This window comes from Leptodactylus fuscus, chromosome 5, assembly GCF_031893055.1.
Source record: "Leptodactylus fuscus isolate aLepFus1 chromosome 5, aLepFus1.hap2, whole genome shotgun sequence".
Lineage (NCBI taxonomy): Eukaryota > Metazoa > Chordata > Amphibia > Anura > Leptodactylidae > Leptodactylus > Leptodactylus fuscus.
The window spans coordinates 4554874-4625768 of record NC_134269.1 but is presented as its reverse complement, the minus strand read 5'-3'; the positions used below and the strand labels follow the sequence as shown (position 1 = coordinate 4625768).

At 45.7% G+C, this 70895-nt stretch overlaps 5 protein-coding genes across 5 annotated transcripts; all 5 read left to right on the top strand.

The window, feature by feature from the left end:
- The first annotated feature begins 15527 nt into the window (after nucleotides 1–15527).
- Nucleotides 15528–19099, top strand: LOC142204319 (olfactory receptor 10A7-like). Its single transcript, XM_075275630.1, has 4 exons — nucleotides 15528–15557; nucleotides 15820–15847; nucleotides 15968–16119; nucleotides 18155–19099. Exons 1-4 carry the CDS (start codon nucleotides 15528–15530, stop codon nucleotides 19097–19099), a joined length of 1155 nt encoding a protein of 384 aa, XP_075131731.1.
- A 1181-nt stretch (nucleotides 19100–20280) lies between these two features.
- LOC142204318 (olfactory receptor 8I2-like) lies at nucleotides 20281–24609 on the top strand. The gene is made up of 3 exons (XM_075275629.1): nucleotides 20281–20384; nucleotides 21176–21269; nucleotides 23665–24609. Exons 1-3 carry the CDS (start codon nucleotides 20281–20283, stop codon nucleotides 24607–24609), a joined length of 1143 nt encoding a protein of 380 aa, XP_075131730.1.
- A 6851-nt stretch (nucleotides 24610–31460) lies between these two features.
- LOC142204317 (olfactory receptor 5G9-like) lies at nucleotides 31461–40737 on the top strand. The gene is made up of 5 exons (XM_075275628.1): nucleotides 31461–31472; nucleotides 32081–33038; nucleotides 33727–33787; nucleotides 36793–36913; nucleotides 40639–40737. The coding sequence occupies exons 1-5, from the start codon at nucleotides 31461–31463 to the stop codon at nucleotides 40735–40737; spliced, it is 1251 nt and encodes a 416-aa protein (XP_075131729.1).
- Nucleotides 40738–40884: 147 nt separating this feature from the next.
- LOC142204316 (olfactory receptor 5AP2-like) lies at nucleotides 40885–44682 on the top strand. Its single transcript, XM_075275627.1, has 3 exons — nucleotides 40885–40983; nucleotides 42322–43259; nucleotides 44544–44682. The coding sequence occupies exons 1-3, from the start codon at nucleotides 40885–40887 to the stop codon at nucleotides 44680–44682; spliced, it is 1176 nt and encodes a 391-aa protein (XP_075131728.1).
- A 6364-nt stretch (nucleotides 44683–51046) lies between these two features.
- LOC142204315 (olfactory receptor 5G9-like) lies at nucleotides 51047–52483 on the top strand. Its single transcript, XM_075275625.1, has 2 exons — nucleotides 51047–51256; nucleotides 51557–52483. Exons 1-2 carry the CDS (start codon nucleotides 51047–51049, stop codon nucleotides 52481–52483), a joined length of 1137 nt encoding a protein of 378 aa, XP_075131726.1.
- The last annotated feature ends 18412 nt before the right edge of the window (nucleotides 52484–70895 follow it).

The window sequence follows — 70895 nt, the reverse complement described above, 5'->3', positions numbered from 1 at the left end:
AATTCATGGTGGAGGGAGCCTCTAAACAGCCCAGTTTGGGCAAATTCATGGTGGAGGGAGCCTCTAAAAACCCCAGTTTGGACCAATTCATGATGGAGGGAGCCTCTAAAAACCCCAGTTTGGGCAAATTCATGGTGGAGGGAGCCTCTAAAAACCCCCAGTTTGGACCAATTCATGGTGGAGGGAGCCTCTAAAAACCCCAGTTTGGACCAATTCATGGTGGAGGGAGCCTCTAAAAACCCCAGTTTGGACCAATTCATGACGGAGGGAGCCTCTAAACAGCCCAGTTTGGGCAAATTCATAGTGGAGGGAGCCTCTAAAAACCCCCAGTTTGGACCAATTCATGGTGGAGGGAGCCTCTAAAAACCCCAGTTTGGACCAATTCATGGTGGAGGGAGCCTCTAAACAGCTCAGTTTGGGCAAATTCATGGTGGAGGGAGCCTCTAAAAACCCCAGTTTGGACCAATTCATGGTGGAGGGAGCCTCTAAACAGCCCAGTTTGGGCAAATTCATGGTGGAGCCTCTAAAAACCCCCAGTTTGGACCAATTAATGGTGGAGGGAGCCTCTAAAAACCCCAGTTTGGACCAATTCATGGTGGAGGGAGCCTCTAAAAACCCCCAGTTTGGGCCAATTCATAGTGGAGGGAGCCTCTAAAAACCCCAGTTTGGACCAATTCATGGTCGAGGGAGCCTCTAAAAACCCCAGTTTGGACCAATTCATGGTGGAGGGAGCCTCTAAACAGCCCAGTTTGGGCAAATTCATGGTGGAGGGAGCCTCTAAACAGCCCAGTTTGGGCAAATTCATGGAGGAGGGAGCCTCTAAAAACCCCAGTTTGGACCAATTCATGGTGGAGGGAGCCTCTAAAAACCCCAGTTTGGACCAATTCATGGTGGAGGGAGCCTCTAAACAGCCCAGTTTAGGCAAATTCATGGTGGAGGGAGCCTCTAAAAAGCCCAGTTTGGGCAAATTCATGGTGGAGGGAGCCTCTAAACAGCCCAGTTTGGGCAAATTCACGGTGGAGGGAGCCTCAAAAAAACCCAGTTTGGACCAATTCATGATGGAGGGAGCCTCTAAAAACCCCAGTTTGGGCAAATTCATGGTGGAGGGAGCCTCTAAAAACCCCCAGTTCGGACCAATTCATGGTGGAGGGAGCCTCTAAACAGCCCAGTTTTGGCAAATTCATGGTGGAGGGAGCCTCTAAACAGCCCAGTTTGGGCAAATTCATGGAGGAGGGAGCCTCTAAAAACCCCAGTTTGGACCAATTCATGGTGGAGGGAGCCTCTAAAAACCCCAGTTTGGACCAATTCATGGTGGAGGGAGCCTCTAAACAGCTCAGTTTGGGCAAATTCATGGTGGAGGGAGCCTCTAAATAGCCCAGTTTGGGCAAATTCATGGTGGAGGGAGCCTCTAAAAACCCCAGTTTGGACCAATTCATGGTGGAGGGAGCCTTTAAAAACCCCAGTTTGGACCAATTCATGGTGGAGGGAGCCTCTAAAAACCCCCAGTTTGGACCAATTCATGGTGGAGGGAGCCTCTAAACAGCCCAGTTTGGACCAATTCATGGTGGAAGGAGCCTCTAAAAACCCCAGTTTGGACCAATTCATGATGGAGGGAGCCTCTAAAAACCCCAGTTTGGGCAAATTCATGGTGGAGGGAGCCTCTAAAAACCCCCAGTTTGGACCAATTCATGGTGGAGGGAGCCTCTAAACAGCCCAGTTTGGGCAAATTCATGGTGGAGGGAGCCTCTAAACAGCCCAGTTTGGGCAAATTCATGGAGGAGGGAGCCTCTAAAAACCCCAGTTTGGACCAATTCATGGTGGAGGGAGCCTCTAAAAACCCCAGTTTGGACCAATTCATGGTGGAGGGAGCCTCTAAAAACCCCCAGTTTGGACCAATTCATGGTGGAGGGAGCCTCTAAAAACCCCAGTGTGGACCAATTCATGATGGAGGGAGCCTCTAAACAGCTCAGTTTGGGCAAATTCATGGTGGAGGGAGCCTCTAAAAACCCCCAGTTTGGGCAAATTCATGGTGGAGGGAGCCTCTAAAAACCCCAGTTTGGACCAATTCATGATGGAGGGAGCCTCTAAAAACCCCAGTTTGGGCAAATTCATGGTGGAGGGAGCCTCTAAAAACCCCCAGTTTGGACCAATTCATGGTGGAGGGAGCCTCTAAACAGCCCAGTTTGGGCAAATTCATGGTGGAGGGAGCCTCTAAACAGCCCAGTTTGGGCAAATTCATGGAGGAGGGAGCCTCTAAAAACCCCAGTTTGGACCAATTCATGGTGGAGGGAGCCTCTAAAAACCCCAGTTTGGACCAATTCATGGTGGAGGGAGCCTCTAAAAACCCCCAGTTTGGACCAATTCATGGTGGAGGGAGCCTCTAAAAACCCCAGTGTGGACCAATTCATGATGGAGGGAGCCTCTAAACAGCTCAGTTTGGGCAAATTCATGGTGGAGGGAGCCTCTAAAACCCCCCAGTTTGGACCAATTCATGGTGGAGGGAGCCTCTAAAAACCCCAGTTTGGACCAATTCATGGTGGAGGGAGCCTCTAAACAGCTCAGTTTGGGCAAATTCATGGTGGAGGGAGCCTCTAAATAGCCCAGTTTGGGCAAATTCATGGTGGAGGGAGCCTCTAAAAACCCCAGTTTGGACCAATTCATGGTGGAGGGAGCCTTTAAAAACCCCAGTTTGGACCAATTCATGGTGGAGGGAGCCTCTAAAAACCCCCAGTTTGGACCAATTCATGGTGGAGGGAGCCTCTAAACAGCTCAGTTTGGGCAAATTCATGGTGGAGGGAGCCTCTAAACAGCCCAGTTTGGACCAATTCATGGTGGAGAGAGCCTCTAAAAACCCCAGTTTGGACCAATTCATGGTGGAGGGAGCCTCTAAACAGGCCAGTTTGGGCAAATTCATGGTGGAGGGAGCCTCTAAACAGCCAAGTTTGGGCAAATTCATGGTGGAGGGAGCCTCTAACTAGCCCAGTTTGGACCAATTCATGGTGGAGGGAGCCTCTAAAAACCCCAGTTTGGACCAATTCATGGTGGAGGGAGCCTCTAAACAGCCCAGTTTGGACCAATTCATGGTGGAGGGAGCCTCTAAAAACCCCAGTTTGGACCAATTCATGGTGGAGGGAGCCGCTAAACAGCCCAGTTTGGACCAATTCATGGTGGAGGGAGCCTCTAACCAGCAGAGTTGGTGGAAATCAGGGTGGAGGGAGCCTCTAACCAGCAGAGTTGTGGGAAAGCAGGGTGGAGGGAGCCTCTAACCAGTAGAGTTGGTGGAAATCAGGGTGGAGGGAGCCTCTAACCAGCAGAGTTGGGGAAAATCAGGGTGGAGGGAGCCTAGTATTAGCAGAATTGTGCAACGCTTATGGTGGATGAGTATGAGGATGCGGAGGAATTGGAGAGGTTGAGTACAGACATGGAGTTTCATGTTGGGGTGCTTTACACAGGTGGGCACAAAAATGAAGGCTCTATCCAGTGGTGGTTCATTTTTATCAAAGTGAGCCGGTCGGCACTCTCAGCTGACAGACGGGTGCGCTTGTCAGTGATGATGCCACCGGCTGCACTGAACACCCTCTCAGATAGGACGCTGGCGGCAGGACAGGACAGCACCTCCAAGGCATATAGGGCAAGTTCAAGCCACAGGTCCAACTTCGACACCCAATACGTGTAGGGCGCAGAGGGGTCGGAGAGGACAGGGCTGTGGTCGGAAAGGTATTCCCGCAACACGCGCCTATACTTCTCACGCCTGGTGACACTAGGACCCTCCGTGGCGGCACTTTGGGAGGGGGTGCCATCAAGGTGTCCCAGACCTTAGACAGTGTGCCCCTCGTTTGTGTGGACCGGTGAGAACTTGGTTGCCTACTGGAGGAACTGCCCTCCCTGCCGCCAACGTCACATGCTGCAAACATCTCCATCATATTCTGCACCAATTGCTTGTGGCAAGCATTGATGCGATTGGCCCTCCCCTCTACCGGAATAAAAGACGAGATGTTGTTTTTATACCGGGGGTCAAGGATAGCAAAGATCCAGTACTGGTTGTCCTCCATGATTTTGACAATACGCTTGTCGGTTGTAAAGCACCCCAACATGAACTCAGCCATGTCTGCCACAGTGTTAGTTGGCATGACTCCTCTGGCCCCACCGGAAAGTTCAATCTCCATTTCCTCCTCATCGTCCATGTCTACCCATCCGCGCTGCAACAATGGGACGATTCGAAGTTGCCCGGAAGCCTCCTGTATCACCATCACATCATCGGACAACTCTTCTTCCTCCTCCTCCTCCTCCATTAAACGCAGTGAAGCGGACAGATGTGTGGACCTACTCTCCAGCTGTGACGGATCGGATGCTATCCCTAACTCCTCTGTGTGATCTGAGTTATCCCTGATGTCAATCAGGGATTCTCTCAGAACACACAAGAGCGGGATTGTAAGGCTCACCATCGCATCCTCAGAGCTCACCCTCCTTGTGGACTCCTCAAAGACCCGTAGGATGTCACAAAGGTCTCTCATCCATGGCCACTCATGGATGTGAAACTGAGGCAGCTGACTTTGTGGCACCCTAGGGTTTTGTAGCTGGTATTCCATCAAAGGTCTCTGCTGCTCAACCACTCTATTCAACATCTGAAACGTTGAGTTCCAGCGTGTGGGGACGTCGCACAAAAGCCGGTGTTGTGGCACATGCAGGCGTTGCTGGAGAGATTTTAAGCTAGCAGCGGCTACTGTCGACTTGCGAAAGTGGGCGCACATGCGCCGCACTTTCACCAGTAGCTCTGGAACATTGGGGTAGCTCTTTAGGAAACGTTGCACCACTAGGTTGAAGACGTGGACCAGGCATGGAACATGTTGGAGTCCGGCAAGCTCCAGAGCTGCTACCAGGTTCCGGCCGTTATCACAAACGACCACGCCTGGGCCCAGGTGCAGCGGCTCAAACCATATTGCCGTCTCATCGAGGAGGGCATCCCTCACCTCGGAGGCAGTGTGCTGTCTGTCCCCCAAGCTGATCAGCTTCAGCACAGCCTGCTGACGTCTACCAACGCCAGTGCTGCAACGTTTCCAACTCGTAGCTGGGGTCAATCTAACAGCGGAGGAGGAGGCGGTGGCGGAGGAGGAGGCGGTGGCGGAGGAGGAGGCGGTAGAGGAGGAGGAGGAGGGGGGTGTTCTTCTCGTGTCCCTGCCAGGAATGTTAGGCGGGGAGACGGGGTACACCGGGCCAGTTTGGGAAGCAGTCCCAGCCTCAACTACATTCACCCAGTGTGCCGTCAGTGAAATGTAGCGTCCCTGTCCGCATGCACTTGTCCACGCGTCGGTGGTCAAGTGGACCTTTGTGCAAAGCGCGGAACTAAGGGCCCGCCTGATGTTGAGTGACACGTGCTGGTGCAAGGCGGGGACGGCACACCGGGAGAAGTAGTGACGGCTAGGGACGGCATAGCGAGGTGCCGCAGTTGCCATCAGGTCCAGGAAGGCGGGAGTTTCAACAAGCCGGAACGCCAACATCTCCTGGGCCAGCAGTTTAGCGATGTTGGCGTTCAAGGCTTGCGCGTGTGGGTAGTTAGCAGTGTATTTCTGCCGCCACTCCAATGTCTGAGAGATGGTGGGTTGTTGTAAAGAAGCGCCTGATGGTGCCTTTGATGGTGCAGGAGAAGGAGATAAGACAGGAACAGGGGAGGATGAGGGAGAAGTCAACAAAGTGGCGGAGGCAGATGAAGTGGTGTCCTGGCTCGTCCTCTGGAGTGCATCGCCAGCACAGTCAGCAGTGGCAGAGGCAGAGGCAGTGGCAGAGGCAGTGGCAGTGGCGTGAACGGCAGGCGGCCTTTGTCCTGCCGTTGCTGCCTGCCACTGATTCCAGTGCTTGGATTCCAAATGACGGCGCATTGAAGTGGTGGACAGGTTGCTCTTCTCAGAGCCCCTAATCAATTTCGAGAGGCAAATTGTGCAGACAACACTATATCTGTCCTCGGCGCATTCCTTGAAAAAACTCCACACCTTCGAGAAACGTGCCCTCGAGGTGGGAGTTTTTCGGGGCTGGGTAGGTTCGTGGAATCGTGACGTGGAGAGGCAGGTTGAGGGACAATGAAAGGAGCGGAGAACAGCTCTGGGGAGCAGGAACAGTTGGGGTTATTGTTCTGTGAAGCTTGGGAATTTTGGGAGGAAGGAGGACAAGACTGTTGGGTAATAGGAGGAGAGGAGGCAGAGTCTGACTGGCTGCTGGACAATGTGCTGTAAGCGTTCTCTGACAGCCATTGCAAGACCTGTTCCTGGTTCACGGGCCTACTAAGGTTTGTACTCTGCAGTTTAGTTAATGTGGCAAGCAACCCTGGCACTGTGGAGTGGCGCAATGCTTGCTGCCCCACAGGAGTAGGCACGGGACGCCCTGTGGCTTCACTGCTACCTTGCTCCCCAGAACCATTCCCCCGACCTCGCCCACGGCCTCGTCCACGTCCCTTTCCGGGAGCCTTGCGCATTTTGAATTCCCAGTTAGAAATTGGCACTATATACCAGTAGCAAAAATTGTGGGTGCACGTAACCCCAATATATTCTTTGAATTCCCAGTCAGACAATGGCACTATATACCAGTAGCAAGAAATGAGGGTATTTATAACCCCAATATATTCTTTGAATTACCAGTCAGACAATGGCACTATATACCAGTAGCAAGAAATGAGGCTATTTATAACCCCAATATATTCTTTGAATTCCCAGTCAGACAATGGCACTATATACCAGTAGCAAGAAATGAGGGTATTTATAACCCCAATATATTCTTTGAATTCCCAGTCAGACAATGGCACTATATACCAGTAGCAAAAATTGTGGGTGCACGTAACCCCAATATATTCTTTGAATTCCCAGTGAGACAATGGCACTATATACCAGTAGCAAGAAATGAGGGTATTTGTATTCCCAATATATTCTTTGAATTCCCAGTCAGACAATGGCACTATATGGCAGTAGCAAAAATAGTGGGTGTATATAGCCCCAATTCTATTGCTAGGGGACTTGCAGTGTATTTCTGGGGTGAAGGTGGGGGGGCACACCGTTGGAACGGGTATCGGGGGTATATATCGGGTATACGGGAATACACTGTCAGTGTATTCCATTCAGGATCCTGGGAAAGCTGGGTTGCGGCGATTGAGCCCGTCAGTGCCACGTTACACTGACAAGCTTCTCCCTGGAATTTAGCTCTTATAAGAGCTGTTGGTTGTCTTCTCCTTCCTATCCTAGCCTGTCCCTGCCTACCCAGAATCTAAGCCCTAGCTAACTGGACGGAAACCTCCGTCCCCGGTGAATTGCAAGCTCAGAATGACGCGAAGCTGGGCGGCGCTGTTCTTTTAAATTAGAGGTCACATGTTTTCGGCAGCCAATGGGTTTTGCCTACTTTTTTCAACGTCACCGGTGTCGTAGTTCCTGTCCCACCTACCCTGCGCTGTTATTGGAGCAAAAAAGGCGCCAGGGCAGGTGGGAGGGGAATCGAGTAATGGCGCACTTTACCACGCGGTGTTCGATTCGATTCGAACATGCCGAACAGCCTAATATCCGATCGAACATGAGTTTGATAGAACACTGTTCGCTCATCTCTAGTTATCACCTCTATGTGGATAACTTTTACACCAGCATCCCACTCTTTAGATCCCTGAGTTCCAGAGGAACTGCAGCTTGTGGGACTGTGCGCAGAAATCAGAGAGGCCTCCCTAGGGCACATATTGCGCAGCCCCTCAGAAAGGGTGAGAGTAGTGCCGTTTGCAATGAGAATATGCTGTTGGTCAAGTATAGGGACAAGAGGGATGTCCTTGTACTGACCACAGCTAATGGCAGCGGCAGCACCTCTGTCCCTGTGCGTGGCACCAGTACCACTGTCTCCAAGCCAGACTGCATCCTGGCATACAATAAGTACATGGGAGGGGTTGATCTATCTGATCAAGTCCTAAAGCCCTACAGTGCCATGCGAAAAACAAGAGTGTGGTACAAAAAGCTGGCCGTGCACATGGTTCAGATGGCATTGTATAACGCGTACGTGCTATCACGATGTGCAGGCCACACAGGAACTTTCCTTGAGTTTCAGGAGACAATTATCAAGTCCCTGATATTTGGGGACCTAGAAGTGCCAGGCCCCAGTACTTCTGAAGCTCATGGTTCCCGTATTGTACCAGGGCAACATTTTCCCAGTGAAGTCCCCCAAACTGCTAAAAAAGGGAAAAACCAAAAAAGATGCAGAGTGTGTTACAAAAGAGGAATAAGGAGAGACACCACTTATCAGTGTGACACCTGCCCTGATAAACCTGGCTTGTGCATGAAGGAGTGCTTTAGATTGTACCACACTTCCATGGAATATTCATTTTAGAATTTATTTTCCATGGAATATCGCCTCCTTATACCATCACGTATTCTGCACACAATTACTTTCATCCGGTTATGCAGTAATTTCTGGATAATAAATTATTGCCATACAAGCTGCATCCAAATGTTTGCTATACTTCTTGGTAAATTTTTTAAGAGGTGTAATTTAACACTAACGTCACTGAAGTCAAGGGGTCTAGTTTCCAAAATGGGGTCACATTTTGGGGGTTTCCACTGTTTTGGCACTTCAAGGCCTCTGCAAATGTGACATGGTAACTAAAACCAATTGCAGCCAAATCTACCCTCCAACTATTGTTCTATCCCACTGTGTGACCATACATCACTTTACGTCCACATGTGGGGCATTCCTGTTTTTGGGAGAAAATGCTTGACAATTTGTGGGGTGCATTTTCTCTTTTAACCCCTTGTGGAAATGCATAATTTGGGGTTAAAGCAACATTTTATAGCAAAAAAATGTCACTTTTCCTTTTGTTGGGCCAATTCTGTTACACTCCTGTAGGGTCAAAGTGCTCACTATACCCCTTGATAAATTCCTTGAGGGGTCTAGTTTCCAAAATGGGGTCACATTTTGGGGGTTTCCCCTGTTTTGGCACCTTGGGGGCTCTGCAAACGGAACATGGTGCCTGAAAAGTATTCTAGCAAAACCTGGCCTACAAAATCCAATTAGCGCTCCATCCGTTCTGAGAGCGACCGTGTGCCCGTACATTAGGGTACCAGCACATATGGGGTATTGCCGTGTTCGGGAGAAATTGCGTAACAAAATTTGGGGTGCAATTTCTCCTTTAACCCCTCGGGAAGATGAAAAATTTGGGGCTACAGTGACATTTTATTATAAAAAAAGTAATTTTTCATTTTCACTTCTCAATGGTAAAAAAATCTGTGAAGCACCTGTAGGGTTCAAGTGCTCACTATACCCCTTGATAAATTCCTTGAGGAGTCTAGTTTCCAAAATGGGGTCATTTTGGGGGGGTTTCTACTGTTCTGGCACTTCAGGGGCTCTCCAAATGCAACATGGTGCCTTGTACAAACTCAAGCTAAATTTGCCCTCCAAAATCCCAATAGCGCTCCTTCCGCTCTGGACCTTACCGCGTGCCCATAGATCACTTTACATCCACATGTGGGGCATTCCTGTTTTTGGGAGAAAATGCTTGACAACTTGTGTGATGCATTTTCTCTTTTAACCCCTTGTGGAAATGCATAATTTGGGGTTAAAGCTACATTTTATAGCAAAAAATGTCACTTTTCCTTTTGTTGGGCCAATTCTGTTACACTCCTGTAGGGTCAAAGTGCTCACTATACCCCTTGATAAATTCCTTGAGGGGTCTAGTTTCCAAAATGGGGTCACATTTTGGGGGTTTCCACTGTTTTGGCACCTTGGGGGCTCTGCAAAAGGAACATGGTGCCTGCAATCTATTTTAGCAAAATCTGGCCTACAAAATCCAATTAGCGCTCCATCCGCTCTGAGAGCGACCGTGTGCCCGTACATTAGGGTACCAGCACATATGGGGTATTGTCGTGTTCGGGAGAAATTGTGTAACAAAATGTGGGGTGCAGTTTCTCCTTTAACCCTTAGTAAATGTGTAAATTCTAGGGCTAAATGAATATATTAGTGATAGAGATTGAAAAATGTAAATTTGACCTCCATTTTGTTTTAATTGCTGTGAAATGCTGAAAGGGTTAAGAAACTTTCTAACTGCTGTTTTGGATTCTTTCAGGAGTGCAGTTTTTAGAATGGGGTGACTTATGGGGGTTTTTACAAGAGAGGCCTCTCAAGTTCCCTTCAAAACTGAACTGGTCCCTTGAAAAATGTGTTTTGGAAATTTTCTTGAAAATTTGGAAAATCACTGCTTGACTTGTAAGCCTTATAATATCTGAAAAAAATGAAAGGTTGATTAAAATTTGACTTCTACATAAATCAGAGACATGGTTAATTATATTTATCAAACAATTTGGGTAGTATGGCTTTCCATTTGAAAGGCTTGCAATTTCAAAGTTTGAAAAATGCACTTTTTTCCAAATTTTCATCAAATTTCCTATTTTTTTCATAATCAAAGGCAAAAAATATCGACAAAAATTTTCTACTGACATGAAGTACAATATGTCACAAAAAAACAATCTCAGAATCACTTGTGTAAGTTAAAGCGTCTCAAAGCTATTGCCATTTAAAGTGACACATGTCAGTTTTGAAAAAAGAGGCCTGGTCCTTAAGTCACTTTTGGGCTGTCTCTAAGGGGTTAAAAGCTACAGGAAGCGACTAGAGGCTGTTATCTTTGCAAAAGGAGGATCTACTAAATATTAATGTCACTTTTCTGTTGAGGTGCCCATACTTTTGCACCGGTCAAATTTTGGTTTAATGCATATTGCACATTTTCTGTTAGTACAATAAACCTCATTTCAATCCTGAAATATTACTGTGTCCATCAGTTATTAGATATATCAAACTGAAATGGCTGCTGCAAACACCAAAATATTTAGAACTAAAAATGATTAAGATTAATAGGGGGGCACTAACTTTTTCATAGGACTGTAGATAGAATACTAACAATGACTGACTGGCACAGTGGGGTAGAGGGCCCTGCCCGCGAGGGCTTACAATCTATGAGGGAAGGGGGGTAGAGACAGAAGGAGAGGGGGAGACTGTACAGATGGGGGTGCGGTGATAGTGTTATTGGGGGGTGTAGGCCTTCCTGAATAGGGGAGTCTTCAGGGCCTTCTTGAATCCTGTGATTGTGGGGGTCAGTCTTATGTGGCGTGGTAAGGAGTTCCAGAGTATGGGGGATGCACGGGAGAAGTCTTGGAGACGGTTGTGTGAGGAGCGGATGAGAGCAGAGCGGAGTAGGAGATCATTGGAGGATCTGAGGTTACGTGTGGGCAGGTAGCGGGAGATTAGGTCAGAGATATATGGAGGGGACAGGTTGTGGATGGCTTTGTATGTTAGTGTTAGTAGTTTGAACTCAATTCGCTGGGCTATAGGAAGCCAGTGGAGGGACTGGCAGAGGGGAGCAGCCGATGAAGATCGGGGTTGAGGTGAATTAAACGAGCAGCGCAGTTTAGGGTGGACTGGAGGGGGGTGAGGGTGTTAGCTGGGAGGCCATGGAGAAGGGTGTTGCAGTAGTCTAAGCGGGAGATTATGAGGGCCTGGACGAGCATCTTAGTGGTTTCATGGGTGAGGAAGGAGCAGATTCGATGGATGTTCTTGAGTTGGAGGCGGCAGGAAGTGTTGAGGGTTTGAACGTGTGACTTGAAGGATAGGTCAGAGTCCAGGGTAACTACAAGTCATCAGGCCCGAGGGACAGGGGTAATTGTGGTTCCATTAACTTTGATAGATGGGTCAGGTGGAGGGGACATACAGGGTGGGGTGAAGATGATAAACTCTGTTTTCTCCATGTTGAGTTTTAGAAAGCGGGAGGAGAGGAAGGAGGCTATGGCCGCTAAACAATCTGGAACTCTGGCCAGCAGGGAAGTAATATCTGGTCCAGAGATGTAGATTTGGGCGTCATTGGCATAGCAGTGGTACTGAAAGCCATGAGATTCTATGGGTTGGCCCAGGCCGAGGGTGTAGATGGAGAACAGGAGGGGTCCTAGGACAGAGCCCTGGGGGACACCTACAGAGAGAGGGCGTGGTGAGGAGGTGGTGTGCGAGTGGGAGACGCTGAATGTGCGGTCGGTGAGGTATGAGGAGATCCAAGAAAGGGCCAAGTCTGAGATACCAAGGGATGAGAGAATTTCTAACAGGAGTGAGTGGGAGGAGGACAGAGTAATGGCGCTTGGCTTTGGTGGTTAGAAGGGCATTAGTGACTTTTGTTAGGGCAGTTTCAGTGGAGTGCCGAGGTCTGAAGCCTGACTGTAGTCTGTCAGAGAAGAATGGATGAGAGATAGGAGGAGAGTTCTGAGTGGACGTGTTGCTCAAGCAGTTTTGAGGCGTACGAGAGCAGTGAGATGGGGCGATAGTTGGCTGGAGAGGACGGGTAGAGGGACAGTTTCTTAAGTATAGGAGTGACAGTGGCGTGTTTGAAGGCAGAGGGGAAGGATCCATTGACTAGAGATAGGTTGAAGAGATGAGTTAGGGCCGGAGTAATGACTTCAGTGAGTTTGAGCACGCAGGAGGTGAGGTGGGATTTAGAGATTAGGGAGGAGAGTTTTTCATCAGTGATTAGAGAAGCAGGTTAAGGATGAGGAGCAGCAAGTAGTTGGGTAGAGGGGTTGTCAGGGGTGTAGGGTGAGGCTGTCTCTGATGGTGTCAATTTTAGTTTTGAAGTAAGAGGTAAAGTCATCAGCTGAGATAAGTGATGTCGGAGGGGGGCGGGAGGACGGAGGAGGGAGTTGAAGGTGGTGAATAGCTGTTTTGGATTGCGAGAGAGTGCAGATATGAGTGTGGTGAAGTAGACCTGCTTCGCAGAGGTGAGTGCGTTCTTAAATGTGAGAACTGCCTCTTTGTACCTGAGGAAGTCCTCCTTGTAGTGGCTTTTCTTCCAGAGGCGTTCTGCAACCCGCGAGGCACGTCTCAGTTTTTTAGTCAGGTCGCTGTGACAGGGTTGCCTATTGATAGGTCGGGCTCTGGTGTTTGTGTAGGGGGCCACACAATCAAGGGCTGAGGTAATGGTGGTATTATAGAAGGCAGCAGCAGCATCTGTGTCCTGGAGTGAGGATATGTCAGCAATAGAGATGAGCGAGTAGTATTTGATCGATTAGGTATTCGAAATACTTGTACTCGATCGAGTACCACTCGCTATTCGAATGGAAAAGTTCGATGCAGAACCAGCTATATAACCATGCTATACAGTCGGCCAATCAACGCTGGTTCTTCTCCTACCTTTAGAAGTCTTCTCCGTGCAGCGTCCCCGCGGCATCTTCCAGCTCTGAATTCACTCTGCCAGGCATCGGACCTGGGCAGAGACGACTGCGCATGCCCGTTTGTAGTGTGGACATGCGCAGTCGACTATGCCCAGGCCTGATGCCTGGCAGAGTGAATGGAAAGCCAGAAGACGCCACGGAGACGCTGCACGGAGAAGACTGACCCTCACTCTTGGACTTGGTAAGTATAATTTGATCGAACATTGTCTACCCCTGAAATGAGCATTTTCCCCCCCATAGAGTATAATAGGGTTCGATATTCAATTCGAATAGTCGAATATTGAGGGGCTATTCAAAACGAATATCAAATCTCGAACATTTTACTGTTCGCTCATCTCTAGTCAGCAAGTGGTAGGAGAGAGTCTGAGAGGGTGCAGGTGTCAAGGCGGTTGAGGTTCCTGCGGGGGCGTGTTGGTTTAGCGGTTGGGGTGTCTATTGGAGAGGAAAGGGCAGAGAATGTCAGCAGGTTGTGGTCAGAGAGTGTGGATGGAGAGTTAGAGAAGCGGCATATGGAGCAGAGGTGGGTGAATATGAGGTCTAGCGTGTGCCCCTTTATGTGGGTGGCAGAGGAGGACCATTGGGAAAGACCAAAGGAGGCGGTGAGGAACAGGAGACTGGAAGCGGGGGGGGGGGGTGTTCTGCATTAATGGGGATGTTGAAATCACCCATGATGATGGTGGGGGTGTCTGCGGCTAGGAAGTGTGTGAGCCAGGTGGTGAAGTGTTTGATGAAGGCAGCAGTAGGTCCCGGCGGTCGATATATGACGGCCAGTTGGAGGTTGGAGGGTGAGTAGATACGAACAGAGTGCACTTCAAAGGAGGGGAGGGTGAGGGCAGGTATTGCTTGGATAGGGGTGAATGAGCACTTGTCTGACAGGAGAACGCCTACACCTCCACCAGGTTTATTGTTGGGGCGGGGAGTATGTGAGAAGTGCAGACCTCCATAGGAGAGGGCGGCGGGGGAGGCTGTGTCTGAGGGGGTCAGTCATGTTTCTGTGAGACTGAGAAATGAAAATTCATTGAGAATAAAAAGGTCGTGGATGTAGAAAAGTTTATTACATACGGAGCGGGCATTCCATAGTGCAGCAGGGAGGACAGGGGGAGGGGGAGGAGTGAGTGAGATTGGTTTGAGATTTCGGGGGTTCCGTGCGCTAATGCCAGGTATGGGGAAAAGTCCGACTGTAGAAAATTGCTGGGGAGATCCAGGGTTAGGAGATATGTCACCAGAAGTAAGGAGGAGCAGGGAGAGGGACAGCAGGTGTAGGTAGGAGAGGCTGTGGGGGGGTTGTATGTGTCTGGGGCGGAAAGCCTGCAGGTTTGTGAATAGCTGTGCAGAGAAAGTTATATGGTGGGGTAGGAGAAAGGGAGAGCTGAGGATTTCTTTACTGACAAGGCTGGTTGGGGTGGAAAAGTGGATTTTACAAGGATTGGGAGAACAACAGTGATTAAAGTGAGAAGCATTGCAGTTAGACAAGTGGTTTGTAGTAGTTGGTGATTGTTACCTTCTTTTCCGTTCTGGTCCAATTCTGGCCAAATTCTGTTGACCACACTTAGATTTCACACTTTCATCACACACTGGATTGCACAAATTACATAAACACTTACATTTATACAACCCAAGGTTTGTAAGATGCCCCTCAGGTGTGAATGGGGGTGTGGATATATGGAGACAGAATCAAGCAAGAATCAAAGACAAGGAAGTGACAAGGAAGAGGGCACAGCAGGGTGTACAGACAGAGGTAACACAATATAATATAATAATATAATAGCTACAAAGTGGTTACAACATACCAACAGAATGAAAGATAATAGCAAGCAGGAATACAGTTATGTTGGAAGCAGGAGTGAGGATGAGGCAGCAGAGTTGATTGTAGCAGGAATAAAATAAAATTTAAATAATACATTTACATTGCAATAATAATAATAATAATAATAATAATAATAATAATAATAATAATAATAATAATGTAACAGCTCTTCAATAAATATAAAAAGTATCACTGCCACTATCACAAATAATACTGATAATAGTAATACTTCTACTTTTTGTTAGTAACTAAACACAATAATATTACAATTGGTTCACATCTGCGTTTGGTGTTCCGTTTGGGGAGTCCACATAGAAAGACAATGTCATCCATGTCATCGACAATCTCAATGTAGGAAAAGCTCTTCTAAATGGAAACTGCAAGAAAACTCTGCATTGTCATTGCAATTGCTCCAATTGGTTCTTTGTACTTTGCTTTGTAGTGCATTTTTTTTTTCCAATCAAAAGTTTTTATTCATGTTTTACAAAACAATATACAATGGAAGCATGACAAATCAAAGGAGCTTCAGTGATATGGTAGGAATAAAAGGAAAATGGAGGATGGGGATACATTACATGGGGAGTAGGAAGGTAAAACACGCCCTGGGAAGCTGTCTGGCAGGAGGCTGCATTGGGTATCCGGCCCTCTGGGAACCACAGTAGCAGTCTCTCAGGGTCTCCCCTGCACTAGCCACCAGCTGTGGGAGCTCTAGGAGGTCCCTCACCTCCCCCTTTGCTTCCGTACATGGGGGCACCTCTGGTTCTGGCACAGGTTTAACTGCCGCCTGTCCTCCCTCAGGCCTATGCCCACTACATCATGTATTTGGGTGAGTGATGGTGATACCTCGGGCAAATGACAGAAATCATATTTCCCTGAACAACTTCCCAACGATATAGTGACAGGTAATGCATTGGACCTACCACCTTCTTGGATCTCACCCCCGCAGCATCCCAGGCCATATGCACCTTGGACATGGGCACTCCTGGACAGGAACTAGATAACAGGCTTACAGGATATGGACAACATGGCTGCCAAATGTCATTGAAAACGTATTTCTTGCATTCCCATCTTGACTTTTTCCAACCCAATTTTGGACAGGTAAGTGGTGAACATGGAGAGTGGTTCCATAAAGATATTTCTACAATGGAGAACAGATATCAAGGCTGCTGGAATCACAACATGATGGGGGACGACTGCTGTTTTTTGTTTTTTTTTCAATGGGAAAATATGACCATTCACAAACACAAAAGCAGATACCTGAAGCACCTGTAACAGTCCTGGGCCTTGCTCAAGTAAGACTTTTACTCTGCAAAACGAGACTTTTTGGAATTTTGTTATTCCATTACATTTCCTTACACTGTTTACTAGGAAAAATTTGATGTAGATCCGGGAATTGTTGGAGCAAAACTCACTCTGTTCAAAAGTGTCCAATGCTTTCCAAGTCACTTAGCCATACCTATGCCTAGCAAAATTCCCTGACATGTTACAACAACTCTCAGTTCAGATCTGCACACTCAATTTAGTATCGGACAAATGTTTTTTGCCCAGTAACAGGTGTGGTGTTATCATTACAGCCGCGCTGATGAAGCTTCTCCAGGTCAGCCGCCGCCGCTTCTTATGTTGTTGCTTTTTTAATGAGTATCAATTAGCTGTAATTAACAATCTATGTTATTATTTTTATATTGCTCAGGAGACTAAAAACACGAGACCCCTGAGATATAGTAAGATAATGAGGAGAAGAAATCCCCTAGTGATAGCCCCGCTCCCCGCTCTCCATGTTCTGTATATATACAGGGAGCGATCTGATGAGATATTCATGTGTCAGACTGTCACACGTCCTCCGTACAGCCTGGATACATATCACGTCTAGTATGGAGAGTCTAGGCCCCCGGAGGATACTATAGACTGAGCGTGTTACAAGTATAAGTCACCTCTGTATTGTAGCAGGTCCCTGTGGCAGTATGAGGACACCAGAGGTAAGTAACGTATTATCCTTCTGTCCGTAAGTCTTACTAGACGTCAGTACATTTAGGCTGGGCTGACAAGACAGGAATACTTCCTTCACATCCTGTGTGACCTGAGCCTCACGATGGATGGACACACAATTTTCTAACTTTTTTGCAACATTTTATTTGCCAATTTTTTGGCCAGTTGTCTCTTTATTTTTTGCTGTATTTTTGTGACCACTGTCAGATATAAATTCTCATTTCTCCATCCACTTGTCTGAATGCCAAACATTGGAAAATATGTCCAATATCCCACAGCATAATCTCCAGAACATGACTGATCTATTGTGAGGGTCACCTTAACTCTAACAAAAAGCAAAAGTCAGAGCTGTGTCCCACACATTTATGGTCCTGACTACTGTGTCTAATCTGACAACCTTGTACCCTCCCCCATACCCTAGCCAGACAGGTTGTTCTTAGTATGGTCTCAGATGTCCTTGTTGTGTCCCTCAAGGTACAACATTCACAAACCGTGACCTGACCCCTGGCATAAATTGGGTGTTGCCAACTGGAGATGGTGGAGCTGTAGGAGTGTAGGTTTTTTGGATGAACTACAGAACAGACAAAGGGGATCCAGTTACCCTGTCCTTTGGTAGGTCAGTTCAAGGTGGACTTTTTGACCAGACTAGTATACCCCACATGGGTCTCCACCAAACCTGCCTGTGCAGTGAGCGATGATACCAACCTACATGTGTTTTAATGGCCATACCTGCCGAAAATAAGCAGGTTTTAATAGTTTGCCAGTGGACTGGTGGTTGGGAATTATAAAATAATAGATAACAGTAACTTGGATGACTGATGACTGGCACACCCTTCCCTCCTTAGAAGGAGCTGTCCTATGTATTTGACCTCTACCGCCTAGAGATGAACATACCCCTGTCTATGCTATGAATATTCTGCACAGAGCACCTGTATATACCTGGGATATGACCATTTGATGGCCACTATACAGTGGTGTTTTTGGTTTGTACAGTGGTAACATACACCTGTCACTAGCTACATTTATAGGGACACATGCCCCTCATTGGATTCTCCTGATGTCCTCACGATTCCTCTACTATTGTATAGTCTATATTGTTGCTTTTGAGTCATAATATGTTAATTTTCCCTCTATATTTACATTCTAGGAGAACAACTTGACTGTGATCGCAGAGTTTTTCCTCCTAGGATTTCAAGAGGGCCACATTTTACGAATTATACTTTTCTGTCTCCTTTTGGTGGTCTACTGTGTGACAATATGTGGGAACCTTCTGGTCATCACCCTGGTGTCCAACAGCAAGATCCTCCACACCCCAATGTACTTCTTCATTTCACAACTTTCAATTTGTGACCTTTTGTTGACCACAAATATTGCCCCCAACATGTTCCACATCCTACTGAACGATGGGGCTCCAATCACATTTGCAGGTTGTATGACTCAGTTTTATTTTTTCAATCACACTGAAGCCTGTGAATGTCTTCTCCTGACAGTGATGTCCTATGACAGATATGTGGCCATCTGTAATCCCCTCCGTTACTCCTCTATCATGACAAGTTCCAAGTGTACTACATTGTCAGCCATGTTTTGGTTTTATGGCTTTTCCATCGCATTGCTCGACACCATAACAATATCCAATCTCATATTTTGTGGCTTAAATGTCATTGACCATTTCTTCTGTGATCCTCTGGCTTTACTAAAAGTGGTGTGTTCTGACACCTTCGTTGTCCAAGTAGAAACCTTCCTACTCAGCGTACCATCCATCCTCATACCGACTGCAATCGTCATTTACTCTTATACTAAAATTATTCTGGCCGTTCTTAGAATTTCATCTAATACAGGTAGACAGAAAGCCTTCTCCACCTGTAGCTCCCACCTCATTGTGGTCTCCATATTCTATGGGACTCTCTTCTGTGTGTATATTGTGCCATCAAAGAGGGAAACATTGACCATTAGTAAAATCTTATCCCTGCTGTACACTGTATTTACTCCAATGGTGAACCCCTTAATCTATAGCATCAGAAATAAAGATATCAAGAAAGCCATATATGACTTTATCCACAAATATGTGACTTCTGTAGATATGAATTTATAGCAGACACAAGTTATTGCTTACTATCTATTCTACAATGTATCAGAGATAGGGATGAGAGGGACAACTTGTAACAAACTAGGTCTGTAAGGAATTGTCAAAAAGTTTTTAGTTTGGCCGAACTCAAGATTCTTGAGGTTCTCCACCTAGGGCTTGTTACTAAACCCTGGAGTCTCGAGACCCCATAGTATAATAGTTTCATATAATCAGAGGCTCATGGAAGGTGAGGACAAATAGTAAGTAGACATACTTATACTCACCTTTCTGGGGCTCTGCTACAGCATACAATGTTCTTTCTCCAGTATCTTCCAACCTTCTTGGTGATGTCAGTGGCCCAATTATGGGAATCAACTTTGACTCAGGGCCACTGACATCACCAAAAATGCTTGGAGATGTCACATAGGGTATGTCAACGTCATGTTTCTTTGATGCATGTGCCATTACATTGACTTGCCCCACGTTACCACTTACATCCAATCAGAGGCCTCAGCGGTCCACTAAGGCTACTGACATCAGCAAGAAGACTGAAGTTCCATGGAGGTGAAGGAAGGACTTGACAAGTTCGGTCTAAAATGACACTTGGGGCAAACCTTGGGAATACTTTGGATATGAATCTTACAAGTTTTACCCATCACTAATTGGCTACAAACATTTAGTTGGATAACAAAGGAACAGATTGTATACAGTAAATACCTTAAAGTGACTTACACATTAGAGTGCTGGTGGTAGTGTAAAATCTGTTTTTAAAGAGGACCTTTCACCACCTCTACCTACTACAACTCTTTGCATTGTCTAATAGGTGCGACTCCATTGGATCAGTTGGGTTTATATAGTCCCCACCATTCCCAAGAAATCATTTCTGTTACGTTATACTATCCATAGTCAGTTGGGTGGTCTTAGACTGAAGAAGAAAAACAAGTGATTATGAAGATAATCTTGTTTCCCTTAGTCCTAACAGCGGCACAACTGGGGTATTTTCTGCCCCTGTGTGCTGGTAGGACAGGCAGATTTTTAATTAGCCAGTGATAATTTCACATGTCTAGGACATAGCTTCCTCCCCCAAAACATGTTTTTTTCTGTCCTGTGTGGACCAGGACAGGTGAAGAGGATGATTGTGTCATCCTATGGGATCAGGTCTGAACAGTTACCTGGCCTGGTGTTTGTTTCCACAGCTTCCTTGCGACATGTTTCCAGCAAAGATTATTAAGATCAAGATGTATTTCAACAGATCATCAAGAGATAGAACCTCCCGAAGGTCGATCTTATGGAAACCCAACTCAACGCCAAGGTAAAGACTTTCTGCTCTCTGTACCAGGAGGACAATCCCTTGGCAGTGGATGCCCTGTCCATCCCTTGGAGTTTCAGACTGGTATACATCTTCCCTCCAATTCCCAGAAAATACCCCAGTTGTGCTGCTGTTGGGACGACAGAGAACAGGAACTTCCCATCTAGTAGAGCGCACAATTTTCCTAAAATGAACATTGTTTACTCTGGAATCTTAGGGACTAAAGGAAAATTCCAAATGCTCCAGAATCAGGTTGGCCAGGAAGGAAATTGTTGTATATTCAACTAAATCCTTCATCTACACCTATAGTGAGATTGGTATAAACTTTTTGCTGTATTCCTTGTTTCATTAGCAATGTCAGCTGTGTAAAATAGATACCAAAAAGCAAATTGGTGTATCTGGAGTGTGTTTGGCTTAAATCAGGCTCCTAGTGAGAACTTTTTTCACTTACTAAAATATGAAATCTATGAACAAGATTGTGTGCAGATGTTCCCCTAAACTCTACTGTTTATACTGTTTGTCTTTGGCCTGTCTTATGGCGTCCTGGCTGATGTCACATGCCCCAATGTCACTGCTGAGGCCTATCATTAGGTGGTCACATGGGGCACATTGACCTCATGATGCTTAAACACAGTGGAGCCTGTAGGACATGTCACATTAGAGAGGACGCTGGAAAGGGCCAGAAGAGATGCCGAGAGATCACTGTATGCCATGCTGAACCCCAAAAGTTTGGAGTCAAGCGGGAAACTTTTTGAAAATTTGTGGTCAATCCAATCTAGTTTGTTCATCTCTAGCAACATAAATGGAGATGGCAAATCAGTTCATGACGAATATTCCAAAGTGACGACTTTGCTTTGGACAACAAAAATGGCCATGCTACGAGAAAATGTCAGCCACCACATAGAAATACAGAGTAGCCAATGTCATGTGTGCAGTGGCACATTATGTGATAGCAACATCTGATATCCTCTCAGCCGATAGATAGTGGTAGGCGGAGCTTACAGTGCTGATGTCATATACACTATATAAGGTTGTGCACTTGGGATCAGGCTTCCATTGACGTAAATGATGGCAATACAAACACATCTGTGTTTTATCTCCCGAGTCTCATAGCTGTAGGTGGCAACAATCAGGTGATAATCTATATTGTCCGGCAGTACTGACTGGCAACAGAGTAATTTCATCTCTATACATGTTCTTGACACAGACCTTTATACTGAAGACAATCCTTTTAGTGAAAAAATGTTTTGTTATGGAATTTTTTTTGCCAAGAGTTAACATTTTCCATAAAAGAAAATCTGCTGCTTGGACAGCAAAATGTTGCTGATTGTGTTTAATTTAAAAAAAAAATTATATACAAGTGTTATTTTTTATTTACAAAATATCCAGTTGTATTAAAATCTTCCGGACCGCCCAAAGACTATATACATCCGGGAAGTGGTTGCCTAGTTCTGTTTTCTATCCCTGTCCCAAGCTCCTAATCTTATAACCCAACTAGAGGTGCCATCAGGGTCCTAGAGTCTGCTTCCAATTGTCCAGTGTTCCCGATGACCTTATCCTTTGGCAGTCATGTGTTAATCACATACATTTAGATCTAGCAGAGTTAAGCCACAATTCTACAACTGGTTACACTGTTACATTTTATGATATCACAGAAAACATCAAATTCCATTAAAAAAAAAAAGACAAAACAAAAAAAAAAAACAAAAAAAAAAACACCTCATTGGAAACAATTATTAATTACTTATTTTCGTCTTCTGCAGCAGTTTAGCTAATCATATTAGTTCGGGTTATCTTGGCTATATTATATGGTATCATTACAGTCACAATGAGAAAGCTTCAGGCAAGGCCAACAACACATTCTTGTTGCCTTATTTTTTTTTTTTTTTTTTTTTTTAATGAGTATCAATTATCTGTAATTAACAATCTTTGTTATTATTTTTATATTGAACAACAGACTAAAAACACGAGACCCCTGAGATATAGTAAGATAATGAGGAGAAGAAATCCCCTATTGATAGCCCCGTCCCCGCTCTCCATGTTCTGTGTATATATACAGGGAGCGATCTGATGTCTTATTCATGTGTCACACGTCCTCCACACAGCCTGGATACATATCATGTCTAGTATCGAAATCGGAGGCCCCCACGAGGATTTCCAATTAGAGTAAGCGTGACCTCTGTATTTTAGCAGGTCCCTGCAGCAGCATGAGGACAACACATGTAAGTAATCCCTTTACCCTTAGGCAGCGTTGACATCTACATGGGGATCTATGTTGGAGACTTGCAGAGACCGAAGAAAATCGGTGGAGAAAAAAGCCCTGCACAGAGAATTTTTTTCTCCTCTGCCTTCATTTTGGAACACCCGACCAAGTGTAAATGCTGTTGGATCCTCAAGTGAACCCAAACGACAGAAACCCTTGCACTAGTATGAACCCAACGTCAGTAAGCCTTACTAGATGTGAGTACTATGAGGCCGGATGGATAGGTTGTTCATGTTCTGCTGCAAGTACGTTTTGTGTGATCCAAGCCTCAGAACAGATTTGCACACAATATTTTTGCAACATTTTAGCAGTATTTATTCCACCAGATGGTTCTTTGTTTTGTGTGTTTTTGTAGCACTTCCGTCTCTCTTTCCTGATTTATTTACCCCGAGGCTTCTCTGCAGGACTTGACAAAATAATAAAAGTTGAAAATTCTCAGATGTAATTCCTCATTTTTCTATCCAAGTGTCAGATGGCCATAGAGTGGAAAATATGTCCATTATGGAGCGAAAAATCCTCCAGGAACTTCTCTGAGAACAGAAGATTGACTTTAGTAGTGCGGGTAGTGATAAGGAGGCATCTGATAACCCCACGCGCTTCCCAACCTTCTGTGCCCTGTCCATAAGGGTTATGCTATGCCTGTAGATTGGTTGAGTCTACCACCTGCCACTAGGAGGGGAGACTTAGAATGTACCATCACCCATGATGGACCAGCTGCTAACTCTATGCTGTGTTTATGTATCTGTTCTTTATTCACTGTATATACTGTATATTAGTATATAAAGCTTTACCTGTAGTCACTCATGAGTGATTTCTGCTACTGATACTTTAAGTATCTGCTCCCGAGTTGTCATCTTTCTCAGTAGAGCAGTTTCTGGAAAGAGAACTGTGTGATGGTTCCCTCATTGGGTGACTAGATGTTTCTCCTCAATGTTCCACGATGTCTTCATTATTTTATAACTTTAGATAATTCATTGATGGTTCATTAAATCCCTATTTTGCTCTATTTCTGTATTCTAGGAGAACAATAGGACTGAGGTCACTGAGTTTTTCCTCATAGGATTTCAAGGTGGCCAAATTTTAAGAGTTTTCCTGTTCTGTCTTCCCCTTGTGGTTTACTGTGGGACAATATGTGGGAATCTTCTGGTCATCACCCTGGTGTCCACCAGCAAGAACCTCCACACCCCAATGTACTTCTTCATCTCACAGCTTTCAATTTGTGACATCTTGTTGACCACAAATATTGCCCCCAACATGTTCCACATCCTACTGTATAATGGGGCACCCATTACTTTTGTGGGTTGTATGACTCAGTTTTATTTTTTCAATCACACTGAAGCCTGTGAGTGTCTTCTCCTGACAGTGATGTCCTATGACAGATATGTGGCCATCTGTAATCCCCTCCGTTACTCCTCCATCATGACAAGTTCCACGTGTACTAAATTGTCAGCCATGTTTTGGTTTTATGGCTTTTGCATTGCATTGCTCGGCACCATTACAATATCCAATCTCATATTTTGTGGCTTAAATGTCATTGACCATTTCTTCTGTGATCCTCTGGCTTTACTAAAAGTGGTGTGTTCCAACACCTTAATCATCCAAGTAGAGACCTTCCTATTCAGCGTACCATCCATCCTCATTCCGACTGCAATCGTCATTTATTCTTATACTAAAATTATTCTGGCCGTTCTAAGAATTTCATCTAATACCGGTAGACAGAAAGCCTTCTCAACCTGTAGCTCCCACCTCATTGTGGTCTCCATATTCTATGGGACGCTCTTCTGTGTGTATATTGTGCCATCAAAGAGGCAAACATTGACCATTAGTAAAATCTTATCCCTGTTGTACACTGTAATTATTCCAATGGTGAACCCCTTAATCTATAGCATCCGAAATAAGGATATCAAGAAAGCCATATATGAATGCATACACAAATATGTGACTTCTGTAGATAAGAATTTATAGCAGACACAAGTTATTGCTTACTATCTATTCTACAATGTATCAGAAACAGGGATGAGAGAGACAACTTGTACCAAACTGGGCTTGTAAGTAGAGATGAGCGAACAGTGTTCTATCGAACACATGTTCGATCGGATATCAGGGTGTTCGCCATGTTCGAATCGAATCGAACACCACGTGGTAAAGTGCGCCAAAATTCGATTCCCCTCCCACCTTCCCTGGCGCCTTTTTTGCACCAATAACAGCGCAGGGGAGGTGGGACAGGAACTACGACACCGGGGGCATTGAAAAAAATTGGAAAAAGTCATTGGCTGCCGAAATCAGGTGACCTCCATTTTAGACGAATAGTGGATTTCAAATCCGGGTCATATGAGAATGTGAACTTTGTGACTATGAGACAGGGATAGCTGTACAGGCAGGGATAGCTAGGGATAACCTTTATTTAGGGGGGAATGTTATTAAAAATAACTTTTTGGGGCTCTATCGGGTGTGTAATTGTGATTTTTGTGAGATAAACTTTTTCCCATAGGGATGCATTGGCCAGCGCTGATTGGCCGAATTCCGTACTCTGGCCAATCAGTGCTGGCCAATGCATTCTATTAGCTTGATGAAGCAGAGTGTGCACAAGGGTTCAAGCGCACCCTCGGCTCTGATGTAGCAGAGCCGAGGCTGCACAAGTGTTCAAGCGCACCCTCGGCTCTGATGTAGGAGAGCCGAGGGTGCACTTGAACCCTTGTGCACCCTCAGCTCTGCTACATCATAGCCGAGGGTGCGCTTGAACCCTTGTGCACACTCTGCTTCATCAAGCTAATAGAATGCATTGGCCAGCGCTGATTGGCCAATGTATTCTATTAGCCTGATGAAGTAGAGCTGAATGTGTGTGCTAAGCACACACATTCAGCTCTACTTCATCGGGCTAATAGAATGCATTGGCCAGCGCTGATTGGCCAGAGTACGGAACTCGACCAATCAGCGCTGGCTCTGCTGGAGGAGGCGGAGTCTAAGATCGCTCCACACCAGTCTCCATTCAGGTCCGACCTTAGACTCCGCCTCCTCCGGCAGAGCCAGCGCTGATTGGCCGAAGGCTGGCCAATGCATTCCTATGCGAATGCAGAGACTTAGCAGTGCTGAGTCAGTTTTGCTCAACTACACATCTGATGCACACTCGGCACTGCTACATCAGATGTAGCAATCTGATGTAGCAGAGCCGAGGGTGCACTAGAACCCCTGTGCAAACTCAGTTCACGCTAATAGAATGCATTGGCCAGCGCTGATTGGCCAATGCATTCTATTAGCCCGATGAAGTAGAGCTGAATGTGTGTGCTAAGCACACTCATTCAGCACTGCTTCATCACGCCAATACAATGCATTAGCCAGTGCTGATTGGCCAGAGTACGGAATTCAGCCAATCAGCGCTGGCCAATGCATTCTATTAGCCCGATGAAGTAGAGCTGAATGTGTGTGCTAAGCACACACATTCAGCACTGCTTCATCACGCCAATACAATGCATTAGCCAGTGCTGATTGGCCAGAGTACGGAATTCGGCCAATCAGCGCTGGCCAATGCATTCTATTAGCCCGATGAAGTAGAGCTGAATGTGTGTGCTAAGCACACACATTCAGCACTGCTTCATCACGCCAATACAATGCATTAGCCAGTGCTGATTGGCCAGAGTACGGAATTCGGCCAATCAGCGCTGGCTCTGCTGGAGGAGGCGGAGTCTAAGATCGCTCCACACCAGTCTCCATTAAGGTCCGACCTTAGACTCCGCCTCCTCCAGCAGAGCCAGCGCTGATTGGCCGAATTCCGTACTCTGGCCAATCAGCACTGGCTAATGCATTGTATTGGCGTGATGAAGCAGTGCTGAATGTGTGTGCTTAGCACACACATTCAGCTCTACTTCATCGGGCTAATAGAATGCATTGGCCAATCAGCGCTGGCCAATGCATTCTATTAGCGTGAACTGAGTTTGCACAGGGGTTCTAGTGCACCCTCGGCTCTGCTACATCAGATTGCTACATCTGATGTAGCAGTGCCGAGTGTGCATCAGATGTGTAGTTGAGCAAAACTGACTCAGCACTGCTAAGTCTGCATTCGCATAGGAATACATTGGCCAGCCTTCGGCCAATCAGCGCTGGCTCTGCCGGAGGAGGCGGAGTCTAAGGTCGGACCTGAATGGAGACTGGTGTGGAGCGATCTTAGACTCCGCCTCCTCCAGCAGAGCCAGCGCTGATTGGCCGAATTCCGTACTCTGGCCAATCAGCACTGGCTAATGCATTGTATTGGCGTGATGAAGCAGTGCTGAATGTGTGTGCTTAGCACACACATTCAGCTCTACTTCATCGGGCTAATAGAATGCATTGGCCAGCGCTGATTGGCCAGAGTACGGAATTCGGCCAATCAGCGCTGGCTCTGCCGGAGGAGGCGGAGTCTAAGGTCGGACCTGAATGGAGACTGGTGTGGAGCGATCTTAGACTCCGCCTCCTCCAGCAGAGCCAGCGCTGATTGGTCGAGTTCCGTACTCTGGCCAATCAGCACTGGCCAATGCATTTCTATGGGGAAAAGTTAGCTTGCGAAAATCGCAAACTGACAGGGATTTCCATGAAATAAAGTGACTTTTATGCCCCCAGACATGCTTCCCCTGCTGTCCCAGTGTCATTCCAGGGTGTTGGTATCATTTCCTGGGGTGTCATAGTGGACTTGGTGACCCTCCAGACACGAATTTGGGTTTCCCCCTTAACGAGTATCTGTTCCCCATAGACTATAATGGGGTTCGAAACCCATTTGAACACTCGAACAGTGAGCGGCTGTTCGAATCGAATTTCGAACCTCGAACATTTTAGTGTTCGCTCATCTCTACTTGTAAGGAATTGTCAAAAAGTTTTGAGTTTGACCAAACACAAGATTCTTGAGGTTCTCCACCTAGGACTTGTTACTAAACCATGGAGTCTATTGAGACCCTATAGTATAATTGTTTCATAATCAGAGGAAGGTGAGGACAAATAGTAAGGGTTGGTTCACACTTGCGCCCAGTCTCCACTTTCGGGATTCAGTGGTGGTCAGTTTTGAAACCCATTTACTTTAATGGGTTTGCAAAGTTTCCGCCTGTGAGCATCTCGGGGGGCATGGCCTAGCCAGTGAGGAGAGCAGAAGCAGCTTCCCTGTGCTCCGCTGATTTGCCGTCCTATCTAAGAGCCCCTTCACACTACTGATACGCTGCCTGATTCTGAACGTTAAAACACGTTCAGAATCAGCGCGTATAAAGCAGATCCCATTCATTTCAATGGGGAGCCGGCATACGAGCACTCCCCATTGAAATGAATGGGCTCCTTTTTACTCTACAAGCGCTCCCATTGAAGTGAATGGGAAGTGCTCGCCGTGTACGGCTTGCCGTGTGAAGGGCCCCGGCGCTCGGCTCAGTCCGAGCCATACACGTGAGCGCTTCCCATTCACTTCAATGGGAGCGCTCGTAGAGAAAAAAGCAACCCATTCATTTCAATGGGGAGCGCTCATATGCCGACTCCCCATTTCATAAAGTTTAACGCAACTCTCAACCTCAGACTTATTTTGGTGCCCTTTGAAAAACTGCTATTGTTGCAGACAACCTCTGCAGTACTCCATAGGTTTGTTTCCCCACAAGACAGCTACAAACACGCTTATATTACCAGCTGGGGAAAAAAATTAGGTATCACCTTGAAACAGGAGGACATTGACAAAATCCTGAGATACTCGCAAGGCTTCTCCAGGTGCATCCACCTGAGAGAGTCCAATTACAAACTACTATCTAGATGGTGTCAAACCCTGGAATGGCTGGCTCAAAGGGACCTACGAGATGACGCTAAACGTTGGAGATGCCAGGCACAGACTGGTTCCTATCTACACATCTGGTGGACATGTCCGAACATTGAGCCCTTCTGGAAAGGGTGAAGATCAATCAGGTGGCAAACCCTGCCTTCACCCTGATGCCGGTTTTGCCGCGGAGAGGCAGAAGATGCTCATGGGCGGATACTTTGCAAACCCATTCAAGTGAATGGGTTTGAAAACTTACTGCCGGGTTTCCGTTTCCTGTCCAGTTTCTCGAGCAGAAGACGGAAACCCACCAGATTGCCTAAAGCGGAGACCGGGCGCTGGTGTGAACCCACCCTAAGTAGACATACTAATACTCACCTTTCTGGGGTTCTGCTACAGCATCCAATGTCCTTTCTCCGGTATCCAACAAATTTCTTGATGACATCAGTGGCCCAATAACGGGACTCATAATGAAGGATCAGATTGAACATAGTAAATACCTTAAAGTGATTTAGACATTAGAGTGCTGGTGGTAGTGTAAAATTAGTTTTTAAAGAGGACCTTTCACCACCTCTACCTATGGGAAGAATATGCAAATCTGTCTTCCATGATGTAATTAGGAAGTCAGGTGCCTCAGTGTTGCAAACCAATAGAGGGCGCTCACTGGCATGTGCAAGCCTATCTTCCCTGATGTAATTAGGAAGACAGAATCTCAGTGAGATAGCCCAATAAAGGCTGTTCCCTTTAACATCATGCTCGACCTTCCAAGAGGCCTTTGTTATGCAATGATGCTGGGATTATTACCAGGTATAGTCTCTCAATCGAGGACGGCCATTTTGATGTTTTTGCATCTCATTAGCCCAGTGTAGAGAAGACTAACTTGGTAGAGGTGAGAGGCTTAGACAGGGTTAGGGGGATATCGTCACTCCTTGGGGAGAGACCATCATATAAGTGTGTAGAGACTTATTAAACCTTTAGCACTCCACTTTGCAAGGGCCCATGGGAATAATATGCAGATCTGTCTTCCATGATGTAATCAGGAAGTCAGGTGTCTCAGTGTTGCAAACCAATAAATAAATAAATAAATAAATAAAAGGCTTAATAAGTCTCCACACACCTATATGGTGGTCTCTCCCCAAGGAGTGATGATATCCCCCTAACACCACCTCTACCTACTACATCTCTTTGCATTCTCTAATAGGTGCGACTCCATTGGATCAGTTGGATTTTTTTAGCCACTATATTGAGAAATATAGTCCAGTGTTCCCGATGGCCTTATCCTTTGGCAGTCATGTGTTAATCACATACATTTAGATCTAGCAGAGTTCACCCAAAATTCTACAACTGGTTACACTGTTACATTTTATGATATCACAGAAAACATCAAAATCCACAAAAAAAAAAAAAAAAAAAAAATCAAAACCAATAAAACCTCATTGGAAACCATTATTAATTGCTTATTTTCGTCTTCTACAACAGTTTAGCCAATCGCATTAGTTCGGGTTATCTCGGCAATATTATATGGTATCATTACAGTCACAATGAGAAAGCTTCAGGTCAGGCCAACAACACTTTCTAGCCTTAGTATTTTAATTAGTTATTTAATGAGTATCAATTATCTGTAATTAACAATCTATGTTATTATTTTTATATTGCTCAGGAGACTAAAAACACGAGACCCCTGAGATATAGTAAGATAATGAGGAGAAGAAATCCCCTAGTGATAGCCCTGGTCTCTGCTCTCCATGTTCTGTATATATACAGGGAGCGATCTGATGTCTTAGTCATGTGTCAGACTGTCACACGTCCTCCATACAGCCTGGATACATTTCATGTCTAGTATCGAAATCGGAGGCCCCCACGAGGATTTCCAATTAGAGTAAGCGTGACCTCTGTATTTTAGCAGGTCCCTGCAGCAGCATGAGGACAACACATGTAAGTAATCCCTTTACCCTTAGGCGGCGTTGACATCTACATGGGGATCTATGTTGGAGAGTTGCAGAGACCGAAGAAAATCGGTGGAGAAAAAAGCCCTGCACAGAGAATTTTTTTCTCCTCTGCCTTCATTTTGGAACACCCGACCAAGTGTAAATGCTGTTGGATCCTCAAGTGAACCCAAACGACAGAAACCCTTGCACTAGTATGAACCCAACGTCAGTAAGCCTTACTAGATGTGAGTACTATGAGGCCGGATGGATAGGTTGTTCATGTTCTGCTGCAAGTACGTTTTGTGTGATCCAAGCCTCAGAACAGATTTGCACACAATATTTTTGCAACATTTTAGCAGTATTTATTCCACCAGATGGTTCTTTGTTTTGTGTGGTTTTGAAGCACTTCCGTCTCTCTTTCCTGATTTATTTACCCCGAGGCTTCTCTGTAGGACTTGACAAAGCAATAAAAGTTGAAAATCCTGAGATATAAGTCCTCATTTTTCTATCCAAGTGTTAGATGGCCAGAGAGTGGAAAATATGTCCATTATGGAGCTGAAAATCCTCCAGGAACTTCTCTGAGAACAGAAGATTGACTTTAGTAGTGCAGGTAGTGATAAGGAGGCATCTGATAACCCCACGCGCTTCCCAACCTCCCGTGGCCTGTCCATAAGGGTTGTGCTATGGCTGTAGATTGGTTGAGTTTACCACCACCCATGATGGACCAGCTGCTAATGCTATGCTGTGTATATATTCATATGTTCTTTAGTCACTGTCTATACCGTATATTAGTATATGAGTAGGGTTAAACTGATCTTGAGATTTTAGGATCAATTTTAAAATCTGATTACCGATCATTTACCAGCCGATCCTGAAATTTGCTTGATCACCGATCGGGATACAATCTTTCCCGATCCTGATCACTCAACCCTATATATGAAACTTTACCTGTAGTCATTCATGAGTGATTTCTGCTACTGACACTTTAAGTATCTGCTTCAGAGTCATCGTCTTTTTCAATCGAGCAGTTTCTGGATAGAGAACATTGTGATGGTCCCCTCATTGGGTGACTAGATGCTTCTCCTCAATGTTCCATGATGTCTTCCTAATGTTTCTTCTCTGCAATTTGTAAGCCGATGGCTGGTCAGGTAATGGAGGGGGTGTACATCTCACTCAGACTACTAAGGTGGGTGAGATGAGAAAACTCCAGAAGGAATGTTGGTTCTCAGCAGACAGCTTTCATCTGCTGAGCATTTTGGTAAATGCTCAGTATTGGGCTGGATTTTTAGGAATGGTAGGTAAGTTGGTAGTGGGACCTGTCATTCCACCCCCCTCCAGTCCACACTTTGGGGATGTTCCAGCAGCGACTTAGCTGCAGAAAGTCTGCTCATCAAGGAGGCTTAAGAAGCCAGCTCCAGCAGCAACACTTTGGCAGAGCTTGACTGGAGATCAAACAGAGAGGTCATATTTTTGGGGGCTGTATCCTAAATGATTCAACTGCTTTTGGATTTTTGTTATTCTAGGTGAGGTCACCTATTCTATGTTTAGTTAGAGCCGGGCAGGGATTTATTTTTGTATTGTTTCCTTTTGTTGCTGCACTACCTTTTTGAGTGAAAATAAACTCTACCTTTGTTTTAGACTAAATAATCTGGACTCCTCCCCACCTAGAAACCCCAGACCCTGACACATTGTATAACTTTAGATAATTCATTGATGGTTCATTAAATCCTAATTTTGCTCTATTTCTGTATTCTAGGAGAACAATATAACTGAGGTCACTGAGTTTTTCCTTATTGGATTACAAGGTGGCCACATTTTAAGAATGTTCCTGTTCTGTCTTCTCGTGGTGGTTTACTGTGGGACAATATGTGGGAATCTTCTGGTCATCACCCTGGTGTCCATCAGCAGGAACCTCCACACCCCAATGTACTTCTTCATCTCACAACTTTCAATTTGTGACATCTTGTTGACCACAGATATTGCCCCCAACATGTTCCACATCCTACTGCACGATGGGGCTCCGATTACATTTGCAGGTTGTATGACTCAGTTTTATTTTTTCAATGGCACTGAAGCCTGTGAGTGTCTTCTCCTCACGGTGATGTCTTATGACAGATACTTGGCCATCTGTAAACCCCTCCATTATACTTCTATTATGACAAATTCAAAGTGTACTAAATTGGCAAAGATTTTTTGGTTTTATGGCTTTTCCATCGCATTGCTCGATACGATGACAATATCAAATTTCATATTTTGTGGATCAAATGTCATTGACCATTTCTTTTGTGATCTTCTCGCTTTACTAAAAATTGTGTGTTCTGACACTTTCATCATCCAAGTAGAGACCTTCCTACTCAGCGTACCATCCATCCTCATACCGACCACGATCATCATTTACTCTTATACTAAAATTATTCTGGACGTTCTAAGAATTTCATCTAATACTGGTAGACAGAAAGCCTTCTCCACCTGTAGCTCTCACCTCATTGTGGTCTCCATATTCTATGGGACGCTCTTCAGTGTGTATGTTGTGCCATCAAAGAGGGAAACATTGACCATTAGTAAAATCCTATCCCTGCTGTACACTGTATTTACCCCTATGATGAACCCCTTAATATATAGCATCCGAAATAAAGATATCAAGAAAGCCATATATGACTTTATCCACAAATATGTGACTTGTCGTACTCTACATGTCTTGTGTAGCTTTGAAGGTATAGCGGGTACAAGTTGATGCTTCTTATGTATGCGGACAATGGATGAGCAGACAAAGTAGTAACACATTGATTTATTAGGACTTTTCCAAAAATTTCCATTATATCCAAGATTTTTGAGGTTCACCGCCTGCGACTTAATCATATACTCTCTTGAGACCTTAGAGCAGGGGTAGGGAACCTTTGGCTCTCCAGCTGCTGTGAAACTACAACTCCCATCATGCTCCATTCACTTCCATGGGAGTTCCAAGAACAGCAGAGCAAGTATGCATGCTGGGAGTTGTAGTTTTGCAACAGCTGGAGAGCTGTACGTTCCCTACCCCTGCCTTAGAGTATAATAATTGGAGACCCAGGAAAGACATGGAAAAACAATAAACAGTCATACTCTCCTACTGTCAACTCTTTGGGGATCCACCAGGGATTCAGTCTTTCAACCTCCTGGGTGACATCAGTGGCCCTCAGCCTGTCATCGGCTCTCAGCAGACATGTGAAATGAGTCAATGCTATGGTTGGAAATGAACCTCCCAACATCAGTTACCCTGCATTGCCCAAGAGCCTGCTACTCCACTACCTCTTGTGTTTGACCCGGCGCTCTTCCTCTTACTTTTGCAACCTTGTGACCTCCTGTTACCGACTCGGCTTGATTGACCACGCTTTGGCTTCCGCTGGAACCTGCTTTTCTCTTTAGATTACCCGTGGGCCTTGTATGTCCGTTTCTTAGTGCTGACCTGCTCTCCTGAACCACTGAGGTTAGTGTCTGGGTTATTTCTGGGTCCTCCTACATTGCGTGCGCTGGGTGTGCAGAGCTCTCTGGGCCTTGGATCTTACCAAAGTCCAACTCCACCATCAGGAGCTCTGGTGAAGAACTCCGTGGTCTGGTTCCGCTCTGGTTAGGAGAGCGTAGTACACTCATGACTGGTTTGCCCTGGTGCCTGGGGATTCTAGTTGCCCACGACTCACTTTAATTATTGTTGAATCAGGTCCATAACACACATCCTTATCAAGTGAAGATCCTCAGGGGTCCCATATGTCAGGATAGGTCATCAAGTGAAGGTCTGCTGGGGTCCACATGTCAGGATAGGTAATCAAGTGAAGATCCGCTGGGGTTCAAGGTGTCAGGATAGGTCTTCAAGTAAAGATTTGCAGGGGTTCCAGGTGTCAGGATAGGTCATCAAGCCAAGATCTTAACACCAAGCACCCCCATATATCAGATGATTGAAGTGGCAGAGGTGCTCCCTCCCACTTCTGCTTCACAAGCCATGCAATGTTATGTGGTCTTATCATAGCTCAGACACTACCAAGTGATATGATCTACAATCCCAAGCACAGCTGCTGCAGAGATGTATGGAGCTGTGCTTAGTAAGTCCTGAAGTACTCACCTGATTGCTGCAATGTCTTCTAACAACTAATCTGCTGGGGGTCTGGATGTGTGACCTCTGCCAATCTTAATTTGATGACCTCTCCTTAGCAAAAAGTCCCAGAAACATCTTTAAGTGTAAGACTTGTGGTACGTGACGGGAAGTCCTCACTCGAGATAAGCCTTGTGGTCATATTTGGACGCCTTTGTGCTTTATGTGTTGCTTTGCATTGTAATACTAGTGTTTGCTGTGTATTGTGTGTTTGCTGACACTAATGTCGATGGTTGTGCTGTGTATTTGTGTATAACACTTTATCTGCCACTTTTTGGTCTGATATATTCTGGATAAGAGGCGATGCAACGATTTCCCCACAGATGGATCCCCAATATGTCTATCGGATGTGCTGCCGCTACGCATGCTGCAGATTGATGTATTCTAGAGATGAGCGAGTAGGTATTCGATCGAGTAGGTATTTGATAGAATACTATGGTACTCGTTCAAATACTACTCGCTGCTATTCGCAGTAAAGATTCAATTCAAAACCAGTGTTGATTGGCCGAATGCTATACAGTGTATAGCATTCAGCAAATCAACGCTGGTTCTGCAGCAGGCTCATCCTTGCTATTAGGGAGAGTTAGCAGCTTGCGGTTATACAGGAGCTGACTTTTTCTCATAGGAATGCATTGACCAGCTTTGATTGGCCAAATGTTATACAGTGTACAGCATTCAGCCAATCAACGCTGGTTCTGCCGGAGGCTCGTCTGTGAGTAGGTGGAGTCTAAGATCGGACCACAGCAGTCTCCATGTGAGAAAAAGTCAGCTTCTGCATAACCGCAAGCTGCCATCTCTCCCGACTAGCAAGGATGAACCTGCTAAAGAACCAGCATTGATTGGCCGAATGCTATACAGTGTAGTGCAGGATGAGTAAGGGCCAGTTCACATTAGCGCTTGCCTCCCGTCCGGAAGGAGTCCGCAGGAGGACCCCCCCCGAAAGGAATATCAGCGCAACTGCAAGTGCTGTGCACTTAAAGCACACGGACCCCATAGACTATAATTGGGTCCGTGTGCTTGCTGTGCACTGCCCGCACATATCATTTGTGCGGGCAGTGCGCTGCAAGCACACGGGCCCATTATAGTCTATGGGGTCCGTGCGCTTTAACTGTACAACTCTCCTACTAAACACTCTCCTCCTGCTACTCCTGGACTTGGTGACTCTCCTTTAGTCGAATAGTGGTTTCCCCTGAAATGAGCATTTTTTCCCATAGACTATAATGGGATTCAATATTCGATCGAGTAGTCAAATATTGAGGCTCTACTGAAAATGAATATCAAATATTTCACTATTCGTTCATCTCAAATGTATTCCCTAAATTAGGATTTTTCCTAAGCTTTTCAGAAGTCTGGTATTGGAGTCCAGGATTGTCCAGTGTGGTCATTCCTCTGTGTAGAGTGTCCAGGAGTGAAACATGGGTTTTCCCAAAAACCAATGGAGTTAACATCAGTTAGTCTTGTAGTAGGTTGGACATGTTCCTGGCGATCCTCTCCGCCAACAGGGACTCTGCTGTTTACCTACAGGCCAGCATCTCTAATGTTGTCAGGAATGGCCATTACCTGTTGCCTTTGTAGCTGCTTTGAAACTTCTTTGAAGTTCTGCTGCACCCAAAAACCACCTCAACTACCTACAATACTTCTAGAGGCTTCTAGAAGCCCTGGCATAGCAGGGAGTCGACTGCCAAGACCTTCCCAGTGGGTAGGCTGGTGTAACACGAGGCCTTTTGGGAAGGAGGAGCTTCTTTTATTGAATTATCCTCAATGATCAGGAGAACTGGGGACCAAAAGTCCCTGTAGAGCCTCCTTGTGAATGTAGTGCTAGTGCAGTTGTATGACCGCCGCTCCTTTCACTGCTATAGCGCTGCCAATTCTGTAATTTCCAACAGCTCCTGCAGCCCCATAGCAGTGAACAAAACACCAGTCACACAAGTACAACGGTGCTCCATCCACAAGGAGACTTTAGGAATACTTTCAGTCCTCCAACCTCCTGATTGCTGGGGGACAAGTAATACACGGTCCATGCGGAGAATTACATGTGCACAGAGCTGGCACTGTATACATAAAGCAACTCCATGTTGTCCACCTGATAAGGAGTGCTGATAGTCACTTAAAGGGGTTGTCCAGGCAAAAATGGACAATCCTTTAAAGACTAAATAATTTAGGGCAGTGAATTAAATAAAAGAATACATACTTAACTATCTCTATTGCTCCATTGCTGTCCTGCACCTCCCGGATCATCTGCTCCAGCGGGTCTCTTCCGGTGTTGTTCTCAAGCCATGATTGCTGAGGCCAATCATTGAAGGGTCTGAATGTCACTACCTGTGACATCATGGATCCTCTTCCAGAGGCCTGCTGATTGGTCTTGGAAGTCACATGACCACTGAGGCCAATCAGTGGCTTCATACCAACTCCAGAGAGAGCAAATTAACCAGGATGCAGGGTACAACACCGGAGGTATGGGGACAGGTGAGTATGCATTTTTTTTCCTGCCCCAAGCAGATTTAAACTTTAAAGGTTTTGTTTGGAGAGCCCCTTTAAATTCCCAACCAACTTCTAGATGACTAGTTCCTCAATCTCTCTTGTCCTTGATCTGACAGTGTGGGATATGGTGGTACATTATGCTATGTCTCACCCTGGGGATGTGACGTGCCCTGACATCCCATCCTCTGCCCACATACCTGCTGTACGTCGTGGCAGCAAACCACAGTATGGTTTCCTTACTTACCAAGGATGCATGTCCCAGTCTAAACTAACTCCTCCCATTCTATCAGTGGTGACTGAGGATAGGTCAGTGGATGGGGGCGTGTGCTACACATTGATGATTCCAATTTGCTGACCTATAAGCCACTCTATAAGGGGGTGGGGCCTGAGGACTATAAAAGCATCAACTGGCAGCCACGTAAGGCCACACTAGACAGTGACTGCTCAGCCTCTATATCGGGCCCTATATCAGCCTCTTAAATCTCCTGAGGATTCTTACTAGAAAGATGAGATGCTTAGGTATGGTGTCTATGGACCTTGTGTCCAGGCATGGTGTGAATACTTGTAAGTTCGCAACATTAAGTACCTGAGGACTTGAGTTTAACCTGCAGTTTGAGGTCACTATCCCCCCAGCCAATACATTGAGGGACTAGTCATCCAGCAGCTGGGGAGGGGGGAATTAAGTGCTAGTCAACACTCCTTGATACAGGGGGTCCCTGTCCAGATCAGCCTCACAGCTTCCAAGTCCAAAGGGAACTTGCCTGAGATTTTTGATGTTAGGCAAAGTTTGTGTGATCTGGACTTATCCAGTTAATTGTATGATAAATGTTATCTTATACTTCTACCACACTCTTTGTTCATACCAAAAATTAAGGTACAAAGTGAAAATTTAAATTTTTATAGAAATATGCCATCTTGGTGCCCAATACGTTGGACCCACTTTGAGTCATCAAAGACCTGGACTCCTAAAACTATTAAGTGGGTTATCCCAGGTACAAAGAAGTTATAGATGTGAGTGTACACTGCGGCTTGTGCACACAGCAGGGCTCAGAAGGGAAGGAGCACTGCGCTTTTTAGCTTTTGGGGTACAGATTTAATGGGACTTTCTGGACGCCATCTTATTTTTGAAGAGCCCTGGAGGTGCCAATAAATTGCAATTCCCCAAGAAGTGACCCCATTTTGTAGGATAAATTTTAAGGTCTCTGCAAATGTGACATGGTGTCCAAACACCAAATCTAAGTCTGTGCTCCAAAACCACATCTGTGCTCAAACGGTATATGTGGGTATAAACTGAATTGTATGGGCGCAGCCAGGCACAGAAGGAAGGAGTGCTAGTTTGGTTTTTGAACGTCATGTCACTTTTGCAGTGCCCCTGATTTGGCAGTAAAGTGTAACCTGCAGACTTGTCAGCCCATTTTGGAAACTACACTACTGAAGGGATTTATCAAGTGGGGTATCGAGAACATATAACCCTTGAGAAGGGAAGGAGCGCTATGTGGGTTTTGGAGTCCAGATTTAGATTTTTGGTATCTGGACATTGTCGTGTTTGTAGAGACCCTGAGATACCAGAAAATGGATTCCCTAGAAAATGACCTTATAAGTGTCTTTCTATTGACACAAGCTGCCCATAGCATTGAATGGCAATGAGCCTTTTTGGTTTTCACCGTCCACTGCACATAACATTTTGGAGAGTAATGAAAATGATCATTATACTCATTGGTAAATTTCCTGGAGGTTGCAGTTTTTGAAATGGGCTGATACCTCAGGGGTTATTTCCTTTTTCCTACCTCACGGCCTCTATAATTGCCCACCCCTGCAGCTGTATCTCCAGGATACCAGTACGGCCTCTTGTAGGATGTCCAAAAAACGCAGAATTATAAGTGGAAAGGAGAATTTTCACAGCGAGACAAGCCGGACACTGAAATGACATATCTGGGAATTTCAATTTTCACCATCTGCTGCTTACAACCTTATTAGGGGTACTTGGGTGAAATTCTGTAAGAAATTGTGGGGTGCATTTTATCTTTTCGCCCCTGTCAACATTACAAATTTGGAGCTGCAGTAAATGTAGAAATTGTGGCTAAAGCAGCATTATATTTCAAATAATGTGTTTTTTCTGTTTGTTTGTTTTTTCATTTTCCTGGCCCACTGTTAATAAACATGGGTGGAGGCAAATTGTTGATTATACCCCTTAATAACTTCTATGAGGGGTATAGTTTAAAAACAAAACAAAGGGTTTCTTTTGCACTGGTACTTCAGGGACTCTGCAAATGTGACATGGTACTCAAAATTTTTCAGCAAAAAAACCCCTTCGAAAACCAAATGGCAAAAGTTCAATGTTAAAAACTCCATGAAACACCGGATGGGTGAACTTGCTCAATATTCCTTCTAGATAGATTCCTTAAGGGTTCATTCACACAGAGGAAAATGGCGCTGATTTTGGCACGACTCCACGCAGAATTCACGCAGAATCTGTGCGGGATTGGCGCCAGAATCCGCACAATAAAAAAGCCTTTCAAAAGAGTTCTATGGGGAGGCTTTTTAAAAATGGGGTCAGGTGATAGAAGTTGTCACTGTTCTGGTACCTCGTGGGCTCAGCTAATGCATCGTGACCCCTGAAAATGATTCTAACAAAATCTGCCCTTCTAGAGCCCAGTGACCCCTCTGTGCCTTGCCATCTGCAACAAATGATGTGAGGGTTAGCAATAGCTGGTTACTAAAGGCTATAATAATTGTTTCTTTATCAGTTTAATCCCTATGAGCACCAGGACATACATATATATACATGTCTGTCCTGGTGCGTGTGACTGAGTATGGCGGCCACGCTAGCTGCCAGGTCTTTTATATAGCAGAGAACTGACAGCATTGCCCGTGATCAGAGATGGCTCTGATCATGAGCAGTAACCACTCACTTTCCATTTCATGTTCGGTAACTGGGCACCCGTGGCTCGATTGAGGGAGTCGTCCCATTACCATAGCGGCCTTATAAGGGTTCCCAGCCCAGTCACAGTATGGTGACTACAAGAAAAAAAGTATAGGATTTTTTTTATGTTAAAACATAACCCAAACTATATACATCTGATACTTCCATAATCACGACAACCTGTCTCATATAGGTCACACGTCATATTGGCCGAACAGTGAACGTAGTAAAAACAAACCCCCTAAGATAGTTGTACAGATGCAGCTTTTCTCTATCTCCACCCCATTACGGAATATAAAATTGTACCATTACATAATAAGGTTTGTCCCACAAAAAACAAGCCCTCGGTCAGCTCTGTGAATGGAAAAATAAAAAAAAAGTTATGGCTTTTCGAAGATGGGGAGTTAAAAACTAAAATTGAACAATGACAGAGGTGGGAAGGGGTTAAATGATGTGCCATAGGAAAGGTGAGTATATGTGATAGTCCCTGGGACAATGTAGGAGAGGTTTAACCCTTGATTTGGCGGTAGACTCCTTCCTTAACCAGTCCAGAATGGAGACATTTGTATCTGCATGATTATATTGTTTCCAATTTGAACATGTTGTTATTTTTACATTGTACAAGAGGAAGAGACCCAGGAGACACAAGGAGATGGCGGTATATAGCAATCCCATAGTAATAGCCCCGGTCCCTGGGCTCCAGGTTGTGTATATATATATATATATATATATACAGGGAGTGATCTGATGGTTCATGTCATATAACCGTGTCATGTATCCATCATAGAATGCCGATAATCCCTGGAATATTTCTGTAAATGGAACCGACGATGATTCTAGAAATATAAAGGACCATGAAGTCTCCAGATCCGGACACCCTGAATAGAAACCATGTGAGCTCGTAACATTGCAGCAAAGCTAAAACGTACAGATGTAGCACAGTTTAGCTTGTAAATGTATCCCTGTTTATTTTTTTCCAGTTCTCCCCTCATTTATGTTCTTTGTATTAACCCCTTGTACTCTTTCCGATAACATGCTTTATATTGTATGGATTCTGTGCAGCTTCTTATTCCATGAGGGTCGGATCTGTGTTGCTTTTTATATAAGGGACTATGCAAAAAAATTTAGGCAAGTATGTAAGAAATTGTGCAAAATAAGTCAGCACTCACACGGCAGAGAAAATCAGTTGTGTGATGGAACGTTATTTTTCTCGTTACTTTCAGTGCATGTGAGGGCGGCTGTTCACTTTTCTGCACCATATTTTTGTCAGTTTTCGCGGATCCCTCAATGCACAAGCGATCCATGGAAATGGGCACGCCTCAGGGGTAAAGCAGCTGTGAAAAGAAAGGAAATTTCACATTCGATTTGCACAACGTTCAACGATTGATTTCAGATATAGAAGTGTTACAATTTTATTTTTGTCAATTATCAAAGTGAAGTGAGTGAAAAAAAACTAATGTCATTCTAATACATTTTCAGTGTAACCTTTGCCCTTTGCCTTCCATCCATTCTTCTTGGTTTGCTTCAGTTTTTGGCAGAACTGGGAAGGGAGGTTGTTCCTGCCGCCATTTTGGAGAACTAAGCCCAGATCTTGCTTGCTCCATTCCTTCTCTTTCATCTCATCCCAGATAGACTGGACAATGTCACGATCCCTGTTCTCCTATGTAATGAAGAATATAATGAATTCTTAGTGATCGGCTGTATGTTTGGGATCATTGTTCTGCTGTAGAACAAGGTCCGAGCCATCAGATGACTCCCTCATGGTGTGACCTGCCTTCTATTATGGCCAACGTACATGCACCATTGATGTTGGATGAGAACCTTTCACCACCTCCACCAGCTCTTTACATCTTTTACTAAGGGCTGCTTCACTGATTCTGGCACAGATAGAATGTGTCATCTAACCCTCAACATTCCTGGAGTTGGAGTTTGTGATGAAAGGTCCACCCCATGTCCATTGTAAATATGTATGTTTCACTGTCAAAAATTTCCATGTCAATGGAAAAAATATGGATCTTGGAAGGCAGGGATTATATAAATCAGTTTATAAGGATGTCTATGGCGAGGGGAGGGGGAGGAGGAGCGTTAAATTAATCACTTCTCTCAGGCGAAGGCTGGATTCTAATGTCTGATAATCCAGCTGGGTTGTGATAGAGCTGTCTCTATATAGTACAGATATCCCTGCTTTTAGGAGGTCTCCTCTTTCTCCCCTCTCCATAGACGTCTACTGTACAGATTTGATCAGAGGAAGAAAGATGCAAATACGGAAACAATGATTATTTTTATGGTCTCTAAAAATTGCATTTACTAATGTCTTTGTCCACTTTCAGTCCTTGTCTCATAGATCGGTGTGTACATAATGGTTTCATACATGTTACATGTGACACAGCATTGTCTTAATCATGGATGTTCTCCAATTCTACAGTATATTAAGCAGATTTCATAATGTTACCCTATCTTTGTTTTCCAGAAGAACAATCTGACTGTGGTCACGGAGTTTGTCCTCCTGGGATTTGAAGGCAGCCGACATTTTAGAATGATACTTTTCTGTCTCCTCCTAGTGGTTTACTGTGGGACAATATGTGGGAACCTCCTGATAATATTATTGGTGTCCACCAGTAAGATCCTCCACACCCCAATGTACTTCTTCATCTCCCAGTTATCTATAGGTGACATCGTGCTAACCACAAATATCGCCCCCAATATGTTGCACATTCTACTGAATGATGGGGCTACAATCACTTTTGCTGGTTGCATCCTTCAGTTTTATTTTTTCTCTGGCGTTGAAGGATCAGAATGTCTTCTCCTCTCAGTGATGTCCTATGACAGATATGTGGCCATCTGTAATCCCCTCCGTTACTTCTCTATCATGACAAGTGCCAATAGTGCGATATTGTCACTGATCTCTTGGCTATTTGGCTTCTCCATCACATTGCTCCACACTATAACATTATCAATGCTTCTGTTTTGTGGATCAAATATCATTGACCATTTCTTCTGCGATTTCCTCCCTTTACTAGGAATCACATGTTCTGACACCTTTGTAATCCAGCTAGAAGTCTTCTTCATCAGCATACCGGCCATCTTCATACCAACCTCAATTATTATTTATTCTTATGCCAATATTATTCTTGCTATCCTGAAGATCCCATCCAGTACTGGTAGACAGAAAGCCTTCTCCACCTGTAGCTCCCACCTCATTGTGGTCTCCATCTTCTACTGGACCATGTTTTGTATGTATGCTGCCCCAACAAAACATCAAACCTTGACCATGAGTAAACTCCTGTCTCTGCTCTACACTGTATTCACCCCTATGGTCAACCCCATAATATATAGTTTAAGAAATAAAGATATTCAGAAGGCTGCAAGTGATATGATACATAGATATATATATCGAGCTGTGCGAGGGTAAACTTATTGATTTGTAGCACAGAGCGAAACGTAATCCCATTAGACAGAAGATGTATCTGGTAGGTGGTCACTCTATCTTCATATGGGACACCACAACACAAAGATGTCAAACCCATAGTGACTAGGACAACAGCATCGGGGGGGGGGGGGGACCTTTATGTGATAATTTGTAACAGGTTGCATTTCTTAGCCATATTGTAAAGGGGTTGTCCATGATTTAGAAATCTCAGAAAACAGAAGTCTCGGGCATTTGGTAGGGAAAAAAGCAAACAAGAAAAATAAACATACTCACCTAAATCCAACACGTCGTTGAACAGTCCCAATCCCTTTACCCTCACGTTCCATGGATTGTTAGACTGGTCAGGCCAAGGGAGCCTTCATGATTTCAGAGGCCTCAGCAATCTCTGGTAAGGAACATATGTGAGTGACGTCACTGGTCATTCTCTAGTGGCCTCCATTGGTCTCAGCAGTCATATTAGCCTTCACACCAGAATGTGAGAGGAAAAAAAATCATCTGTCTGATATCTTCACTGATTTTTCCTTTCTGCATTGTTGGACTTCTGCATTTTGTGAAGGACAGGGGTCAGCAACCTTCAGCACTCCAGCTGCTGTGAAACTACAACTCCCAGCATGCTCTGCTGTTCTTGGAACTCCCATGGAAGTGAATGGAGCATGCTGGGAGTTGTAGTTTCACAGCAGCTGGAGTGCTGAAGGTTGCTGACCCCTGACCCCTGTCCCTGTCCCTGGGAGTCATAGTCTTACAACAGCCGGAATGCCAAAGGTTTCCTAACCCTAATTTAGAGTTATCTAAGTCTAAGTCCCAAAAATGTGTAGACTTCGCAACTCATTTACTGTACTTTTGAGTTGTCTTCATCCAGTTTGCTGTAGGACGACTCTGATGACTCGTTCAGGTGGTGTGATATACTCATCCCCTTTATCTGCATGCTCAAAGAGAACCTGTCGGGGTAATTTAGGAAACGAAACCGCTCCCGTGTCCTTATGGGTTTAGTGCCCCTAAGAGTTCTCTTTTAATGCCATCTGTGTCCTCAATAAGAATACATTTATCCTCCCCATCTCTTGTATTCCAGCCCTGTGCACCTCAATGTTAGACCTCAGGTCCATGGGCAGATTATACCGCATTCCTAGTGGAGTCAATGTATTGGTTTTGCGGCCGGTAGGGTCGTCTACTTGGATTTCCATTGCTTGTTCTCTAAGCAGGATTTCAGCTTTGTGTAACATTGTTGCATTTTTTGCGTTAAGTTCTCTGTATTTTTGTCAAAGATGTTTTACGACCCTTGTCCTATGGATAGAGGATGTGTCTGATATCTGGAGATTGGCTGTTGAGTCCTCCAACGATCATGAGAATGGAGAGTCCCATCCACCCAACAGCGTCCATTACTCGGGAGTGAAGAATAGATGAATTGGTCCATTTGTAACAGATGTTGCACATCCATTTTGCTTCTGTTCTGTGCCAGTTTTCCTGTTTTAGATGCCGAGTGTCCTCTGCTTTGCTTCTGCCTTTAATGAATGTTAAATAAGTGGCTGAATTTCTTTGGCCTTTGTTACCCAACCTGTCCTGATCCATTATTAATGGCCGTCACCTGGATACATCTGTTTTGATGGCAGTTAAAGGACGCATTGACTTCCATGGGGGTTGTGGGATCATCAAAATGGATAATTGTCAATCTTTTTAACAATTTTTGTTCTGTTTGCCAAAAAATGGACCTATAAATACACCAAGTTACTCCCATACTCCCAATGGTCATGTGACAGCTATTAGAAAAATATACATTAGTCCTGAACATAGCGGTAATGGACAATGTCATGGCGACTTTAATGGGAATGATGGAGACAGGCGACTACAGTGTTGTGTCAGTCCCGTAGCATTTATAGGATCAGTGTTTATACATACACATCATGGAGAAGTCACTCTGTATCAGAAGGTAGAATAGGAAAAAATCATCAATTAAGTATAAGACCTTCCTATAGATTTCTTATTCCTTTTGTAGCCATTCTTGGCTTTGGCTCAAAAATACACAGCCAAATCTGCAGCAAAAAAAAGCTGCCTTTCCACAACGTGGGGCCTCAGCCTTATATTCAGGTGTGCAAAGAAAAGACAAATCATCTCCTGCTCAGGAAAGCTCTAACTACCTGACAACCTCCCTGACTATGCACGTGGTACACTACAAGCCACTCAGGCCATAAAACAGGAGACATGTTATCTTACCACCATGCTGACCTGTACAGTTATGAGCTCCAGCACCTGGGCTGAGATACAATGGAGGCCTGTTGTGGAGAACCAGGGAGTGATCTGCCCCCCGGTCACACCTATCTATCATTCCACTGAAATCCAGACCACGAAACTGAACTGACCAAGAAAAACTTAAGCCCCGTTCCCATGGAGTAAGATGGCGCTCATTCTGACACATAAACACGTGTCAGAGTGAGCGTTTCAAAACAGAATCCCATTGACTTCAATGGGTTCCGTCTTACGTGCGTAACACATTGAAATCAATTAGTTAAAAAGCCTCCCATTGATTTCAATGTACAGCGTGTGTAAGAAGGAACCCATTGAAGTCAATGGGATTCTGTTTTGAAGCGCTCACTCTGACACGTGTTTACATGTCAGAGTGAGCACCGCGTTACTCCATGGGAACGGACCAATACAGTTCAAGTCTAATAGACATACCTGAGGAATCTTGGGGAAATCTTGGGGAACCTTAGGGTGCATTCACATGAAGGAAAACAGCGCTGAATTTGGTGTGCAATCCGTGTCAGATTCAGTGATAAAAAAAAGCCTCCCATTGACTTCAATGGGTTCCTTTTTCTGTTAGTACTGGAACCCATTGAAGTCAATGGGAGGCTTTTTTTATCAGCGCTGAATCTGACGTGGATTCAACATCAAATTCAGCTCCGTTTTCCTCTGTGTGAATGCCCCCTTATACAAGACACAGTTGACCCTTTTTAATTCTGCCTGATCTGGCGGGCTTTTCCACGCTGACCGTACACTGGAGTGTTTGTTTCAAAAAAGGTGTAAGCTATAAATACAATGTGACAGGGATATCTACATGGGCGACAGCCAAAAAGCAAAAGTAGTGAAGCAGCATGACATCAGATTAAAAAAAAGCGCTAATGTGTCTTAAGTAAAGCACAGGGCAGAAAAAAATTCCCAAGTAAATGAATGTGCCCCACACTGTTGTTAGTGGGAACTTCTCTGAAAAAAAACACTATTAGATGTCGGCTATTTAAATATGGAGGACGCTCAGGAACGGTCATTGCAACCAGGTGTCTGCTGTATTATGCTGCAGAGACCCAGCGCTAATGCCCACAATCAGTGCCTGCAAAATGTTGCATCAGTCATCTTTGACTGAGGTACAGCCATTTTGCCAGAGGTCGCCAGAACCAAGGTTGGCATCCCATTACCATGACAGTTGGAGGCTATTGAAGGCTCCCAGGCTTGCCCAACATTCAATTGTATGGCAGGCTGCTTTATCCCTCTTCTTCAAGCTATTCTGAATGCAGCGGCCAGACTCATCCATCATTCTAGACACTACAGCGAGGCCTCTGGTCTGTGCCGGTCACTACAGCGAGGCCTCTGATCTGTGCCGGTCACTACAGCGAGGCCTCTGGTCTGTGCCGGTCACTACAGCGAGGCCTCCGGTCTGTGTCGGTCACTACAGCGAGGCCTCCGGTCTGTGTCGGTCACTACAGCTAGGCCTCTGGTCTGTGCCGGTCACTACAGTGAGGCCTCCGGTCTGTGCCGGTCACTACAGTGAGGCCTCCGGTCTGTGACGGTCACTACAGCTAGGCCTCTGGTCTGTGCCGGTCACTACAGTGAGGCCTCCGGTCTGTGACGGTCACTACAGCGAGGCCTCTGGTCTGTGCCAGTCATTACAGCAATGCCTCCGGTCTGTGCCGGTCACTACAGCGAGGCTTTTGGTCTGTGCCAGTCACTACAGCGATGCCTCCGGTCTGTTCCGGACACTACAGCGAGGCCTCCGGTCTGTGCTGGTCACTACCGCGAGGCCTCCGGTCTGTGCCGGTCACTACAGCGAGGCCTCCGGTCTGTGCCAGTCACTACAGCGAGGCCTCTGGTCTGCTCCGGTCACTACAGCGAGGCCTCCGGTCTGTGTCGGTCACTACAGCGAGGCCTCCGGTCTGTGCCAGTCACTACAGTGAGGCCTCCGGTCTGTGTCGGTCACTACAGCGAGGTCTCTGGTCTGTGCCAGTCACTACAGTGAGGCCTCCGGTCTGTGCCGGTCACTACAGCGAGGCCTCCGGTCTGTGCCGGTCACTACAGTGATGCCTCAGGTCTGTGCCGGTCACTACATTGGCTGCCTATTCATTATGGAATAAAATATAAAGTTCTCCCCCTCCCCCACAAGGCTCTCCATAATGCCGCACCTCCCTACATTTCCTCCCTCATCTCTCTCTACCGCCCAACCCGTGTTCTCCGCTCACTCAATGACCTAACACTTACATCTTCTATTATCAGAACCTCCCCCGCTCGTATACAAGACTTCTCCCGAGCTGCACCCCTTCTCTGGAATGCTCTACCCCGGACAATCAGAGTAACTCCCAATTTCTACAGTTTCAAATGCAAACTAAAGACGCATCTTATCAGACAAGCCTATCACAATGTCTAATGTAAACCCTTAACCCTCCTCTGTCCCCGCTCCCACATTACCCCACATGATATGATATCGTCTCAGGATAACTTTATATGTCCAAGCTCCATCCACATGTTACAAGACACGACTGGTGACGGCTCCTACAGCTTTATGTTTGTGTAATGACAGTCACCTCTATTACAGAATTGTCTGACCCCTGTATAAGCAATGCCGCCCCTGCTACCTCTTGTGTCACCCCCTCTACCTCATAGATTGTAAGCTCTTGCGAGCAGGGCCATCAGTCCCATTGTGTGATGTGACTATTTCCTTGTAATGTCTCTTTCTGTCTGTATTTGAACCCTACAAATTGTACAGCGCTGCAGAATATGTTGGCACTATATAAATACAACGTATTAATTTTATATTATTATTGGGCCATTGAGCTGAATGAGTGCGTATACTATCTGTGACATCCACGGGCAGCACATTGATAAAGTACACAGTTGTCTACATGGGCCCTTCAACCTTTTGGTCAAAAGAACTAACCTACCTCCCAATGGTCCTGGCTTCCTCTGGACAAAGATGAGTTAAATTCAATGGTGAGGCGTCATCCAGTCCCTGCTTCACCATTGTACCCCTGTACCCAAAGTCGTGGCAGCTGTAGGTGTGATGTGGTGACGTTGCTTGCATTGTTCTTGCTGCTTTCTGAAGGCTTTGGTGGTAGAGACAGAAGAGACGAGCCGGGGAAAGGGGTGAGGTAAGTAGTAGGCACTTACTGATTGATTGGTTGTTCCCATTCAAGGAGGGGACAGTATATAAACTGTGGGGGCACCAGGTGAGGGGCTGTATACTATGGGGGTAACTAGAGCAGAGCATTATACTACAAGGGCAATGACAGAAGGATGTTACACTGTGGACTGACCCGGAGGAGGCAACTAGAGGGGGCCAATATACTGTGGGGGCAAGTGGAGAGGGATTATTGTAATACGGGGGCAAGTGATATCAGTATAGGGGCACAAAGATACATGGAGAGGTCAGGGCATGTGGTCGGTCTTATTACACATCGTTATTTATTCAGTTGGGCAGTATATACACAATGAGACAGTATCGGGCAGATAGAAGATGAAACAGCCACAAACTATCTTTCCTCTATAAAACACGATCCTGGATCCTTGCTGGAGCTTATAAGTGATATAATAAATGATCAGCCCCAAATATCTCAATATTCACACATATAAAGCATTGTTGTGGAAGGATACAATGGTATACAACCCCTCATATGACCAGTGATTGCGCCTACTACAGTCTGATCTATGTAACTACATACTTGTACATTTCTATGTTTTTTGTCATTTTGTCTCTGATTTGTTCTGAGAAGTTCTTCTACATAAATGTGTCAACTTTTGTTCCTGTATCTTTGTTCTGTTACACAGGAGAGACGTGAGATAATGATGTAGAGGAATCCCATAGGAATATTCCGGATCGTCTCCTGCCTTCATGCCCTGTATATATATAGAGGTCGTCACCCGGAGATTCTCGTCTTATGACATATCGTGTCCTTGTCGTCCACTGAGCCCGACTATACAGTATTGGAATAAATGTCACTATGTGACTGTGAGATCTACAGAGATATCCCCTTACAGGTCTGTGCAGGATCATGACGCCCCCAGACGTGAGTACTCCGACATCCATGCGGGATCACCTTACCTCCTCTACAATACCTGAATACAATCCATGTCTGGCGTAGGGAAGAAGAAACCTCGGGGATTTCCTTTACAGAACAGACTGAGATTCTGAATAAACCTTCTGCATTATATCAGGAGTTAGTGGTCGGATCGTCTCTGATATTCTTAGACCTTTTGAACGTTATTTGATAAATATTAGATTCCACAAATACAAATCGTTTTTGCCTTTCTTATGGAATTTTTTGTCATTTGGATTTTTTTTCTCCATAGGTTTATATAGGTTGTATCTGGATGTATTTTTGTGCCCTAAGACTTAGAGGCATCGTATGGAATAATGATAATAATGATAATAATAATAATAATAATAATAATAATAATAATAATAATAATAATAATAATAATAATAATCTTATTTAAATAGTGAATAAGATGAGCGATATGTAATGTTTTTCAAGTATTCAACCAATTTCTAAAATGTTTCCTGGTATTTTATTATAGTATTATTGCAGCCGGGATGTTCACAAACTCCGGCAGTTTGCATTCCGTGTGCGAACATTATGTCACCGTATTCTGCTCCGTATTAGACCCAAATGAATGGGCCTAATAGGAAGGGAGCCCAGCGCTGTGGACGCCGTGGCCGATTCAGCTGCAGAATCCGCAGCGAGAAGGGGCATCAACTTTTTTTTCCTGCTACTAGTACGGTTGAGTGATCGCGAACGGGAAAAATTGGATCCCGATTGGCGATCGACTATTGGGATCAGCTGGAAAATGATCAAAAATCGGAATTTTAAAATCTCAAGATCGGCTCAACTCCACTGCATATATAATATACAACTAGGGTTGAGCGATCGGGATCAGGAAAGAACAGATCCCGATCGGCGATCGAGCAAAATGCACGATCGAGATCGGCTGGAAAATGATCGGAAACTGGATTTTAAAATCGATCCTGAAATCTCAAGATCAGCTCAACCCTAGTTACTAGCTTGCGGAAAAAAGAAGCGAACGGTTCACATTGAAGTCAATGGGAACCGGTATTGGCAGCGGATTTTGAGGCGTATTCCGAAAAAACTTGTGTGAACTTACCCTTAGTGGCAGATTTGATGTGGCAGAGGGGCTGCTACCTCCATGCTCCCTACAGCTACACCTCAGGACCGGACTCCTTACTTAGAGGTCAAAAATACTTCTGTACTTCCAACATCCACCGAGCACTAAGAGCACAATTTTTTTTTAACATGTTATTTCTTATTTAAATTTTTTTTTTAACTGAATTTCAATTTTTGAATTAATTCTTTATGTACAATGCAAAGACGGACAACCAGGCCATAGATGAAAAAGAAGGGGAGACGGGTTAGAGATTGAACAGTATGAGAGGGCCAAAGAAGAAACATCAAAGGGAACTGAAGGGAGTTGGTGAGGGATGTGGTTTTAAAAAGTGGTGGGAAGGTAGAAGGAGATTGGCGATGAAGCAGACCTGCCTCTCATCGACCACATGTCATCGCAGATTGTTCCTCCCCAGGAGGACTCCGTAGTCCTTGATACCTTGAAAAAAAATCCAAGTGTTCTAGGCCAAAACAAAGGCATCATGGAGGAGGGAAGCTGTCAAGTCCTTCATTATCTGGATCTCTTCCACCTTATGGACCCAGTGGGCAGTGGGATCTCCAGAGGGTTGAGATACATGAGAAGGCTATTGAAGGCTACGGTGAGGATTTTGTATAGCATATAAAGTACCATAATACATGGAGCGATGTGTCCTCTCTGGAGCCACCAGACCAACATAGGGATGAAGTAGAAAGAAAATGATGTAGCTGGTTCTATCTCGTGCCCCATTATCGACAGGTATTACTTTATTTCCAGCCTCCTTCTACCCCCTTGGTCTGACATCTTGAGCATGTACTATGTATGAAGTTACATGTTTGTATATGTTTTAATACATGGCTGTATCGTTGTGGGAATTTGTTTGTGGATGAAATCTTAATGTTGCTCCATTTTTGTATTCTAGGAGAACAATCTGACTCTGATCACAGATTTTTTCCTGGTAGGATTTCAAGGTGGCCAATTTTTTAGAATTCTCCTGTTCTGTCTTCTCCTGGTGGTTTACTGTGGGACAATATGTGGGAACCTCCTGATCATCACCCTGGTGTCCACCAGTAAGATCCTCCACACCCCAATGTACTTCTTCATCTCACAACTCTCCATCTGTGACATCTTGTTGACCACGAATATTGCCCCTAAAATGTTCCACATTCTTCTGAATGATGGGGCTACAATTACCTTTGTGGGTTGCATCAGTCAGTTTTATTTTTTTGATGGTTCTGAAGCCTGTGAGTGTCTTCTCCTCTCAGTGATGTCCTATGACCGATACTTGGCCATCTGTAACCCCCTCCGCTACACTTCTATCATGACATTGACCAATTGTATGACATTGGCATTGATTTGTTGGTTATTCGGCTTCTCCATTACATTGATCGACACCATAACAATATCCAATCTCGTGTTTTGTGGATCAAATGTCATCGACCATTTCTTCTGTGATTTTCTTCCTTTACTAGGAATTGTGTGTTCCGACACCTTCATTGTCCAAGTAGAGGTCTTCCTACTCAGCGTACCATCCATCTTCATACCGACCACAGTCATCATTTACTCTTATACAAATATTGTTCTTGTTATTCTACGAATCCCATCCAATACTGGTAGACAGAAAGCCTTCTCCACCTGTAGCTCCCACCTCATTGTGGTCTCCATATTCTACTGGACTCTCTTCAGTGTGTATGTTGTGCCAACAAAACGGCAAACATTGACCATTAGTAAAATCTTATCCCTGTTGTACACTGTATTTACCCCTATGATTAACCCCATAATCTATAGCTTCAGAAATAAAGATATTAAGAAGGCTGCAAGTGACCTGACACATAAATATATGAACTGATACGACATACATGTCGACATATCAATCTCCAGCAGGCACAATTGTAACAGCCCATGTCTGCTAGGTTGACCATGTATTGGAGAAAGGCACCTGTTTATGTGACCATGGAATTGACTGTGTATGGTATCATTCTACAAGAACCTTAAGAGGTCTATGCCACAAAGAATATTTATCCTCTATACATAGGACAGGGTATAAATAGCTGATAGGTGGGGGTTTGACCACTGAGAACCCCATCCATCCTGGGAATTCACATTCAACAGACTTAGGGTAAGTTTACATGGGATTTTTGGTAAGGATTTTTAGGCCATATCTGCCTCAAAATCCTGACCAAAAAGACGTCTCCCATTGAAATCAATGGGAGCCGGTCAGTTCTTTTTTTTTCGGAGCGGTTTGTTCCGAGATGCTCATTTTTCAGGTCGATTCGCCTCGCGATTCAGCCTGAAGACACTCCCTCCTCCCGACTAGGCCCCTTCATTGGGCCTAATCCAGAAAAGAGTGCATTACTGGATGCCGGTGCAGTGCATCTGCATTCAGTTGCAACTACCCATATTTTGTAACGGAACCTGAGGCGGCCTCCACCTGAAGTTCTGGTCCAAAAAACCCCGCGTGAACTTACCCTAATGTGTTTCCTTACAACTTCACTTCAACTGGAGCACCAGAGATAGCCGAATCCAGCACTTAGTTATCTCCAGTGTTCCCACTGAAGTGTAGGAGGGAAAGTCTATATCCTTACAGAAACTGACTAGTATAAGGCTGAGTTCACAAGGGGTTTTTTGGACCGGATATTGGTGCAGAGGATTGAAAAAAGAAGTGAGCGGCTCCCATTGAAGTCCCGGCAGTTAGGGTTAGGGTTAGATGGTTAGGGTGTTAGGGTTATGGGGATAGGGGGATAGGGTTAGGGGGTTAGGGTTAGAGGGTTAGGGGGTTAGGGTTAGGGGGTTAGAGGGTTAGGGGGTTAGGGTTAGGGGGTTAGGGTTAGGGGGTTAGGGTTAGCCTGTTTTGGCAGTGGATTAGAGGTGGATTCCACGTCAAAATCCACTACCAGAAAACTCTGTGTGAACTTACCCTAAGAATGTACACGAGTGGGCAATTGTTTTTGGGAAATAGATGAATGATGAATAATTTATTATTAAGGTGTGCCTAAACTTCCAGAGGACTTTTACGCCCATCTCTATCTGGGAGAAGAGTTTTTGATGACTAAGCCGATGACCTTCAGGCAAGGTTTAGCACCCTCTTCTTAGCTATATTTTGCAGTTGGCCATTTTTGTTGCTCTGAAGAGAAAATACAGCACGTTTTTTTGGGAAAAGAGATTTTCAAGGTCAGAGGGCAAGACCTTCGGTTCACCGTAGAACCACTGTGGGCCATTATACTGTCTGGAGGCCACTTTGAGACATTGTGTTGTGTGTAAATGGAGCATTATATTGTGTAGGAGCCTGGAAAAGGGGTGCTATGCCATGGGGGAAGCCCAAGTCAAAAGTTTAAGGGGGGGCCTAGTCTTTGCTAGTTACACCCCTGCATTCAGGTCATTCTTCAGTTCTATATCCACACATTATCTTATGTTCATATGGAGGAATTTGGTGCTGAATTTCAGGCGGATTCCACTAGAAACCATTAATTTTAGTGGGAGTCAGATATGGATTTTTCATCTAATGGAGTTTTCCTTTATCTGATTTTTTTCAGCTCGATCTTCAGGCAGTTTCTGTTTGATAACTCCCCTTGAAGTGAATGGTAGGCAGAAAATACCACCTGGCAAGTGTGGATTTTGATGTGGAATATGAACAAGTGGAAAAATTTGCTTCAAATTGACAACTATCTGCGCTCCTGGCTCCCTTATGGAGAAAGCAGGAGATTCTGCTCCCTAACTCTCTCTAACTTCTTCTCCCTTCGGTCCTCTTCCCTCTCTATAGACTTCATGGGCACACAGTTTTCAGCTCTATTTTCTTCCTTCATTCCATAGACAGTCCATCTTATGAAACTAAAATCAGTTCAGCAGAGATTCTAGCGTAAGTGAAGACTTGAAGATGGAGGCGTAGTAGGTAAAGATCTCAGTTCCATTCCCTCTTAACATGTAATACTGCAGTGGTGAGGGTGGGAAAAATGTAGAGATGTGGTCCTCCATAGGTAGGGGATATGGAGACAACTCAGAAGCTGAGCCCCTCCCATACACAATGGGGGCCAGATGGAACCTTGCCCAGATGGGATTACTCCTTGAACTGTCCATTGTTCTCATTGTATTATGTTATATTGTACCTTTCTCAATGTGTATTGTAACACTATATTCAATAAAGTTATTTCCATATTTTTCTAAGATGTGATCCATAGTGGTTGTTTTTTTAGGTGCAGATATTACAATCTCGCTCCAGTAGGGGGTAGTTTAGAATGAGGGGTAACAATTCTGGACAGAAGTTTTAGACTTTGTAAAACATTGTGAAACATTGTATAACTTAAAGGGATTCTACCACTAAACCAACATGTTTTCTAATTATCACATTGGAATAGCCTTAAGAAAGGCTATTCGTCGGGGCGGAGCCTGACCGCGCAAGATGGCGGACGCATCTCTCTGAAGCTCCGTTCGCTGGGAACCTTCTTGCCGCCGTTACAGCTCCTAACAGCAGAGACATGGTCAAGACGGACAGAGACGGGTCCAGGGACCCTCCGGGCACCCCTAAACACCAGAAAATCCACAGTGACTTACAGCGTTTCGCTAGGAAGAAAGGCTCACCTTCGCCGCATACTGCTCCTAAGATGGCGCCGATACAGAAAGCGGTGACGGACTTTGCTGAGGACTCGGAGGGAGAGAGTGGCGTTGAGGGAGACCGCAGTGAGGCAAGTGCAGCCCCGATTACAAGGGCATTTTTACAAAAAGCTTTAGCCAAAGCTCTTATGCCAATGGTCCAGGAAATGGCCGAGTATAGGTCTGATATGCTGGCTGCAGGCCTTAGACTTACAGCCCTAGAGGAGTCTTATGCTGCAGTACACACACATGCCGACGCAGTAACTGCGCACTTGCAACACCATAAGGATTTACTAGATAGATCTCTTTTACAAATTGAAGATCAAGAAAATAGAAACAGGAGGAGAAATATCAGACTAAAAGGATTACCTGAGACCAATGGTACAGAAGACCTACACAAAATGGCTTCATCCCTGTTCTCTGATCTGCTAGGCCCAGACCGTGCAGAGAAGGTGGTAATTGAACGAATTCATAGGGCTGTACGCCCAAAACCTAGACAAAATGAACCCCCTCGGGACATTATTTGTGGTTTATTATCATTTGTTGATACCAATGCCATATTGAATGCAGCAAGAGAAAAGGATCGCATAGAAATAGATGGTAACGAAATATTGCTCTTTCAAGACATAGCGCCATCTATTTTAGCTAAAAGGAGGATACTACGACCAGTACTGGAAGAATTGCGCTCCAGAGGTATCAAATATGCCTGGTTATACCCATTTGGACTGGCCGTATTGCATGGAGGTAGACTCATTAAGGTTCATACACCTGCAGATCTACAACAGATTTGGTCTATTCTGGATATAGAGCCTTTGGAGATACAATCTTGGCTACCTACGGGTGATTTGGAAATGCCGCCGCAATTACCTCCACTAGCCATAGGGCATACCGGAATGCGTCACAGATCACCAAAATTCAGGAAGAATATCTTGAGAAGTAGAATGGGTACACCATGAGCTCTTTTTCACTGTTGTCCACTGATCGTGAGTTACTTCAACGCTCTCCACTTCGCAAACACGTGGATAGTGCTTTGTCCTTATTTTAGTTGTGTTAATTGTCCTCTGGGACACTCTGTTCTTTTTTGTTGCACATGTTCTGAATCCCTGTGGAATCTATACTTATTCTCTTTTTTTTTTTTTTTTTTTTTTTTTTTTGAAAGATGTGCTTTAACTACTCCATAGGACTGATGGACTGTTGCGTTTTGGCATATATATTATAACATGAGTTCTTGTACTCTTAATGGGACTCACTATATTTATCCCAAGGGGACTTCATGAGATTACCACCATCTTGTCTCATCATTTCATAGATTAAGTTATATTTCTGCTGTTAGTTTATGACAAACTCTTTAGCTCTTTCATATCGGCGTTAACTAGGTTCGTTTCCGATCAGGATTTTCTCTGACCCTACTATTGTACAAATCTGTGCTTGTTGTTCTCATATAGAGTGCAATAATCACATAGTTACTACAGATTGTAGTAATAGTGTCTCGTTGGTTACACTATTCTGTTTACTGTATTACACCTGTACTAGTGTTTTTCCACCCCTTGTCCTGTCTCACCCCTCCCCCCCTTCCTCTTCAATATTCCCTCTTTATTTACCTTCTAGTACATAGAGACTGCGGGTACGGTAACCATGGCTGCTGATACCTTGACTAGACCGAACAGGACCAATCCGAAACCTCCTTTGTTCAAGTTTTCGTCCTTTAACATTAATGGGCTCAATTCGCCCAACAAGCGACATTGGCTACTCTCAATGGCAAAGAAATTAGACGCGGATCTCCTATTTCTACAGGAGACTCATTTTAAACAAGGTAAGATACCTAAGCTCCCAAAATCCCCCTATGACCAGTGGTTTTATTCTAATCACCCATCTTCTGCCTCGAAGGGAGTGGCGATTGCCATTAGACATACTCTGCCATTCACATGTCAGTGCACCCTCCAGGACCCTGAGGGAAGATACTTATTTTTGAAAGGCTTACTCTCCTCCAGGCGGGTGACATTTGCATCAGTGTATGCCCCAAACACCAACCAATGGACATGGATAGTCTCCATGCTTCAAACCCTTTCACAATTCGCGGAAGGTGAGATTATTTTAGGTGGAGATTTAAATGTTGTATTAGACCCTGCTCTAGACTCATCCTCTGGGAAGTCGTCATTATCTCAAAGAGCTTTGAGCTCTATTCATAAGGCATTGCAGAATCTACACTTAGTTGATACATGGAGATGTGTGAACCCCTCGCAGAAGGATTTTACCTTTTTCTCGACACCACATCAGACTCATCAGCGTTTGGACTATATTTTCGCTTCTCAATCTCTGTTAAACTCCTTACACACTGCGAACATAGACTATATCACGGTGTCCGACCACGCTCCTACTTTAGCCTCTTTCCACTTTCCTGACATGACCCCAAGAGCGTGGAATTGGAAACTTAACGAAACCTTACTTTCACATCCAGATGTCCGCTCTCATATTGCAGCGGAATTAGTGGCATTCTTCCAGAGAAATGTGACACCAAATGTATCTCCCCCTCTTGTCTGGGAGTCACATAAGTCTTTCGTAAGGGGATTGCTAATTGCCAAAGCATCGGCAAAAAAGAGGGAGAGACAGAAAGAGATAGATTCTCTATTAACGCAAATCTCAACTCTTGAGAGATTGCATAAGAGACATCTGTGTATTGCCACACATGCTGAGTTAGTGTCATTGAGAGAGAAGTTAAAGAAATCTTTGAATCATATAGCAGCAAAAAAATTGCTTTATTCCAGATCTCGCCTATATTCACATGGAAATAAAGGCGGCAAATTGATGTCCGCACTGCTAAAGAAGGAGAGAGCAAAATCACACATAGCCTCCATCAAAAAGGCTGATGGCTCAATAGTCTTTGATACAGATAGTATTGCAAGGTCTTTTCATACATATTATTCCTCCTTGTATAATCTCAAACAGGACAGTTCATATTTAGCTCAAGTAAACAGAGATGCAAATATGGCGGATTTCCTCGCCAAACTGTCTCTTCCAACTGTGACAGAAGAAGGCAGGGAGTTTCTCACTTCACCAGTTACACAAGACGAAGTTAGGAAGACGATTGCTAGTTTTCCGCCCAACAAAAGTCCGGGCCCTGATGGGCTTTTGATCTTATACTATACCACATTCCAGGCACAACTTCTCTCTCCGCTGACCGATTTTTGCAATGCCTTATTGAATGGAGATCAGATGCAAAAACAAACACAGGAGGCTCATATAACTCTGATCCACAAAGAGGGGCGCGATCCTACAGCGTGCAGTAATTATAGGCCTATTTCGTTGCTGAACAACGATCTTAAGATCTGGGCAAAGTTACTAGCGTTGCGATTAAGAGATTTGATGCCACAATTACTACATTGTGAACAATCTGGTTTTGTCAGGGGCAGGGAGGGGAAGGACAATACTGTCCGACTCCTTCACGCCATCAACATAGCCCAGTCCACCCGGTCCCCCTTAATACTTTTGGGAGTAGATGCTGAAAAAGCATTTGACCGGGTGGACTGGTCCTTTATGTTCGCAACGTTAAAGGCCTTTGGCATGCCCGACCAATTTATTGGAGCGATAGCTACGTTGTACTCGCAGCCACACGCGAGAATAAAAGTAAATGGTGCACTCTCTGAGTACTTCACTATTTCAAATGGAACGAGACAAGGATGCCCCTTGTCTCCCTCTTTATTTATCTTGACATTGGAGACTTTGCTTCAGGCGGTTAGGCAACACCCACTGATACACGGTTTTAAGGCATTCGGGAGAATGATATCTTCAGTTGCTTTCGCGGATGATGTGATGTTCCTGATTTCAAACCCTGATGTGGGTCTTCCCACATTAACGGACTTGCTACATCAGTATGGTATCCTGTCCAATTACAAGATCAATGTATCTAAATCTGAAATTTTAAATATTTCCTTAAACGATAAACTGGCATCTGAGTTAGCAACATCCTCTCCGTTCATTTGGAAGCAGCAAACCATTAAATATTTAGGTATACAACTGCCCCGATCTATACATTTGGTCTTAGAAAAAAATTACCCTCCATTGCTTGATGAAGTAAAACGTTTACTTAAACAGTATGATTTTCCCTTTCTATCATGGCTAGGTAGACGGAATCTTCTACAGACATATATTGTCCCAAAAATACTGTACACGATGCAAATGTTACCGATAGCCTTACCTAAATCCTTTTTTGTTACTACTAGGAGATTGTTTAGTGCTTTTATCTGGTCACATAAACCCCCCCGACTAGCATATCAAGTCATGACTAGGAGCAAAAAAGATGGAGGTATAGCGATACCGGACATATTGAAGTACTACCATGCCATTCAGATGAATCGATGGTTTCTTTACAACAAACCGCTGAAGGACGATACTTGTAAAATACTAGCAGATGGTGCCTGTGCCCAACAGCTCTATAAATTTTTATGGTCAGCTACTAACGCGGACTTGAAAAATCTTACTTTTAACTCTCTACTTCTAGGTCCATGTGAGGTCTGGTCCAGGTATAAAGCAACACTTTCCCCTCTCCCCTCTCTTGCTGCCCCTGCTAATGCATTGCCGTTTCTGCTCTCCCCACCTTGTCCATCACCAGCTGATATATGATCCAAACTGCATAACTACACGGTGAAAGATCTGATAGTAGATCGAAAACCGATCTCTCAGGCTAAACTACAAGAAATGGTGTCGCCAATTAAAATTAATTTTTTGAATTATGCCCAATTCACTTCAGTGGTGGAGAGAACCATCCAATCCACACCACGGAAGTGGTTTCCCTCAAGATTTGAACTAACTCTACAATCTACTGATCCCTCACGGCGCTCAATCTCCGCTTGTAAAGCGCTTATATCTGCCACATCCCCCCGGTCAACACCTCTGTATATTTCCTCTTGGGAGAAAGAATTAGGGACACAATTTACAGAGCAAGATGTAAATGATATATTAAAACATTCTCATGGGTTTTCCACCTGTGTGAGACAACAGGAACTACATTTCAAAGTGCTCTCTCGTTGGTATAAGACCCCTGAGTGGTTATACAACAGAAAGATATCAGACTCAAATTTATGTTGGCGGTGTCACAAGCAAGTTGGCTCTATGTTACATTTGTGGTGGGACTGTGTTCACATCAAAGCCTATTGGTCGGAGGTGCAAGCTCAGATATCGCACATAATGAAAAAGGATATTACTTTATCCCCAGAATTTGTGTTATTGTCACTGCCGCAAGACAACCTTTTACCTTCCAAAAAGAATCTGATAGTTCACCTAGTAGAGGCTGCTAAGCTGTTGATTCCGTTGTTTTGGCTCTCAGCGGAAGTCCCAAAAATTTCACTCTGGTTTACCAAAGTGCATGAGATTGCGAGGTATGAAGAACTTATAAGCTGGAAGGAGAGGCGTCATGATGCCTACAAGAAACTGTGGTCCCCCTGGTGGGCTTCCCTATAAATCAATAGTCCATGTCGGCTCCACCCGAGCCCCAAAGATCTGGATACTTTTTTCACTTTATTTACTTCGGCTTTAGGCTCAAACATCCCTCCCCCCTTTACCGTCTTTCCCCTCCCCTCTTTATAGATCCCCCCCTTCTTTTATTTTTCTTTGATAATGAACAGTTGTTTTCAAACGAGACATATGTTTCTTCTTTGACTGATATAGATTTCATTATTGCTTATTTATGTATATCTACTATGGTCATGCAATTTATTAGTTTTGACTATATGCTTTGTTGTACTCAGCCGCCTGTATCAATGGATTTGTCATCTTAATGTGACTTTTCACTGAACATGTTGTGTATGATGTTCTGGTTTTCTAAAAATCAATAAAATAAGATTTATAAAAAAAAAGAAAGGCTATTCGTCTCCTACCTTGCTCAGTCGCCTCCGGCCCACCGTTCCGTAGAAATATTGTTTTTTACCGGTATGCAAATGAGTTCTCTCACAGCAATGGGGGAGGGCCCCAGCGCTCAAATGGCAATGGGGGCATCCCAATTTCTGTCAGAGAACTGTCTCCAGCGACGCCTCCATCTTCAGCTGCATCCTCCCCTTCTCTCGTTGTCTTCCGTCTGGATCAACTACGATGCCTGAGCAGTTGGCTCTACCAGTGAGACATAAGTAGAGCTGACTGCACATGCTGGTCAGCGGCCATTTTTGGGAGGCTGCTCTTGCTCTTGTAGTTCAATACAGGAGCGGACTCCCAAAAATGGCCGCCAGCGGGCATGCGCACTCGGCTGTGCTGGTGTCTCACTGGCAGAGCCAACTGCTCAGGTGTCGCAGTTTGACCAAGACGGAAGACAAAAGACTGAAGAGGCGGTTGCAGCTGAAGATGGAGGCGTCGCTGGAGACAGTTCTATGGCAGCAATGGGGACGCCCCCATTGCTGTGAGAGAGATCATTTGCATACCGGTAAAAAACAGTATTTCTACAGAACGGTGGGCCAGAGGCGACTGAGCAAGGTGGGAGACGAATAGCCTTTCTTAAGTCTATTCCAACGTGGTAAATGGAAAAATGTTGGTTTATTGGTAGAATCCCTTTAAAAAAAAAAAAAGTTTCAAATAAGATTGAGAGGTTTGTACACTCAGATGTGGGAATTTTCTGACATTCTTTTCTCCAGATCCTCTCACACTCTGTTGGGTTGGATTTGGACCATCGTTGGACAGACATTCGCAGGTGTCTTCAGAGATACTCAATTGGGTTCAAGTCAAGGCTCTGGCCAGGTTAGTCAAGGACATTGACAGAGTTGCCTATTAGAGATGAGCGAACAGTGTTCTATCGAACTCATGTTCGATCGGATATTAGGCTGTTCGGCATGTTCGAATCGAATCGAACACCGCGTGGTAAAGTGCGCCATTACTCGATTCCCCTCCCACCTTCCCTGGCGCCTTTTTTGCTCCAATAACAGCGCAGGGTAGGTGGGACAGGAACTACGACACCGGTGACGTTGAGAAAAGTAGGCAAAACCCATTGGCTGCCGAAAACATGTGACCTCTAATTTAAAAGAACAGCGACGCCCAGGTTCGCGTCATTCTGAGCTTGCAATTCACCGGGGACGGAGGTTTCCGTCCAGCTAGCTAGGGCTTAGATTCTGGGTAGGCAGGGACAGGCTAGGATAGGAAGGAGAAGACAACCAACAGCTCTTATAAGAGCTAAATTCCAGGGAGAAGCTTGTCAGTGTAACGTGGCACTGACGGGCTCAATCGCCGCAACCCAGCTTTCCCAGGATCCTGAATGGAATACACTGTCAGTGTATTCCCGTATACCCGATATATACCCCGATACCCGTTCCAACGGTGTGCCCCCCCACCTTCACCCCAGAAATACCCTGCAAGTCCCCTAGCAATAGAATTGGGGCTATATACACCCACTATTTTTGCTACTGCCATATAGTGCCATTGTCTCACTGGGAATTCAAAGAATATATTGGGTTTACAAATACCCTCATTTCTTGCTACTGCCATATAGTGCCAGTTTCTGACTGGGAATTCAAAGAATATATTGGGGTTATAAATACCCTCATTTCTTGCTACTGCCATATAGTGCCAGTTTCTGACTGGTAATTCAAAGAATATATTGGGGTTACGTGCACCCACAATTTTTGCTACTGGTATATAGTGCCATTGTCTGACTGGGAATTCAAAGAATATATTGGGGTTACGTGCACCCACAATTTTTGCTACTGCTATATAGTGCCAGTTTCTGACTGGGAATTCAAAATGCGCAAGGCTCCCGGAAAGGGACGTGGACGAGGCCGTGGGCGAGGTCGGGGGAATGGTTCTGGGGAGCAAGGTAGCAGTGAAGCCACAGGGCATCCCGTGCCTACTCCTGTGGGGCAGCAAGCATTGCGCCACTCCACAGTGCCAGGGTTGCTTGCCACATTAACTAAACTGCAGGGTACAAACCTTAGTAGGCCCGAGAACCAGGAATAGGTCTTGCAATGGCTGTCAGAGAATGCTTACAGCACATTGTCCAGCAGCCAGTCAGACTCTGCCTCCTCTCCTCCTATTACCCAACAGTCTTGTCCTCCTTCCTCCCAAAATTCCCAAGCTTCACAGAACAATAACCCCAACTGTCCCTGCTCCCCAGAGTTGTTCTCCGCTCCTTTCATTGTCCCTCAACCTGCCCCTCCACGTCGCGATTCCACAAACCTAACAGAGGAGCATCTGTGTCCAGATGCTCAAACACTAGAGTCTCCTCCATCTCCGTTCGATTTGGTGGTGGATGACCAGCAACCCACCCTCATCGACGATGATGTGACGCAGTTGCCGTCAGGGCATCCAGTTGACCGGCGCATTGTGCAGGAGGAGGAGATGAGACAGGAGTTGGAAGAGGAAGTGGTGGATGATGAGGACACTGACCCGACCTGGACAGGGGGGATGTCAAGCGGGGAAAGTAGTGTGGATGTTGAGGCAGGTGCAGCACCAAAAAGGGTAGCTAGAGGCAGAGGTCAGCAGCTTAGGCGAAGCCAGGCCACACCCGGAATCTCCCAAGATGTTCCAGTTCGTACCCAGCCCCGAAAAACTCCCACCTCGAGGGCACGTTTCTCGAAGGTGTGGAGTTTTTTCAAGGAATGCGCCGAGGACAGATATAGTGTTGTCTGCACAATTTGCCTCTCGAAATTGATTAGGGGCTCTGAGAAGAGCAACCTGTCCACCACTTCAATGCACCGTCATTTGGAATCCAAGCACTGGAATCAGTGGCAGGCAGCAACGGCAGGACAAAGGCCGCCTGCCGTTCACGCCACTGCCACTGCCTCTGCCTCTGCCTCTGCCACTGCCACTGCTGACTGTGCTGGCGATGCACTCCAGAGGACGAGCCAGGACACCACTTCATCTGCCTCCGCCACTTTGTTGACTTCTTCCTCATCCTCCCCTGTTCCTGTCTTATCTCCTTCTCTGCACCATCAAAGGCACCATCAGGCGCTTCTTTACAACAACCCACCATCTCTCAGACATTGGAGCGGTGGCAGAAATACACTGCTAACCACCCATACGCGCAAGCCTTGAACGCCAACATCGCTAAACTGCTGGCCCAGGACATGTTGGCGTTCCGGCTTGTTGAAACTCCGGCCTTCCTGGACCTGATGGCAACTGCGGCACCTCGCTATGCTGTCCCTAGCCGTCACTACTTCTCCCAGTGTGCCGTCCCCGCCTTGCACCAGCACGTGTCACTCAACATCAGGCGGGCCCTTAGTTCCGCGCTTTGCACAAAGGTCCACTTGACCACCGACGCGTGGACAAGTGCATGCGGACAGGGACGCTACATTTCACTGACGGCACACTGGGTGAATGTAGTTGAGGCTGGGACTGCTTCCCAAACTGGCTCGGTGTACCTCGTCTCCCCGCCTAACATTCCTGGCAGGGACACGAGAAGAACAACCCCCTCCTCCTCCTCCTCCACCTCCTCCTCCTCCGCCACCGCCTCCTCCTCCGCCACCGCCTCCTCCTCCGCTGTGAGATTGACCCCAACTACGAGTTGGAAACGTTGCAGCACTGGCGTTGGTAGACGTCAGCAGGCCGTGCTGAAGCTGATCAGCTTGGGGGACAGACAGCACACTGCCTCCGAGGTGAGGGATGCCCTCCTCGATGAGACGGCAATATGGTTTGAGCCGCTGCACCTGGGCCCAGGCATGGTCGTTTGTGATAACGGCCGGAACCTGGTAGCAGCTCTGGAGCTTGCCGGACTCCAACATGTTCCATGCCTGGCCCACGTCTTCAACCTAGTGGTGCAACGTTTCCTAAAGAGCTACCCCAATGTTCCAGAGCTACTGGTGAAAGTGCGGCGCATGTGCGCCCACTTTCGCAAGTCGACAGTAGCCGCTGCTAGCTTAAAATCTCTCCAGCAACGCCTGCATGTGCCACAACACCGGCTTTTGTGCGACGTCCCCACATGCTGGAACTCAACGTTTCAGATGTTGAATAGAGTGGTTGAGCAGCAGAAACCTTTGATGGAATACCAGCTACAAAACCCTAGGGTGCCACAAAGTCAGCTGCCTCAGTTTCTCATCCATGAGTGGCCATGGATGAGAGACCTTTGTGACATCCTACGGGTGTTTGAGGAGTCCACAAGGAGGGTGAGCTCTGAGGATGCGATGGTGAGCCTTACAATCCCGCTCTTGTGTGTTCTGAGAGAATCCCTGATTGACATCAGGGATAACTCAGATCACACAGAGGAGTTAGGGATAGCATCCGATCCGTCACAGCTGGAGAGTAGGTCCACACATCTGTCCGCTTCACTGCGTTTAATGGAGGAGGAGGAGGAGGAGGAGGAGGAGGAAGAAGAGTTGTCCGATGATGTGATGGTGATACAGGAGGCTTCCGGGCAACTTCGAATCATCCCATTGTTGCAGCGCGGATGGGTAGAAAGGGAGGATGAGGAGGAAATGGAGATTGAACTTTCCGGTGGGGCCAGAGGAGTCATGCCAACTAACACTGTGGCAGACATGGCTGAGTTCATGTTGGGGTGCTTTACAACCGACAAGCGTATTGTCAAAATCATGGAGGACGGGACTGATACTTCTCCACTCAGGACAACAGTAAACTTGCTATACTAGAGGGCCATAGCTGAAGGTCTGAGAACCCTTGCTCTGTCTGCACTATTGATGTGAGCCTCCCTCCCCCTCCCTTTACATCTGGCACACATAGACAGTGTCCCTTGGGACTAACTGACAACACTTCCACTGGTGAAGGGGTTAATGCAGTGTGTAAGGGAACTCTTCTGCTCTCTGAACCCCTTGATCTACCTGCTGCCTGGCCTCCCTGCATTGCCTGAAGTGGAGACACCTCACCCCCCCTGCTGTTTTGGCTCCCATCCTGACACTTTCTGCTGGGACATTCTGCTAACTCTGTGAGTACTCCCTACTGTTTTTTGGACTTTCTTACCCTCTTCAGAGACCTTTCTAGCAGGGAATTTTTTTTTTTTTTTTGTTGTCGTGCACTGCAGTGGTGTGAAGGGAGTGCTGAGCCCCTACTCCACCATCAGGGGGGGCTCCTCACCTTCCTCCACTTGCTGTGTGTTCCACGTTCTGCAGTATATCCCCACGGAACTAGCACTTCTCCCATTGCTCCTTTTGCACCTCATGGGTACCAGGTTTGATTATGGACCTGTGTGACCGCCTCATGTAAGGCCTGGTGATACTGCGAGTGTACCTTCCTTACCTTCTATGGTCGCTTCTCATTGTGATATGTCCAGAAGACGTCCTAACACCTCTACTGCTCCTTCCCGCACGCCGAGTCGCTCTCTTACTCACTCACCGTCAATCTCTACCTTCCTGTCCCGATCTGGAACCTCGGCTACTGGGTCTGGCACTGATGACATGGCTCCTCCATCTCCTCCGCTTCGCCAATCACAGCCACCTCCTTCACTGTCTGCCACCCTCCCTGGACATGACGTGCAATCCATGGATTCGGCCTCCCTGCCCTGCTCGGCAGCCCATATTGCCTCTGCGGACTTTCAGCTACTTCGGGACCTTATTCAAGCTCTGCCCACTAAACAGGACCTGGATGCTGTAGTTTCCCGAATGGAACAATCCCAGGCACAGGCCCTCGGTGCGATCCAGTCTGATGTGTTTCAACTTACTACTAGGGCTGACGCTACTGATCAAACACTGTCCTCTTTGGAACAACGCCTGTCTGCAGTGGAGAGCAATCAAACCCACTCTGAGGCCCGCCTTCAACAAATTGCCTTGCTCCTGGATGACCAGGAGAACCGGGGTCGCAGAAATAATATTCGATTACGAGGAGTGCCAGAAAAAGGCCCTCAGGATGATCTGATCAGCCGTATTAATACCATTTTCAATATGGCGACTCAACGCTCGCTGGATGCTACCTTCATGATGGACCGTGTGCATAGAGTCCAACGTTCTGGCCCGCTTGACCCTGCTAATCCTAGAGACGTTCTGTGTAGACTACATTACTTCACGGACAAGGAACACATCCTGAGGTGTGCCTGGGATATGGGATCGGTGCCTTTTGAGAATGCCTCTGTCAAGCTCTACCCAGACGTCTCATCCCGCACATTGGCTATGCGCCGTGCCCTTCAGCCGGTGTTGACTCTGATTAAGGACTGTGGAGGTTCCTATAGGTGGGGTCATCCCTTCCATTTGATTGTTCGTGCTGGCTCGTCTTCGATTGTTGTCCGTTCCCCGGCGGACTTGCCTGATTTGTTTGCCTCCCTGGATGTGCGCCCTGTCTCAGTCCCGAACTGGCTTGCTCTGGATTCCTCCCGCCCTACTATACCCAGGCGCGGCCGCGGTTCCAGGCGTTCTTCTTCGGCTGCTTCCAGAGAGAGACCTCGGCGAAACTCATCTCCACGACGTCTTCCAATACCGGATCCGCCTGGGTCTCCGCTCCGCCAACCAGATCTCTCAGCTCAGCTTCCCATTGAAGCATGAGCCCTCATACCGCCGGTCTTTGATCTGCCCACAGGACAGTGTTAATATCCTTTTATGTTGAGTGGTCTTGGACTTGTTTCGTGGTTGGTGGACATTTTCACTATGTTTATTTTGTTTTGTGACTACTCTGTTCCTCTTGATCCTGTTCCTGCTGGGCTTTATAGATGGCCCTTGTTGTTGGTATTGCTGTGTTTTTATACAATGTTGTTATTTGGACCTTAGAGTCAGTTTGTAGCCCTGTGCTTCCTATCCCTTTACACTTTGTTGGGGGTGGGGACATAGGGTCTTCCTTACCAGGTACACTCGTGGTGCTTGCGGGCCCACTTCTCCCCCCATCTTTTCTTACTCCCTCACTCCTTCCTGTCTGTTGTTGTGCCCCTGGCCCATTTGTCTAGGGGTAGTTAGATTTGTTCTACTCTTGGTTCTTTTTCCCTTTCCTTTCTCCCCCCCCCCCCTCATTCTTTACTGCTCTCCTTCCTCTACTCTGTTACTTTTCTCTCTTTTTTTTTTTCTTTCCCTCCCCTTTACCCTCTTCAATTCTTCGCCCTCTCCCCTTCCTCCCCCCCCCTTTTTTTTTTTTTTTTTTTTTTTTTCTCTCTCTGCTCCTAGGGTGTGAGCTGGGAAAGCCCGTCTCCCTCCATGCCTCCGCTTGATCGCCTTTCCTCCATCGCTGTGGGCTCCCTCAATGTGAGAGGCCTTCATAGTCCAGAGAAGCGCTCCGTACTCTTCAATCTGCTCAAAGGTAAGCGCCTTCATGTTGTGTTTTTGCAGGAAACTCACCATTGCTCTACCAAGCCATACAAGTTGACTAATGCTTGGTTTCCTCATGCATATCATAGCTCTTCTCCTGACCGGAAATCCAGAGGGACTAGTATCTTGATTTCTCGCTCCCTGCCTTGGGAACATTTGGAGACTCGCACTGATTCTGAGGGGAGACTTGTTATGGTCAAGGGTCGTATCTCCTCTCAGCTTTTTACTTTTGCCTCTTTGTATTTGCCTAACTTGGGACAGGGTCGTGCCCTTAGTTCTTACTTAGGGCTGTTGGACGGCTTTGTGGAGGGCTTCCTGGTGGCGGGGGGTGATCTTAATCTGGTCCTAGACCCTTCATTGGACTCTTCTGCTGGCGTCTCTTCTCACCCTTACTCGCTCATCAGGAGGATTAAGAGGGACCTTCATTCCCACCAGCTTGTGGACTCCTGGAGGTTACTCCACCCATTGGATAGGGATTACTCCTATTACTCTCCGGTCCATCACCGATATTCTCGTATCGACTACCTCTTTATCCGTCACCAACATCTCCACTCTTTGTTGGCTGCGGAAGTCGATAACATTACTTTCTCCGACCATGCTTTGGTTACTTTGTCTGTTTCCTTGTCCTCTCCTATTCCCTTCCAGCGTCAGTGGAAACTTAACGCATCACTTCTTGATGACGTAACCATCCTGGATGACATTAAGACCCGTTTGGGGGAATACTTTGAGAGGGAGGAATTGTCGGGGATTGCTCCTCCAATGGTGTGGGAGGCTCACAAATGTTTTATCCGGGGTATCCTGTTGCAACATGGTTCCTGCTTAAACAAGGAACGCCGGGCTTGTATTGAATCTCTGCTGCAGCGGATCCGCTCATTGGAACTTCTTCATAAACGCCAAATCACTCCTGATGTTTATTCCCAGCTTGCCAGCGCCCGAGAGGAATTGCGTACGCTCGTCACTGATAGGGTGAAGGGTACTCTAGCTAAATGCAGACGTCATTTTTATGAGTTTGGAAATAAGAGCGGGCGTTCACTAGCTAGGGCCCTTCGGGTTCAGCAGTCCTCCACCTACGTTCCATGCATCAATTCCACCCAGGGTACTCGATTACACATGCCCCTTGATATTGCAGCTGCCTTTCGGGACTACTATGCCTCTTTGTATTCTGTAAACTCTGGCCCTTCTCCTCTCCCTGAAGCGGAGTTCCGAGATCGCATTCGTTCTTATCTCTCCTCCTCTGGTCTCCCGTCGTTGTCTCTAGAGGAATTGACGGCCTTGGAATCTCCTATTGTTGAAGAGGAAATTTCTTTAGCTATCTCCAGTATGGCAACGGGTAAGGCCCCAGGCCCAGACGGCCTTACCTTGGTATACTATAAGAAACTTGGCCCTGAACTCCGCCCCAGACTGTTGAAAGTTTTCAATTCTCTCACCGATGGCTCGGCCCTTTGTCGTGACTCCCTGTGTGCTCACATAGCGGTTATCCCCAAACCCGGAAAGGACCCTCTTCTGTGCTCTAACTACCGCCCCATTTCGCTAATCAATGTTGACCTAAAAATTTTAGCCAAGATCCTTGCGACGCGTTTATCGCCCTTGTTAGGAAATATTGTTCACGCGGATCAAGCTGGATTTTTACCCGGCCGTGAGGCTCGAGATAATACTACCAAAGCTATCAACCTCATGTATGGGGCTAAACAATCGGGCTCTCCTCTCATGCTTCTGTCAACTGACGCTGAGAAAGCCTTCGACAGGGTCAACTGGCGGTTCATGGAAGAGACCCTGTTACATATTGGTCTTGGAAATCGCATGATGAGTTGGATCATGGCTCTATACTCTCTCCCTACAGCGATGGTTAGGGTGAACGGTTTATTGTCCCAGTCCTTCCCTATCCGAAATGGCACTAGGCAAGGATGCCCCCTCTCGCCTCTCATTTTCGTCCTGACTCTTGAACCCTTCCTCCGCCAGGTTCGAGCCGACCCGAACATCTCAGGCGCTGCTCATTCTTCCTGTTTATACAAAGTGGCGGCTTATGCAGACGACTTGCTATTTTTTCTTTCCTCCCCTCATGTTTCTCTTCCAGCTCTGATGTCTGCCTTTCAGGTTTACTCGACCCTTTCGAATTTTAAAATCAACTTTTCGAAATCAGAAGCCCTTAATGTGACCCTTTCCTCCTCGGCGGCCACCTCCTTGAGTCAATCTTTCCCTTTTCATTGGGCCCCCACTTCTCTCAAATATTTGGGGGTTTATCTTACTCCGGACCCGAAAGATCTCTTTCGTTGCAACTTCCCCCCACTTCTGGCGTCTATCAGGGCTGATTGTACTCGATGGTCCGCTGGAGCCTTTACTTGGTTCGGGAGATGCGCGATTTTTAAAATGAACATTCTCCCTCGTCTTCTCTACTTGATGCAGGCGCTTCCCATTCACATCCCTCTGTCTTTTCTTAGATCCCTCACTTCCGTCCAATTGAAGTTCATCTGGTCGGGCAGACCCGCCCGAGTGAGCAAGGCTTTTCTCTTTCGTCCCAAGAGTTGCGGTGGT

Coding starts and splice junctions, on each gene's coding strand:
- LOC142204315 (XM_075275625.1), top strand. CDS start 51,047: ATGTCATCGCAGATTGTTCCTCCCCAGGAGGACTCCGTAGTCCTTGAT. Junction 51,257..51,556: donor GAAGGCTATTGAAGGCTACG/GTGAGGATTTTG, acceptor TTTGTATTCTAG/GAGAACAATCTGACTCTGAT.
- LOC142204319 (XM_075275630.1), top strand. CDS start 15,528: ATGACAAATCAAAGGAGCTTCAGTGATATG. Junction 15,558..15,819: donor AAAGGAGCTTCAGTGATATG/GTAGGAATAAAA, acceptor GTCCTCCCTCAG/GCCTATGCCCACTACATCAT. Junction 15,848..15,967: donor CCACTACATCATGTATTTGG/GTGAGTGATGGT, acceptor TCACCCCCGCAG/CATCCCAGGCCATATGCACC.
- LOC142204317 (XM_075275628.1), top strand. Junction 33,039..33,726: donor TGTCTTGTGTAGCTTTGAAG/GTATAGCGGGTA, acceptor TTTTCTCTTTAG/ATTACCCGTGGGCCTTGTAT. Junction 36,914..40,638: donor CACCGGAGGTATGGGGACAG/GTGAGTATGCAT, acceptor TATCCATCATAG/AATGCCGATAATCCCTGGAA.
- LOC142204316 (XM_075275627.1), top strand. CDS start 40,885: ATGCTTTATATTGTATGGATTCTGTGCAGCTTCTTATTCCATGAGGGT. Junction 40,984..42,321: donor ATGCAAAAAAATTTAGGCAA/GTATGTAAGAAA, acceptor TTTGTTTTCCAG/AAGAACAATCTGACTGTGGT. Junction 43,260..44,543: donor ATATATCGAGCTGTGCGAGG/GTAAACTTATTG, acceptor TTTTTGTCAAAG/ATGTTTTACGACCCTTGTCC.
- LOC142204318 (XM_075275629.1), top strand. CDS start 20,281: ATGTTTCCAGCAAAGATTATTAAGATCAAGATGTATTTCAACAGATCA. Junction 20,385..21,175: donor AAACCCAACTCAACGCCAAG/GTAAAGACTTTC, acceptor GTTCATCTCTAG/CAACATAAATGGAGATGGCA. Junction 21,270..23,664: donor TGGCCATGCTACGAGAAAAT/GTCAGCCACCAC, acceptor TCTGTATTCTAG/GAGAACAATAGGACTGAGGT.